This window comes from Camellia sinensis, chromosome 12 (assembly GCF_055761805.1).
Source record: "Camellia sinensis isolate YWXY chromosome 12, ASM5576180v1, whole genome shotgun sequence".
NCBI lineage: Eukaryota > Viridiplantae > Streptophyta > Magnoliopsida > Ericales > Theaceae > Camellia > Camellia sinensis.
Window position 1 is genome coordinate 79,167,743 of NC_138972.1, and position 72,089 is coordinate 79,239,831.

At 36.5% G+C, this 72,089-nt stretch overlaps 2 protein-coding genes across 6 annotated transcripts; both read left to right on the forward strand.

The window, feature by feature from the left end:
* The first annotated feature begins 25,338 nt into the window (after window positions 1–25,338).
* On the forward strand, window positions 25,339–35,078 carry LOC114296475 (beta-glucosidase 42). Of its 5 annotated transcripts, XM_082899027.1 has the most exons (7): window positions 25,355–25,473; window positions 27,977–28,038; window positions 28,169–28,239; window positions 29,719–29,788; window positions 29,864–29,946; window positions 33,351–33,457; window positions 34,598–35,078. In XM_082899027.1, the coding sequence occupies exons 4-7, from the start codon at window positions 29,740–29,742 to the stop codon at window positions 34,755–34,757; spliced, it is 399 nt and encodes a 132-aa protein (XP_082755153.1). In that variant the 5' UTR covers window positions 25,355–25,473; window positions 27,977–28,038; window positions 28,169–28,239; window positions 29,719–29,739; the 3' UTR covers window positions 34,758–35,078. The 5 variants fall into 5 exon arrangements, with proteins under 5 accessions (XP_028096570.2, XP_082755154.1, XP_082755153.1 ...); XM_082899028.1 differs by lacking the exon at window positions 27,977–28,038 and having other exon boundaries at window positions 25,347–25,473; XM_082899029.1 differs by lacking the exon at window positions 28,169–28,239.
* LOC114296474 (uncharacterized) lies at window positions 25,390–27,354 on the forward strand. The gene has a single exon (XM_028240768.2). The coding sequence runs from the start codon at window positions 25,390–25,392 to the stop codon at window positions 27,154–27,156; it is 1,767 nt and encodes a 588-aa protein (XP_028096569.2). The 3' UTR covers window positions 27,157–27,354.
* Window positions 35,079–72,089: the final 37,011 nt, after the last annotated feature.

The window sequence follows — 72,089 nt, forward strand, 5'->3', positions numbered from 1 at the left end:
ATGATTAAATTAGATTAAAATCAGCCAATTAAAGAGTTAAGCTTAATTACTAAATTGCCATCATAGTGGGTCACTTACTTAATACTTTGAGGACTCATTCTTATGCATTACAAAACATTTGCTCAGCTCATTCCTTGCCTTTGCCAACCAGAGAGAGAGTGATAAGGGAGAGAGTTAGATTTCATCTCACTTTGCTTGGTCTTGCTTGGAAATTAAGAGGATTGAAGTATAAATTTGCATAATTGAGCTTCCTTGCCTATAATTCAAGACTTAGGTAAGAGAATTTAACCTTCTAGTAATGTATTTGAACTTGTTCATGCTTAGTTCTTGAGCCTCTAGTGATTTGAGCCTTGATTGGTCCATGTATGTTGAATTGGAGCCTAGTTCATGCATGCATGCCTTCATTTTGAAGTTTTGAAATTGTCTTTCATAAAAATTATACATGCATGCTCATATTTTTACAAGAGACCATGAACTCATCATGTTTTTGAAAGATTTGGCTCACTAGAGCATGAAATTGAAGCTTTGAAATGATTTGAATTCATGCATGTTTGCATGTTCATCCTGTTCTTGAAAAATGGTTTGAAATTGGGTTTGAATTAAACACCCTTGGGCTTTGATTTCTCAAATTGAGCTTTGAAACATGTTATTCTATGTGTTTACAAATGTTTTCCAGAAAATGGGCCCAAGAGGATTGGTTTTAATGCATTTGAACTTGGTTTGAGCTTGGAGGTGCAATCTGCGTTTTTCAGATTTTGCACTTCCGCTCGAGCGGGGACTAGTAGCGCTCGAGCGTGGAATCCGCGCATCCAGTATTTTCTCTGCACTGTTTTACAGTCCGCTCGAGCGGAGGATTGGGCGCTCGAGCGGAGGCATGTGTCTCACGATCGAGCGGGCGTCGAGCGTCTGTCGAGCGGAGATTTCACCCATCCAGTACTTTTACAGTACGCTCGAGCGGGAAAGTTGACGCTCGAGCGTGTACCTTTGTTATATGTCCGCTCGAGCGGGGAAACCCGAGCTCGAGTGGGACTCTGTTTTTCTGAAAATCCTGAAACTGTTTTCTGATCACATCTTTGCATCCTCATCTCGTCCTAGGCATTCTTAGGCCTAGTTTAAGACATATTATTGAGGATATAGATGTAGAACACACCGAGGCATTAATCTTTCCCAGCTGTGTAGCTTAGTGTGTTCAATCTGTTAACTGTGTAGGGTTGGCAACTGGGGAGGCACGCTCTAGCATACTGTAGCCCAGAACTCTGTGAGTAACGATTGTGTAAAGATATGTTCAAAAATGATTATTTTCTGAACAACTGAACTGTACTGTTTCTGGATTGAATACTGTTAATTGAATGAATGTATGTCCTATATTCTGAACTGTATTGTGGCATCCTTAGCACCTACTGTTTACTGTTTACTGTTACTGTTACAGAGATCTCTGTCGGTTCCCTTGTTGGAACCACTAGTGTTTACTGACTGATGGCCATCATTACTGTTCAGTCTTTTAAGACCTACTGTTATGCTAATGGGTGTACCACATATGACTGTACTGACTGAACGACTGAAATACTGATTAAATGAATTGTTTTCATACTGTAAGGACATTCATTCTTAACCCCTTTACGCATTATGTTATTCACTGGGCTTTAGCTCACTGCTCATATATATATGTAGGTGTTCAGGCACCAGACCGCGACTAGGAGCGTCAGGGTTACTCCAGTTTTGTCAAGCCAGCCTATGTGCCTCACTGCGAGGTTCCGAGCTTATCTTGTTAAGGCTTAAGGGTGTTTTACAATTCCCCCTTCTGTACTGTCTTACTATTCTGTATAGACTGAATGTTTACTACACTGTTATGTAAAGGGTTGAGTCCCTAGTCTGAATGATTGTACATTTTGTGCATACTGTTCTGTACTGATTATGTATATATGTATGAAAGTCTTTTTGCATACAGACTGTCACAGCTCATTGGACATTGTTTATTTACTGTTTTGGCTTCCGCCAGGCCCTGTACTCTGTTTTACTGTTCTACTGTTCTGCAGGCCTTCGGTAATCTCGGATTACTGGCCGGTTACGGTGCTAAACCCATAGGGCCGGGTTTGGGTCGTGACAGAGTGGTATCAGAGCGATACTTAACCACGAGTTATACCACACACATGTGTCCAAATGAGCTATAGGGTGTCCTAGAAAAGTAATTAGGGCATCGCATGAGCATGATAAGTGTGTGATATGACTGACTGAATATATGCTAATGTGTTAAACTGTTAAACAAATGACTGCTTATGTTAAAACTGTTATAACTACTTATAGTGAAATGGATAACGTAAACACTGCAAATGAAACTGAATCCTCATCCTCTGAGGCCAGAATGGCCAGACTGGAACAAATGATGGAACTGATAACTGCAAGACTGGACCAACAACTGAATCAACAACCCCCACCTCCTCCTCCGGTCGTACCGGAACAGAATGTGAATGTAAATGATGGGGACATAATTGCTCTCACCCAGAAGTTCAGCAAAATGAAACTGCCATCCTTTCAGGGAGGCCTTGAACCGTTAAAAGCTGAAGCTTGGGTGCTTGAAATAGAAAAACTATTTGAAGTGTTTTCGTGCTCAGAAGCGAATAAAGTATTGTTAGCTACCTTCACCCTACAAGAAGAAGCTAGAAGGTGGTGGATGTTGATCCGCGATACAAATACTGTTATGACTTGGGCTCAGTTCAAGGAGTCCTTCTTTGAAAAGTACTTCCCACAGTGTGTCAGGGATAGGAAAGTGACTGAATTTGAACAGCTGAGACAGGGCACAATGTCCGTTGCTGAATATGAAACGAAGTTCACCGAGCTTGCTAGATATGCACCGCATATGGTGGATACTGATTATAAGAAGGCCAGAAAATTTGAAGGCGGCCTGAATGTTGCAATTCTTGACAGAATAAATGTACTGAAGTTACCGAACTACGTGAATGTCCTTGACAGAGCCTTGATGGCTGAATCAAATATTGAAGCACTGAAAACTGAAACGCCAGCGCCTGAATGGCGGGGTAAAAGGCAGGGTTTCAAGTTCAAGAAAGGCAAGCATAGTCCATTGAACAAGAAACAGAATACGGGGTCAACGACTACGTCTAGTCAAGGAAACCGTACAATACTGCCCTGTTCTGAATGTGGTAAAAATCACAAGGGAGTTTGTTACAAATTATCCGGAGCCTGTTACAAATGTGGCAAAGTGGGCCACATGGTTAAAGACTGTCCCTCTGCTCCACAAGCTAGTAGTAAAGCTACACCAAGCGTAGCGGCATCAACTGTTACACCAAAATCGAACCCCAAAGCTACCGGAAAAGAGCCTATGAGGCAGGGCCGAGTGTTCGCCCTAGTACCGGGAGACGTCCAGAATACCGAGACCGTTGTGTCAGGTATTCTCTCTATTTGTACTCAGAATGCTTATGTACTGATTGATTCGGGTCTACGCATTCTTATGTGTCGCATGCATTTTCGCGTAAATTGAATAGGCCCTTAGAACCTATGAACTATCTGTTAGCTGTATCATCACCCGTTGGGGGATCTATGACCTGTGCATACATGTACCCTGCTTGTGAAATCATTGTTGGAGATGCACATCTGTTTATCGATTTACTGCCATTGAACATTAATCATTTTGATGTAATATTAGGGATGGACTGGTTAACGAAATATCATGCCACCATAGACTGTGTAACGAAACAAGTAGTTTTCCGTCCACCTAGTTTACCTGAATTTGTGTTTAATAGGGTTGGAGTAGTACCTCCCCCGTATCTGATTTCATCTGTGAAAGCTGTAAAATTGATTAGAAAGGGCTGTAAGGGATATCTGTGTTCTGTATTGACTGTGTCTACTGATGATAATGCTGATGTGAACTGTATTCCTATAGTCAGAGAATTCCCAGACGTTTTTCCAGATAATTTGCCAGGGGATTTGATTGACAGGGAGATTGAGTTTACTATTGATGTGATTCTCGGAACACAGCCAGTTTCTAAAGCTCCGTACCGAATGGCTCCAACTGAACTGAAAGAACTGAAAGTGCAACTGCAAGAACTGTTGGACAAGAAGTTCATTAGACCTAGTACCTCACCGTGGGGCGCACCTGTTTTGTTTGTAAAGAAGAAAGACGGCTCACTGAGATTGTGCATTGACTATCGTGAACTGAACAAGGTAACTGTGAAGAATAAATACCCATTACCACGTATTGATGACCTGTTTGATCAGTTACAGGGTGCTAAAGTATTTTCGAAGATTGATCTCAGATCCGGATACCACCAGTTGAAAGTTAAATCAGATGACATTGATAAAACTGCTTTTAGAACGAGGTATGGACGTTACGAATTTTTAGTTATGCCTTTTGGAGTTACCAATGCACCTGCTGCATTCATGGACCTCATGAACAGAATTTTTAAACCGTACCTTGACAATTTTATTGTTGTATTTATTGATGACATATTGATTTACTCCAAGAGTATAGAAGAGCATGAACATCATCTGAGACTTGCCCTACAAACCTTAAGAGAACAGAAATTGTATGCTAAACTGTCTAAATGTGAATTTTGGCTTGATCATGTTATGTTTTTGGGGCATGTTGTTAGCAAAGATGGAATTTCTGTTGATCCGCAGAAAATTGAAGCTGTAGTGAACTGGCCTAGACCAACAAACGTGACTGAAGTCCGAAGCTTTTTGGGTTTGGCTGGATATTGCAGAAGATTTGTCAGAGATTTCTCCAAAATTGCTTTACCATTGACTCAACTGACTCAGAAGGGGATATCATTTGACTGGACTGACCCAAGAGAATCTGCTTTCCAGGAGTTGAAAACTCGATTAGTGACTGCACCTGTTCTGACCTTACCTTCAGGTACGGATGGTTATACTGTGTTTAGTGATGCTTCTCATAAGGGTTTGGAATGTGTTTTAATACAGAATAGGAGAGTAATTGCCTATGCTTCCCGACAACTGAGATCGCATGAAAAGAACTACCTGACCCATGATCTGGAACTCGCTGCAGTGGTATTTGCCTTGAAAATTTGGCGTCACTATCTGTATGGGGTGACATGTGAAGTATATACCGACCACAAGAGTTTAAAATATTTCTTCACACAGAAAGAACTGAACATGAGACAACGGAGATGGCTAGAACTGATAAAAGACTATGGCCTTTAGATATTGTACCACCCGGGAAAAGCCAATACCGTTGCCGATGCATTGAGCCGGAAATCGATTGGAAACTTAGCCTGTTTACTCACTGGACAGAAAGAGCTGCTTTGTGACCTTGAAAAATCTGAAATTGAAATTGTTTTGCGAGAACAAGGTGGAACCTTAGCTGCTATTTCTGCTCGACCGGCACTGATCGAAGAAATTAAAGAGAAACAGCAACTGGATGACTTCTTGAAGAAGATCATCGAAGAAAGAGAATCTAAACCGAGACTGGGATTCAAATTTGAGAATAATGTACTGAAATTTCAAGAAAGACTGTGTGTACCGAATAATACTGAACTGAGAAGAAAAGTTCTGCAAGAGGGCCACAATTCAAAACTGTCTATCCATCCAGGGAACACGAAGATGTACCAAGACCTGAAATTGAATTTCTGGTGGCCGGGAATGAAGAAAGAAATCGCAGAATTTGTATCGAAATGTCTTCATTGCCAACAAGTTAAAGCCGAACATCAACGACCCGCAGGTTTATTGCAGAACTTACCGATACCGGAGTGGAAATAGGAACATATCACTATGGATTTTATTGTGGGATTGCCTCGCTCCAGTAAAGGTATGGACTCGATTTGGGTTATTGTTGATAGACTAACTAAATCTACTCACTTCTTACCTGTTAAGACAATTTATAATGCGGACAAATTGGATGTACTCTATATTGATGAAATTTTTAGACTGCATGGAGTGCCCGTGTCCATTGTTTCTGACAGGGATTCGAAGTTTACATCGAGATTTTGGCAAAGCCTACAGACTGCACTGGGTACTGAACTGAGACTGAGTAGTGCCTATCATCCTCAGACAGATGGCCAGTCAGAAAGGACCATCCAGACTCTAGAGTATTTACTGAGAATGTGTGTCCTTGATTTTCAGGGAATCTGGGAAAGCCATTTGCCATTGGCTGAATTTGCTTACAACAACAGCTATCATTCAAGTATTGGTATGGCGCCTTTCGAGGCATTGTATGGCAGAAAATGTAGATCTCCGATTTGCTGGACAGAAGTTGGAGACGGGCCTTTGCTTGGGCCCGAGATTGTATATGAAACGACTGAAAAAGTGAAACTGATACAACAGAGACTGAAAACTGCACAGAGCAGACAGAAGAGTTATGCTGATGTCAGAAGACGAGACAGAGAGTATGAAGTGGGTGATCACGTATTTGTGAAAGTGACACCGATGAAAGGCCAGACTCGTTTTGGAGTCAAAGGCAAGTTAGCACCGAGGTACGTCGGACCATATGAGATCACTGAGAAAATCAATCCGGTGGCGTATCAGGTTGCGCTTCCTCCTGAAATGGAGCATATGCATAACGTCTTCCACATTTCTATGTTGAGAGACTACCTCCGGGATCCTTTCCACGTAATAGAGCCTACTCGTATAGTGCTGAGTGATGACTACAACTACGAGGAACGGCCTATACAAATTGTGAACAGAAGGATCAAGAAACTGAGAAACAAAGAAATCCCACTGGTAAAAGTGGACTGGCAGAACCATGGTGGTGTGTATGCCACTTGGGAAAGGGAAGAGGACATGGCTAAAAGATATCCTGAACTATTTCCACTGAATCCTATTTTCTTCCAGAATGAAGGTAACTCGAGTTTAGAGGACTAAACTCTTTATAAGGAGGGAAGACTGTAATAACCCTCGTCACTGTTTACCGAAAAACCACTGATTACCGTTAAACTGAACTGATTATGACTAATAACTGAACTGACTATGACTAATAAGTGAACTGAATAAAGTACTGAACTGACTGACTGAAAACTGGAACTGAATCGACTGAGTATGTGTGTTAATCTGTATTCTATCTGTTTGATTGTTTACTTGATCTGTTCACATTTTATGTTTAAACTGCTAATTGAAGGCCTTATCGGCGGCCGAACCGGAAACCGATTAGTGTTTTATGATCATTGTAATTTATGTGATTTTATGGTATAGTTATCCGAAATTGATCTGGTATGATTAAATTAGATTAAAATCAGCCAATTAAAGAGTTAAGCTTAATTACTAAATTGCCATCATAGTGGGTCACTTACTTAATACTTTGAGGACTCATTCTTATGCATTACAAAACATTTGCTCAGCTCATTCCTTGCATTTGCCAACCAGAGAGAGAGTGATAAGGGAGAGAGTTAGATTTCATCTCACTTTGCTTGGTCTTGCTTGGAAATTAAGAGGATTGAAGTATAAATTTGCATAATTGAGCTTCCTTGCCTATAATTCAAGACTTAGGTAAGAGAATTTAACCTTCTAGTAATGTATTTGAACTTGTTCATGCTTAGTTCTTGAGCCTCTAGTGATTTGAGCCTTGATTGGTCCATGTATGTTGAATTGGAGCCTAGTTCATGCATGCATGCCTTCATTTTGAAGTTTTGAAATTGTCTTTCATAAAAATTATACATGCATGCTCATATTTTTACAAGAGACCATGAACTCATCATGTTTTTGAAAGATTTGGCTCACTAGAGCATGAAATTGAAGCTTTGAAATGATTTGAATTCATGCATGTTTGCATGTTCATCCTGTTCTTGAAAAATGGTTTGAAATTGGGTTTGAATTAAACACCCTTGGGCTTTGATTTCTCAAATTGAGCTTTGAAACATGTTATTCTATGTGTTTACAAATGTTTTCCAGAAAATGGGCCCAAGAGGATTGGTTTTAATGCATTTGAACTTGGTTTGAGCTTGGAGGTGCAATCTGGGTTTTCCAGATTTTGCACTTCCGCTCGAGCGGGGACTAGTGGCGCTCGAGCGTGGAATCCGAGCATCCAGTATTTTCTCTGCACTGTTTTACAGTCCGCTCGAGCGGAGGATTGGGCGCTCGAGCGGAGGCATGTGTCTCACGATCGAGCGGGCGTCGAGCGTCTGTCAAGCGGAGATTTCACCCATCCAGTACTTTTACAGTACGCTCGAGCGGGAAAGTTGACGCTCGAGCGTGTACCTTTGTTGCATGTCCGCTCGAGCGGGGAAACCCGAGCTCGAGTGGGACTCTGTTTTTCTGAAAATCCTGAAACTGTTTTCTGATCACATCTTTGCATCCTCATCTCGTCCTAGGCATTCTTAGGCCTAGTTTAAGACATCTTATTGAGGATATAGATGTAGAACATACCGAGGCATTAATCTTTCCAAGCTGTGTAGCTTAGTGTGTTCAATCTGTTAACTGTGTAGGGTTGGCGACTGGGAAGGCACGCTCTAGCATACTGTAGCCCAGAACTCTGTGAGTAACGATTGTGTAAAGATATGTTCAAAAATGATTATTTTCTGAACAACTGAACTGTACTGTTTCTGGATTGAATACTGTTAATTGAATGAATGTATGTCCTATATTTTGAACTGTATTGTGGCATCCTTAGCACCTACTGTTTACTGTTTACTGTTACTGTTACAGAGATCTCTGTCGGTTCCCTTGTTGGAACCACTACTGTTTACTGACTGATGGCCATCATTACTGTTCAGTCTTTTAAGACCTACTGTTATGCTAATGGGTGTACCACATATGACTGTACTGACTGAACGACTGAAATACTGATTAAATGAATTGTTTTCATACTGTAAGGACATTCATTCTTAACCCCTTTACGCATTATGTTATTCACTGGGCTTTAGCTCACTGCTCATATATATATGTAGATGTTCAGGCACCAGACCGCGGCTAGGAGCGTCAAGGTTACTCCAGTTTTGTCAAGCCAGCCTATGTGCCTCACTGCGAGGTTCCAAGCCTATCTTGTTAAGGCTTAGGGGTGTTTTACAATTCCCCCTTCTGTACTGTCTTACTATTCTGTATAGACTGAATGTTTACTGCACTGTTATGTAAAGGGTTGAGTCCCTAGTCTAAATGATTGTACATTTTGTGCATATTGTTCTGTACTGATTATGTATATATGTATGAAAGTCTTTTTGCATACAGACTATCACAGCTCATTGGACATTGTTTATTTACTGTTTCGGCTTCCGCCAGGCCCTGTACTCTGTTTTACTGTTCTACTGTTCTGCAGGCCTTCAGTAATCTCGGATTACTGGCCGGTTACGGTGCTAAACCCATAGGGCCGGGTTTGGGTCGTGACAACGTTCCTCTCGTTTAGTGAACTTAATCATCACCTTAGACTTAATAGACTAAAAAATAGGAAGGTCTAAAAATTGCTAAAATGAACAAATCCACACAAAGAAAATGAGTTATATTGGTTGGATTCGGCCAGACGTTATGCCGAGTCTATTGTGTCAAGGGTTGTCTTACATCAATTCATGATGTTTTGATGAGCCTTGAAGCGGTCCTACCTCCCTCTTTGAGCTTACTCCATGATAGAAGGGAGGGGTAGTTATTGATTCATTGCATTCATTAATTTTTGTCCAAAATCATGCCCTAACTCATCAAGCAATCAATTTGCTCGTTAATGGTTTTAGAAATGACTTCGTTCTTCTCTTGAGGCTTACCATGAGAAAGATGAGTAGAAGAGACAAACAGAGATCAGAATAACCCTGTCTGCACTGTTTTCACATCAGAGCACAAAACAGGATTTTACATAAAATTAAGGCACGACCGGCCTTATTTAGGCTCGGTCGGGCCTCATTGTGGCACGGCCAGCCATCAATGTTTGGTCAACATTATGTTTTGTAGAAAACAGAGGGCAGCGGCTGAAGGTGAAACAGAGCAGGCCTAGGCAAACAGAGCTGTTTTTGGACACTATGCATGCAACCCTTATGCATCCTTGCTTACATCAATGTTATAGATTAATGCTCCAAGTATTGTTGTAATTATTATTATTATCATTGTTATAATTAGTCTTGTTAATTATTAGTGTTGTAATTATTATTATTGTTTATTTGTAATTGTCATGCTAATTAACTTAGATAGCTAGTTTATTTCTCATTATTATCCTTGTTGTAATAGAGTAGCTAGTTAGTTAATTTTTTAATTTATTCATTCGGTGTTGTAATAATTAGTTTAATTCAAACTTTCGAACTTTAATTCACACCCTCTTGCATGAAGGCCAACACGTAATAAATTGTATGTCTTCCAACCTCACGTCTTTCTCCTTTTTATATACTTGCTTACAATGGTTAGTATAGAACATCATTTTTTAAACTTAGCATTCTTATGCTTTGCATCCATTGTCTTGCATGCATCCAAGGTTCTGCTCATCATACTAACCCAATATCAATATTCAAATTCATTATTTGAATACGTACTTTATAGCATGTCTTGAATGGAATCATTTGCCATACTCATAGCCGAGCTTATAAATTACATAATGTGTGCATTGCATTTAGTCATATTGCATTAATTAGGAGCATACATATTTTTCTAATTATTTTGCTTTGTTTTGGCTTGGAGTACTAGGTGAGTAATTTTAAGTTTTAGCATCTCGAATTGAATGTTCGTGTTGCCATGCCAAGTATACTTCCATGAGGCTAATTGCTTAAATGATATAACTGTTTGAATGACTGTGGATGAAGGCTAGTTGCTTGAATTGAGATAGTTTGATTAATGTCCATTTTTAAAGCCCACTTTTTCAAGTAGCATGTTCACAAACTCTTTTCAAAATACAAACATGAAATCAAATGTTCCAATTCTTGCAAATTAGTCTATACTTGTGTGCGTCACATAGTAAAAATAGCTAATAAAACTGGAACAAGAGCATATAATGTAAATAAAAATTACATCATGATTAGTAGAGGCCAATCTTTAATCAGAAGAGTAGAGTGCTCAATTCATGACCTTCCCCTTTCGTACCTACGTTCCCAAGCTGAGACACTTTGGTAATGACGGATAAATGGCCTTTGGCGCGAGCCTCAGGTTTCCTAAATTTTTCAAAAATATTTAGGTGGGGACTCTAAAATCTGGCAAAGTAGTCCATTTTTGACATTTGATTCAAACATCGATTTTTCCAAAAGAATTGCTTGATTTGGACTCTTTTGTGTTTTCACTGTTTCACATTGCACTTTGTGAAATCAGATTCAGAATCATGGGAGTCCGAACTGTAGGGCTAGTCGTCTTCCAAAAGGAACACGAAAAGCGAGCTACACCACCTGTTAGGTTCTTTCTCCGACGATGACCCTTCCAGGAAGCGAATTAGCAGCAATTCTATTTGATCCCCAACTTTGAGTCCACCAATCCTCATCCCTCCTCCGCCATATTTTCAAGTGAATTATACACACATATATATGTATATGTAACTATGAAGATTGATGAATTTAAGTGCTATTTTATATTATGATGATGATGGTTATTGTGAAAATTGCATAATTGGGTTCTTTATGCTTTATTAATTAGTTGATTGTTGTATCAATGGTTGCGTGTTTGGTTGCTGAGAAAATGTGTGAAACAGAAAGAAACTTAAAATTTGAATATTATTAGATTGAAGGTCTGTGATGAAAATGATAAAGAAAATGAAGTGGGTCTGAGAGATGTTAGAAATCACAGAAAAATGAAATTTCTCTGATTTTGGAGAGAATTTCTCTGGGATTGAGAGAATTTCTTTGAAAAAGTTTGTCTGGGAATTTCTCTGGTGTTGAGAGAATTTCTCTGGGTTGGGAGAGAATTTCTCTAGAAAGTCTAGAGAAATTTTGAGAAGAATTTCTCTAGACTTTGTGTCAATGGTTGCATGTTTGGTTGTTGAGAAAATGTGTGAAATACAAAGAAACTTAAAATTTGAATATAATTAGGTTGAAGGTCCGTGATGAAGATAATGAAGTGGGTCTGAGAGATGAGTAAAGAGCTGTCATTGGAAATCACAGAAAATGAAATTTCTCTAATTTTGGAGAGAATTTCTCTGGAAAGGTTTCTCTGGGAATTTCTTTCTCTGGGAATTTCTTTGGTTTTGACAGAATTTTTCTGGGTTTGGGAGAATTTCTTTAGAAAGTCTAGAGAAATTCTAGGAGTCTAAGAATTTCTCTGTGAAGTCCAGAGAAATTCTCTGGATTGAATTTTTTCTGAATCAATTGGAAGGACCTTAGACATTATTTAAATATTGGATGTCCTTTACGCTATAAAATCTTAATATTAGGGACCCTAAAAAAGAAATCCCCTTTGCATTGTAACATTTGTTAAATGAACCAAAATCATTGAATTTTGTAAACGAATTAGTTGTTGTTTAGCAACATGGTTAGAAATGAGTTAGGATTAAAAAGCAATATGGTTGGAAATGAGTTGGGATTAAAAAAAACACAATAAGATAAAATATATTAAATAAATTAATAAGGCAAAATATCACATTCAAATTATAATCATTTCACTTTTTCTTTAATAAAAAAAAATCAAAAAACTAAAAAGTTTTTCCCAAACGAAACTAATTTAACCAAACCTCATTTGGGAGCAGACTATTTTAGACTTTGTTTGGCATGTCATGTTTAGGTTAAAATAGTCACAAAAAGACAAAATAGGTTTCTTAGCCTAATAAAACAAAACATCACATCAAAATCATAATCATTTTATTTTTTCTCTCACAAAAGTCAAAAAAGTCAAAAAGTCTATCCCAAACAAAACTTTTTAGCCATAGGCTAAAATAGCTAAAAAGTCAAAAAGCCAACCCACATCCCAAACGAAGACTTAATAACTTTTTGATTTTTTTGGTTAAAAAAAGAGGCAAAAAAAATTAATATGTTTGGAATAACTTTTTAGTTTTTTACAAAAAAATGTGCAAAAAGTGTAAAGAAAATGAAATCTTTAACTTTTTTATATAAGTTGTTGGCTTTTTAATTTTCTTTTAGTGACTTTTTGACTTTTAAATCAAAAAATAAAGTTAAAAAAATTATTCCCAAACGAATCCTTAAATTTAAATAATTATTATATGGGCTAAATTCTTTACTCTACAAATTAACCAGTGACGTTTTTTTTTTAAAAAAAAAATTTAATTTCATTCACTTTTTCTTCTTTTACAAATTCCAACACAAATCATTTTTTTTTATCAAGCACAACCCTATTTCACATTTTTCTTTCTTCTTCTACAAATTCCAACACAAATCCCAAATTGAATGCAACCTAAGTTCCTATTTTACATTTATGCCCCCATTTGTTTGGGTTTTCACATTTACAAAAACTACAACAACAAAATATAAGTTCCTATTTCACATTTATGCTCCATTTGCTTGGGTTTTGTAACATAAATTTCAGAACATAAACCTTCATGTTTCGGATCATCTACCATGTATATCATCAAGAAATCAAGACAAAATGACATACCTGAATCCATCGATGAACGGTTAAACGGAAGCGTCTGATTGTCAATAAAACCTTGATATTGACTATGTTATTGCCTTCTAATCCTTTCCCCTTTGATGCCTTATGTTTCTCCTTGAGAGGATTTAGAAAAACAAAACAGTATTCTTATCTTTCCACCTTAGGAAGGAATAGGGACCATAACCTTTTAAAGGTTGTAATTGGTTTTCATAACTGAAAGGTAATGAAAACCAATAAATTAACCATTATTGGTTTAAAACTGAAAGGTAATGAAAACCAATAAATTAACCATTATTGGTTTTAAAACTGAAAGGTAATGAAAACCAACTTTAACCAATATGTTTTAATTTCTATTTCTGCCCCTCATAGAAATAGAAATTATACAACTAGTATCTACACATTAGGTCCATAACACATATACCCTTAAGCCTATTAACTAAATTGAATCACTTAAATTGTAGGCTTCTTATAAATGATAACACCACATTTAATTATGTGGTCTCATTGAGACATTATCTAACAATCTCCCACTGGACCACATATGTATCTTGAAAAATGTGCTTAACTTTAGTAAGCTCAGAAATTTGTTATCATAACTTGAGGGTATCCAAACAATCTTGTCCATTAACTATATTAATATAGGATCAAAGCGGTCTTCGTTACATCAATCGTAACTCGACCCACCAATGGTCACGTATACAAATATAGCTAAATGACATAGATCAATCATGGATGCGTAGCATGGAAATTACATGTGATGTGATCCATACATGCCTATGTCCAACTGGTCCTACTTAACTTTATTGAGATTAATACTTCACAATACGTAACAGAGCGTAATAAACTGAATACTTCATTTCTGCAGAAATTAATCTAATTACATAGATAAAACTCAAGGCTGACATAAAGCAGTAATATAAATACAAACTCCCACTAAACCAGAATGTTCTCAAATAGAACAACACCCATATGAGCAGTGTGCTCATGAAAGACCTTGGGTGGTAGTTTCTTCGTAAGTGGATCCGCTATCATGGAGTTTGTCCCAATGTGCTCTATGGAAATCTGTCCACTCTGCACTCTTTCTTTTACAACTAGGAACTTGATATCAATATGCTTTGATTTTGTCGAGCTCCTGTTGTTATTGGAATATAAAACTGCAGACTTATTGTCACAATATATCTTAAGTGGTCTTTCAGTGCCTTCCAAAATACGCAACCCAGTGACAAAATTCCGCAGCCATATCCCTTGGTTTGATGCCTCATAACATGCTACAAACTCTGCAGCCATGGTGGATGAAGCTATGAGCGTCTGCTTTGCAGACCTCCAAGAAATTGCTCCGCCAGCTAACAGATAAATATAGCCTGATGTGGATTTCCTACTGTCTTGGCATCCAGCAAAATCGGAGTCGGAATATCCAATGACCTCTAACTTATCCGATCTCCTATATGTGAGCATATATTCCTTTGTTCTCTGTAAATATCGCATAACACGCTTGACTGCTTTCCAATGATCCATGCTAGGATTACTTAAATATCTGCCTAACATGCCAACTATAAACGCAATATCCGGACGCGTACATACTTGAGCATACATTAGACTCCCTACAGCTGAGGCATAAGGAATCTTCTGCATTTCTTGAATTTCAAGACTGTTCTTCGGGCATTGGCTGAGACTAAACTTGTCCCCTTTAGCAACCGGGGTGTCACCTGATTTACAATTTTGCATGCCAAATCTAATGAGTATTTTTTCGATATAGCTCCTTTGTGATAATCCCAGAATACCCCGAGAACGATCTCGGAGTATTTCGATTCCTAATACAAAGGAAGCATCACCAAGATCTTTCATTTCAAAATTTTTAGATAGAAATCTCTTGGTGTCATGCAATAAGTTTATATCGTTTGTGGCAAGCAATATGTCGTCAACATATAAAACCAAAAATATGTGTTTACTCCCACTGAACTTGTGATACACACATTCATCAACAACGTTAGTTTCAAAACCATACGAAGTGAGAACTTGATGAAATTTGAAGTACCACTGACGAGAAGCTTGTTTGAGTCCATAAATGGATTTAGTCAATTTGAAAACCATATTCTTTGGGTCTCCTGACACAAAGTTTTCTGGCTGCACCATATAAATTGTTTCTTTAATGTCACCATTAAGAAAAGCTGTTTTGACATCCATCTGATGCAACTCAAGATCAAAATATGCAACAAGCGCCATAATTGTCCTAAAAGAATCTTTCGAAGAAACTGGAGAGAAAGTTTCTTTAAAGTCAATTCCTTCTTTTTGAGTAAAGCCTTTGGCTACAAGACGTGCCTTATACCTCTCCACATTACCATTTGAATCCCTTTTGGTTTTAAATATCCATTTACAACCTACGGGCTTCGCACCAACTGGTAATGAGACAAGTTCCCAAACTTTATTGTCTTGTATAGACTTATATTCTTCATTCATGACTTCTATCCACTTATGAGAGTTGGAACTTTCCATGGCTTGACGAAAGTTGATTGGATCATCTTTCGACATTCCATTTTCTACCTCATGTTCCTGGAGATATACAATATAATCATCTGAAAATGCAAATCTCCTTTCTCTGGTGGATCGCCTTAATGGCACAGATTCTTGAGGTTGAGGTTGTAGAGTTTGTTCCTCAGGAACAATTACCTCATCTTGAATGGGGGTTTGAACTATATTATCTTGAACAACATTGTCTGGTTGAGGATTCGAAATTACTTCTCGAGCAATGACAGGTATAGGAACCTGTGATTGGTCAAAAGTAGTAGTAGGAAATGGGATTACTCCTGCTTCCTCCTCAAAGACAATGTCTCTAACTGGATTTCTCCCCCCAAACTCAACATCCTCAAAAAATGTTGCAATTCCCGTCTCAAATATTGACCTATTTGTGGGATCATAAAACTTGTAACCCCAGGATCGTTCGGCATAGCCAATAAAGTAGCTGCTAATGGTTTTAGAGTCCAATTTTCGTTCATGAGGTTTATAAGGCCTCGCCTCAGCAGGACACCCCCACACATGCAAATGTTTTAGACTAGGCTTTCGCCCAACCCAAAGCTCATAAGGTGTTTTTGCAGCTGCTTTAGTTAGCACCCGATTTAAGATATAAGTTGCTGTCTTTAGAGCCTCACCCCAGAGGGACTCTGGTAAAGTAGAATGACTGATCATACTTCTTACCATATCCTTAAGAGTCCGGTTTCATCTCTCAGATACACCATTCATGCTAGGTGATCCTGGCATGGTGTATTGTGGGACGATTCCACATTCCTCTAGGTATTTTGCAAACGGTCCTGGACGTTGTTCACCTGATCCATCATATCTGCCATAGTATTCACCACCACGGTCAGACCTGACACTTTTAATCCGTTTGTTGAGTTGTAACTCAACTTCGGCCTTAAATTTTTTGAATACGTCCAAAGACTGTGATTTCTCATGGATAAGAAATAGATACCCATATCTGGAATAATCGTCTATGAATGTGATAAAATATTGTTGACCATTCCAAGACGCCATAGGGAATGGGCCACAAATGTCCGTATGAATTAGTTCTAAGACATCTGTAGTCCTATGGGCACCATATTTCTTTATTTTGGTCTGTTTTCCCTTGATACACTCAACACAGACATCAAAATCTGAAAAATCAAGAGAGTCCAAAATTCCATCAGACACAAGGCGCTCAACTCTAGATTTAGAGATGTGACCTAGGCGTTTGTGCCATAATGAGGCTGAATTTTCCTTAGTTAATTTACGCTTTGTACCTCGTGATTCCACGTGCAAGGTTGCATTATAAGATGCAATAGTTTCGAGCAAATATAGATTATCAAACACATTAAGTAAACCGGTACCAATAACATTGGAATTAACAGACATACTAAACTTCATATTTCCAAAAGAACAATAATATCCCAATTTGTCCAATACAGAAACAGAAATTAAATTCCGTCTAAAGGACGGTACAACAAAAGTGTCTAATAAATCCAAATAATAACCAGTTTTCAGTAATAATCTAAAGTGCGCTATTGCCTGCACTTTTATTGACTTGCCATCACCCACAAAGATGTATCTTTCATCATCAGTTGGCTTTCGGTAGTTCAGGCAACCCTGCATAGAAACACATATGTGAGTAGTAGCACCAGAATCTACCCACCAAGTGTTTCTTAGTATTGAAGCTAAATTTATTTCAGAACAAACCAAAACATGAAATGGACCTTTCTTTATACGCCAGGCGACGTATTTGGCACAATCCTTCTTTTTGTGTCCGGGCTTGCCACAAAAGAAACAACCATCCTGCGTTTTCTGTTTCTTTGGTTTCGGACCCTGAGGAATAGCAACTTCCTTTCCCTTATGCGTTCTTTTGCCCGTATGCTTGGAGGTGCTTGCTAGATGAGCACTTTCAGTCATTTCTTGCTTCAATCTCTCTTCCTCTTGCACACAAAATGAAATGAGCTCATTGAGAGTCCATTTCTCCTTCTGGCAGTTATAACTGACCTTAAATTGGTTAAATTGTGCAGGAAGAGAGATGAGAACTAAATGCATGAGCAAATCATCAGATAGGTCGAGCTTTAGTGCCTTAAGTTTTGAAGCAAGATGAGACATTTCCATGATGTACTCGCGAACATTACCCTTGCCTTTATACTTTATTGAAATCAAGCTTGCTAAAAGCGTGCTTGTTTCAGCCTTATCGTTTTTAGCAAAACGTTTTTGAATTTCTAAAAGAAATTCACTGGCAACGGTAACATCCTCTGTTATTGCACCCCGAAAAACTTCTGGAATCCCACGCTTCATGATCATAAGACTTAGCCTGTTAGAACGATCCCACTTTTCAAAGTACACAGTTTCCTCAGGAGTACTTTGTGTAGTGAGAGCATTCGGTTTTGGCATCCTTAATACCAAGTCTATGTCCATGCAGCCGAGAACAATCAATATGTTCTCTTTCCAGTCCTTAAAGTTTGTTCCATTTAACATTGGAACATTGTTCATGTTGGCAGAGATTGAAGTAGTCGACATTAAAGCTGAATCGAAAAGAAAATAAAAGGAATAAACAATTATACTCACATTAAGTTACCAAACAGATAATCTCTAAATAAATTAATTTAATGACAACATCTCAAGATACCTAGCACAACATTAATACCAAGCCTTTGGGTAGTGATATTAACTGTAAGTGGTATTCTTGTTGTAATGATCAAACATTGACAATAAGTTATGTCAAATAACAAATCTATCTTTTGATGGATTTATTATTCACATTAGGTTTCCTTGACAATTGGCACATGTTTATCACCACAAAATGTGTGTGTAATCTGCCAAGTCTTAATCATGTCTTTGGACCGATAAATACCCGCATGAGATACACAGACATGAATTTCAAAACATTCCATATAAAACAATCTAGACAAGAGAGATCACTTTTGTGACATCTTGTTTGAATTGACTTATATTTAGAACATTAGAAAATTAAATTTCCGTAGACGTTGTATGAAATTACATTAAATTTAAAGATTTCTAAATTTGTTACCCCGTATATGTTATATAATCTGCAGCAATCCCAATTATATACATATATATATAAATACATGATGTTCACCATTTGAAAAATGAACCGCCCATCCGAATTATGTTCCATTTCCAGAAAACAAAACAGAATTTGCAGCAGAGGGAAAAACAGAAATACAAAAAACAGAATCTGATTCCAAGAAACTAAATAGGATGAATAAAAGCATATCTATTCTGATAATACACATGATATAACCGCTCTGATACCACTTGTAACATAAATTTCAGAACATAAACCTTCATGTTTCGGATCATCTACCATGTATATCATCAAGAAATCAAGACAAAATGACATACCTGAATCCATCGATGAACGGTTAAACGGAAGCGTCTGATTGTCAATAAAACCTTGATATTGACTATGTTATTGCCTTCTAATCCTTTCCCCTTTGATGCCTTATGTTTCTCCTTGAGAGGATTTAGAAAAACAAAACAGTGTTCTTATCTTTCCACCTTAGGAAGGAATAGGGACCATAACCTTTTAAAGGTTGTAATTGGTTTTCATAACTGAAAGGTAATGAAAACCAATAAATTAACCATTATTGGTTTAAAACTGAAAGGTAATGAAAACCAATAAATTAACCATTATTGGTTTTAAAACTGAAAGGTAATGAAAACCAACTTTAACCAATATGTTTTAATTTCTATTTCTGCCCCTCATAGAAATGGAAATTATACAACTAGTATCTACACATTAGGTCCATAACACATATACCCTTAAGCCTATTAACTAAATTGAATCACTTAAATTGTAGGCTTCTTATAAATGATAACACCACATTTAATTATGTGGTCCCATTGAGACATTATCTAACAGGTTTTTCACATTTCATATCGTTTGATACAAAAAAAATGACCCAACAAAGGGGCTAGGTTTCACTCTGGTAATTTTTGACAACTTTGTAGAGATTTTCGATGAGATGAAAAACACTTCTAAAGATATGGGGTTTTTTTTGTCAAGAAAGGGGTTTGAAAGCTTCTCCCCTAATTTCTAGAATAGATTTTTTTTTTTTTTTTAACATCCACAATGGTCCACTATTTTTTTAATCTTTCTCCCTTATTATTGTGGGTGTTCTTCTTCTTCAATTTTGACTTTTGACAATGACCAATCAACAAGAATGCAATAGCAGAGTTGGGCAATGACAGCTAGGGGTGGGCGTCGTGTTAGAGCATCTCCAACCATACTCTCTAAAATGCCTCCTCAAAGTACACAGAAAACTACCTTCTTTATTTTGCCTAACTAGTTTAGCTAGTGTACACTCCAACCATACTCTTTATTTTAGCTAACCAATCAAACTAACTTAACTAATTTTTAAAAGAAAACTATTATAAACATTAATAAATAAATAAATAATCTTTTTATGACATGCTGCATATATTGACGTTAAAATATATAATTAAATCATTTATAAAAAAAAATATTTTCGAACAATCATATTATCTCAACGGTCATATTTTTAAACGGTAATATTCTCTCAACGGTCATATTTTAAAACGGTATTATTCTCTAACAGTAATATTTTCTAACGAACATATTCCTAACGATCATATATTTTTGTTTTTAAAAAGGATTTGCTCTTTCATTTTTACCAATTTGAACTATATTTCTCATCTTCATTCATTTTTTAATTATGATACAATTAGTGAAAGTCTTCCACCTGTGCCTCATGAGCGTACACCAGAACTTTTTGAATTCATTCAAAATCATCATCACATCAAAGATAGAGGAACTCACTCCAAACTCAAATAGGACTTGGTCGAACACTTGTGGACACTACATGGAGACTCCTTGTGAGAAATACTTGTTGGTTCTTGTTGATTTATGTACTAGTTTATATGCTTTAGTGAGTGTGTTTTCAAAAATATTTGTACTACTTTATGTGCTTTCAATAATATATCACTAGTGATTTATTTTTAATCTATGATCTTTAGTGATACCTAGAATAAATTTTTTCTATCAATAAAACAATAAAACAAGCCATACTAAAACAATAAAACAATATATCATTACAGCTTGTATCATATTTACTCTAAATAAAACAATACAAAATGTGCTACCAACAAGCCATATAAAAGTGATGTAATGAATTTAGGTTGTTTTACAAACCATTAGCAACAACAAGCAGCAACCCCAACTGATACAAGATATGCCAGCAAACCCAAAAATAAAATGCAGTCAAACTTAAATTAAATAAAAACATAGTTTCAAAGCTAAATATAAATAATTAATTCCTTTTATCAAGGATTTGCATCTGGCGTTGGTAAATATATTGTGCTTGCAATGGAGGCATCATACTTGTATCCATTGACATGATTCTCTCTTCCTCTCTCCCTTCTTCCAATGCAAGCCTTCGTTCCTCTCTCCTTTCCTCATTTTCAATCCTCCGTTCCTCTTGAAGATAAGATTTCTCAAATATCTTTATTTTCTTCTCATTTGTTATGTCGTTCTTTACCTTTATCTCTTTTAAGAGCTTCACAAAAGGCCACTCTGTAACATTATTTCCAACATCTTTGACTTTGTTTTTCTTTGCGGCCTTCCTTCCTGCTAGTGTTTCCACAACATCATAGTTATCATTGTCCCCTAAATTTATTGAATCTGGTGTACAAGGGGTAGACATTGCAGGAGATGCATTTTTTGTGCTTTTTTGCTTCTTCGTTGTTGTATCTTCCATCCATTTTGGTTGGGATCTCAATTCATTCCAAAAATGCTCAAAGGGAAAGTTCGATTGATACAAGTCTTTGTACAATTTTTTCGCATCCCGAATCTGAAAAATAGATTAAAGAATAGTCACTATCACATAATGAATAATATATATTCACTATAGGTACAAAATTAAATTCTAGTAATACCTTATCTTTTTCAGTCGAACCACTTCGATTCAACCATTCAACTTGAGCAAAACATCCACAAAATTTATTTGTGGCAAGTTGAATAGTCGACCACCGATTCATTAGAGAAGTTTGAGTTCTTTCAGAATAAAAGGTTTTGTACTTGTTGAAGTTCTCTCACACTCTTAACCGATATGCCTTTGACTTTTGCTCATTTCCTCTAATTGGATCTAAGCTAATATTAAGCCATGAAGATATGAGCATCATGTCTTCCTCTACGGTAAAGTTCCCTTTGCATTGTGATATCTTTGTGGTTTGAGTAATAATTTCAGGAGAGAATGATAAAGATTGACTCTCTTGTTGAGGAGATTCAGTGGTAACATCATGGTCAAGGTCAAACTCGTTGTTCATTAGGTTGCTAAAATATGCATTTCTTTGATATTTCATCTAAAGCACAATCATTCATACCACAAAATGTGTATTATATCAACAATAGAATTCATAGAGTGAACACAAGAGCTGAAATTGTGAAACATCAAGCAGAACCCATTAAAAGATAATGGTAAAATAAAATAAAACCAAGTACTCAAAGGTTATATAAATCTCATACACAGTTTGAACTTATTATACAAGGCCCACATACGTTGGGTTGCATGAAGAACTTTTTCAAACAGTCAATCTTTTCCAAAACTGTATTACTATCCTCTTCTAAGGAAATATCACCTTTGTTCTTAAGGTTATAACAAAATGAATCACTAAAATCTCTGCTAATTATTCGGTTCCCATCAGTAACCAACAATGGCCTCACTGTTGGTGTAAATGGTGATGGAACTAAACTAAACTCAAACTCATCCTTTTGAGCCTGCAATCTATACAGCTGAGCAGTGAGGTAACTTTTTAAAGGGTTCAATGGTTTAACAGAAAACTCGCGAGACCTTTTACTTCTATGAGGCTTGCTCTTTGCTAATCTATAAGTCTCAAATCCCAGTAAAGCATCACCAAAATTATCAAAACCCTCATTCTTTTCACCAATTCCAATCGCATTGTCCTAAAAAATTTCTTTTCCTTGGAATCCTGGTGGAAAATTCTTTGTCATAAGCACATTGTAATTCTCATAATTCTCTACATTTGCCAAAACTTTAGCATCACTGTCACTTGTAGATGCATTTCTAGTTGCCAAACTACCACTACGTCGGTCCAATTCATGAAACCTCCAATCTAAAACTGATTCATCATGTTCTCCCCCTAAAGAAACATCTTCTCCCAATCCTTTTCGCACCGATCCGCAGAACGGGCTATTTTAGTCATGCATTTGCTGAAGCAAATATTGGGATTTGGATTGCCTGTGAATTGAATTCCCATCTGATAACTCATTTTTCCCTGACAAGTTTTACAAAATACTAAATACCCAGCTCCAACTACTGCTGCAACAACCCATAAATCCATTCATTCTCTCTCTCTCTCTCTCTCTCTCTCTCTCTCTCTCTCTCAAAAATTCCAAAACAAAACTTGAATTTTCCTTCAGTTACAATTGATCAAAATCTTGAAATGAAAACAATTATAAATTCATAGCAAATGACGAGAGCTTGAACTCAAAACCCAGAGGCAACAATCAAGTTATTAATAAATAAATAAATAAATAAAAGAAAGAAAGAAAGAAAAACAACAAAAAGAATAACAAGCCAAATATGAAAGATTGAAACTAATAATATGTAGATGAAAAAAGCATATTAAAGAACAAGAAACAAACTTTCATGTGCTCTGTACAATCGTCAAAGTAAGAGGAAGAGAATCAAAAATCGAACAGAACCCAATTGAGGAAAACTCGAGCACTGCAAAACACATGAATGGAAAGAAATAATCTGCTCTGAAAACTGTTCAACATTCAAAGCCGTAGTCGAAATTGATTGGAAAGGTATAAGAGAAGGCATTGTAAAAACCGGTTAGTTTGAAAATGACTCGTTTGGTACAACGTTTGAGAGTGGCAACGACATTTTAGAGCCACCCACCACCACCAAATATTTGGGTTGGGGACCCAATATACGGCAATAATAGGAACCCCATTGAGTCCAATAAATTGATGACAAACATACCACGAAACAAAGAAAGAAATCAAAGTGAAGCAAAGGTATTGATTTAGGGTTCAAAGAGTTCTAACCTTGAAATCCAATGTCCAGACCTCTTGAATCTTCCTAAATCGCAAGAAGTAAACTAAGCTTAGCGAGATCAAACAGAAGGAGAAAGGTTTCGTAGTGCAGGAGGTGGGTTGAGAGAGATCGTTAACGGGAAAGAACAAGGAACGGAGAAAGAGAGAGAAAGAGAAAAAGAGTCACTTGAGTTGGCGGAAACACACTTTGCCTAGCAATGGAGGCTAGCTACCTGTGGAGAGCCAAAACGAGAATGGGCAAAATGTCTCGCCATTTGCCTCATGCGTTGGAGCCCTAGAAATGCAGCTTCAATGGGCAAAATGCCTAATTCTCTCCATTTGCCTCATGCATTGGATATGCTCTTATGTCGGGTCGTGTTCGTGTTGTGTCATCTTGAGTTTGTGTCAGAATGACTTAAACACTAACTTAACTTGTTTATTATTTCGTATTATCGTGTCATGCCATTTTCGATCCGTATCCAGTTCATGTCATATTAACGTGTCATGTCAAAAAATTTCACTACTAACTAAAAATATCAAATGTATGAAAAAAATTCAAAAATTTCTTCAGAATTAAATTTAATGAAACTAATCTCCATTAAATGAAAATATATATAAAAATATTTGATATTAACTTAATTTTATTTTTTTAATTTATAAAAATTATATTTTATTATTATATTTTTTACTAGTTTAACTCAAATAATGAACAAAAAATTCATTAAGCTCAATTAAAAGAAAAAAAAAATCTATATTAAATTTAAGATTGTATTTTATGTACTTTTTAATAAATTTGATATAATTACGTAAGAGATTAAAAATGCTATAATACTCTTTAGTGGAAATAATATTAAATATGTAACTAATTTTTATTATACGGGTTATTCGTGTCTATTTCTTATTATACAGATTGGATACTAACCCGGCCTGTTTAATCTTCATATTATCGGGTCGTGTACGTGTTCGTGTCAGGAAATGATCAATCCTAACCTAATAATTTCATATACAGTTCGAATCGTGTTATTGTACCATGTCACAAATTCTCCTTCTTATTGACATCAAAGATAACAGTGACAATGAGACTGACAACTGAATAGAAGTTTAAATTGAATTGTCTATTTATCATACCACAACTAAATAGAAATTAAGTTACATAAACAATTGAATCAACTAAAAATATAATAACCTAACTACAATTGATACATAAATAATCAGAATTCCAAACCCTAAATTTTCAAGTTCAAACTTTTTTTTGGTGTGAGTGGGGTATAAAACGCTGCGTTTTGCAGCTTCTTTCAATCCTGGCCTTCCGTCACCACGTGTCATCCTCTCAGCAATTCCAGTCCACGATCACTTCACCAAATTCACCCCAGAGGATCCTTGTCCCAAAACCATATCTAAAACCATCTTAGGGTTTTCACATAGAGATACAGATAGAGAGAGAGAAGATGTGGAGATCAATAGTTGCAAGAAGAGGAGGATCAAGGCTGCTGCATTTAATCCTAAACTCTCATCCTTCTCCTACTCCTCAGGTACTTAACTATGAAGCCCAAACCTTCATACAATCTTCATTTCATTCACATTTCACTCAGAAAATCCCATCTTCCCTAAACCCTAGGTTTTTCTCTCACGATTCATCAGACCCTAGTAATGATGTTGTTGTTGAATCGCACGTTGATTCGCCTGTTTCCGAAACCAATGATGGCTTTGATGCTACTGCTTTCACTCATGAAAAAGACATTGTTTTTGAGGAAAATCCTGTTTATGTTGCATCAGTATCTGACAATGGACCTACTTCATCGTTCGATTTTGATAAATTAGTTGAGAAAGATGAAATACGTGAGGTCGATTTTGAGCAGTTAGAGAGTGTGTTGTCTCTGCTTCAGAGCTCTAGTACTAGTACTAGTAGTGCTGATGGGTCTTTAGAATCGAGCCTTGAAGGCATGGATTTGACTTTACATCAAGAGTTTGTGATAAGGGTACTCGAAACCCCCCTTGTTCCAGGTGACAATTTAATTGCCTTTTTCAAATGGGCTTCAAACAAGCCAGAATTCTCGGTAACTACGGGGAGTGTGTGGGTTCTTGTTCAGGCAATTTCTAGTGCTCTTAGGAAGAAAGACGCGTATGCTTTGTGGGATTTGATTAAGGAGATTGGGGTGAAGGAGAATGGTGTTTTGAATGAGGAGATTCTCAATGAGCTGATATCTCTTTTTTCAAAGTTGGGTAAAGGCAAGGCTGGATTTGAAGTGTTTAACATGTTTGGGGAATTCGGGTGTGTCGCGGATGCTGAAACGTTTTATTTCACTATTGAAGCCCTTTGTAGGCGCTCGTTATTTGATTGGGCTTGCTCTGTTTGTGAGAAGATGCTAAATGTTGGAAAATTGCCTGAAAGTGAGAAAGTTGGAAAGATTATATCTTTTTTGTGCAAAGGTGCTAAGGCTAAAGATGCTCATTTGGTTTACTTGTTGGCAAAGGATAAGGATAGATACCCACCTCGATATTCTGTTAATTTTTTGATCAGTTCATTGTGTGGAGGGGACGAGACTGTTTCCTTAGCTTTAGAGATGTTAGAAGACTTCTCTGGAGAAGAGAGAAAATATGCAATTAAGCCATTTTCATCTGTTATTAATGGGTTGTGTAGAATCAAAGATGTTGATGGAGCAAAAAAGTTACTGTTTAAGATGATTGATGCAGGTCCACCTCCTGGAAATGCAGTCTTCAATTCCATTATCAAGGGTCTCTCCAAGGCTGGAGATATGGATGAGGCAAGGAAAATGATGAGATTGATGGGGACTAGGGGTCTGAAACCTGATGTATACACTTACAGTGTCATTATGAGTGGTTACGTGAAGGGGGGAGAGATGGAGGAGGCTTGTAAAGTTTTGGCTGAAGCCAAAAAGAAGCACTCCAATTTGAGTCCCATGATTTATCATACACTCATTCGTGGATACTGCAAACTTGAAGAATTTGACAAGGCACTGAAGTTGTTGGATGAGATGAAGGAGCATGGAGTTCAGCCTAATGCTGATGAGTACCATAAGCTGATCCAATCTCTTTGCCTGAAGGCTTTAGATTGGGGAAAAGCAGAGAAGCTGCTAAAGGAGATGAAAGAAAACGGGTTGCATCTTAATGGGATCACAAAGGGTCTTATAAAAGCAGTTAAGGAGATGGAAGAGGAGGAAGTCAGGAGTGCTGAAGTAACTGTTGGGGCATAACTTAGCATCAGCTTACTGAAGTGAATGCAATATGAGATGTCAAGGCTCCATCTCTGGAGACTTCTTCTTCTTTTTGCTTGTAGCTGTTTTCATGAGATATATAAAAGAGGAATGCATTGTAGGCTCTCTTTTTGAAATCCTGCATTGTAAACTTCTCACATCCATTGGAATGAAGGAAAAAGTTTTGTTCTTTGGACCTATCTATTCTAATTTCATATCATGCTATGGTATTCAAAGCCATATGGGTTAAATAAATCTTTTGATGCTGAATAAATCTTACTCGTTTATGCAAATGTTTGCTGACCTTTATCACATGGTTCTGAAAATTTATTGAATCTTGATTATGTTTTTATTTATTTATTTATAGCCATGTGAAAATAGACATGGTGATGGAGCCAATTCAAAACTTGAAACATAATTTGGAGGGCTAAATTTGGCTCTCTGTATTTCCCTCACTCACAATCCTATATATTCCTGGTATTTTTTTTTTTTAAATGGAATTACTTTCCAGAAATTTATGTACGATTGGCAAATGATTTTCTCAAACATCATGCCTGTAAAAGGGGCAAATCATCCACTTACCAATCCATTGGTCTTTACTATAGAATTTGTTTACTACATGAAAAACTATGACTTGCATTGTATCGTTGAATTTCAACAATATAATTTTGAGAGAGGTTATACTTATCAAGAACAAAAAAAAAAGGTTTTGATAAAAGTTGCTTAATACATAACTTTTCAGTTAGCTAACCTATAAAGCCTATAGATTAAGCAAACCTCAAGATCTTTGAACTTCATCTCTTTCTTCTTGTTAATTTAGGTTGGAATGAGGGTGGTAGAGGTTCTAGTATTATTTGGGATTCTTTTTTTGGCATACTGAAGGTATGCTTTCCTATAGACCCATACACCATCTATTCCATTACAATGACCTCTGAGTGTTGTATGCATGAATGTGGTATTGGTTAGCTTGTTTGTTAAAATTTATGGTCTTTTAACTTTCTTGCTGTAATAGGAAAAATTTGTAATGGAAGTAATGGAGACATTGCAGTGGATCAATATCATCATTACAGTTCAGACTTTTGAGTTGAGTGAATACTATTATATCGGCTTTTTTGGACTATGTAACTATGAAGAAATGTAGTTTCCCTTTGTTATTTCATATTTTGTTTTGTCCCTCGGTTATATTTAGCCGTTAGGGCTACTTTTTATTTATTTATTTTGTGTTAGTCAAACTTTGTATTGGTCACCGAAGTTACCGTGGCAAAGCATAATAGAGAGAAAACAGTAAAAATGTATTATTGCATTGATACAATAGATTCAATTTTATTTTTCCCTCAAATTTTCTCGTGGATGAATTGCTTTTCTTAATTTTTTTTAATGCTTCATGATTTTGAAACTAGAAATTTAATTATCTGGACCTAGTTTCTACATGGTTGTTTCCTGTGAAGGTTTTGTTTTAATTTAGAAAGGATAATTTATGCATGTAACTGGGTGTGTTGATTAATTCTTCAAGATGTGACCTTTTTCTTTAATCCTTAGCATTTCTAATTTTAATCTTTTCTATAAATAAATGCAATATTGACCTTTTAGCTAAGTTGGGATTTGGTGCTTATCGTTTTTCCATATCATGGTCTCGTATATTTCCAGGTAATGTCTCCTTTTTAATCATCTTTGGTGTATTTCAATGTTACTTCTAAGCTTTTGAAATATTTAGATTTGCATTGAGCAATAAGGAGGTAGATCCCTTAACAAGAGGTGAGATATTTTTCTTTTCATTTTTCTTTCGGATCAAATGTGAGGTGTGCTCTCTTTGGCTACTTTTCATAGGCACTTATTATTTTTATTTTGATTGTTGAGGTCTTGTTGTATCTTTTTTTATTGTGTTTCTTTTATTCTTTCAAATACATTGCTTTGCCAAATGAAAGTTTGCCAACCTTTTCTTGTATATAATGGTTCTGGTCCGGGTAGAGCTTGTTAGTTGGGTCATTGTACTCTTTTGGGTGGCACCAAGGGGTGTCATTTTAGAGCTAGTTAATTGTTTGTGATTTGATTATGAATTGGCTTAGTAATTGAGATTTGGATTGTATTGATTGGATCATCCATCAAGCATTTGATATTTGGCCTAACATCTTAGGCCTGATTCAACTAATTGACTATTGAAATATCCAGATATCAATTTTCATTTAGGAGAAGTTTAAGTTTTTCAACACCATTTTGTCCTTTAGTCTTGCGCAAAGTTACAATGCTCTATGAATTGATGCCCTATCTATTTGCTCCCCTTCCTTTTGTGCTTCCTTACAAACAAAGCTAGTGTTTATGACACCATGTGTTTTCCGCTCCCTGTGCTTTTGGCAAAGTTAGTATAATGTATGTTTTAATTGTAGTCCATTTGTCCCCTCCATTTCTATTCATCTTTATTAATGAAACATACGAAGTAATAATATGCCCTTTTTGTTTTTTTTATGAAGAAATGATGTTGTAATTACTATGCGTATTTCTATGTTTCCTTTCCTTCATGATGACCAATTTAATCAGTTGTTTTGGTTTTCTCCATGCTTGCAGATGGTTTGGGTACAAAATTGAATGAGGAAGGGATTGCTTACTACAACATCATTAATGCTCTGCTTGAAAGGTGTATGAAGTCATTTGTTGTTCATTTCCATCTACTTTCAACAATAATAAATAACTTGCAGCTATGTTCTTGCAGGCATCCAGCCTTTTGTAACTCCGTACCACTGGGATCTTCCATTGAATCTTCATGAGTCAATGGGAGGGTGTTTGAATGAGCAGGTTGTATAACTGCTGTCCTTGTTTGTCATCAAGTAATTGTATTGTTTCCAAGCATCTATATATTAACTAAATATTTATGCCTCTATTGACGTCAATTGAATACATTAATATGGCTCTTTAATATCTTTAGGCATATAGGTTAATTGCAGCGAATATTTTCTTACTTTAAATTTTTGAAAGATGTGTCAGACATACGTGAAGCGAAGTCCCACATTGCCTAGGTATTAAAGTAATGTGAGGTATATAAGTGTGAGGGTGCTCTCACCTCAATAGCTAGCTTTTGGGGTTAGGTTCTACGCAAGACTGTATAACTACATAAGCATGACATATGCCTTACACATCGTCATCCAGGCCTCCACGTGTCAGCCTGATAAGGACACGTGTTCTGTCACATCGAACTTACTTTGAGGGACCAATGACACTTCAAAAGTGCTTTGGTCTAGGACGAAACCAATTGAGGCTTGCCTTCTTGGTACCCTATGGGGGCCAAGTGTTTATGTTCCATGGGTTTTAGGAGTCTATGTCACCTCAAGGCTTCACTCCGAACATCTTTTCAACCTCAGCCAGGAGGCAGGGCTTAGCCATTCTGAATAGCTTGGCTTGCCTAATGCTGCCATATATTGTAGAGTCCAAAAATAATTCCAAACTTTACTGCTTTTTTTCTCTTGACAGCATTGATAATAGCAAGCACATCCATCTTCCATGACTTAATGCATAATGATGAATCTCCATTCACCCTAGAGGACAATCACGATAGTGGGCAATAGATGTTAAAAAATATTGCAGATATTTAGAATTTCAAGTGAGAATGCCCTTTAACAGAAAATAACTTTTAAATGGTGCCCTTGATGGATTTTCTTAATGACTAATAGTTCCACAAAATTGTTCCTTTGTATGCTTCAACTAAGTTACTATATAGGAATTTCCCACTTTAATCTTGAATGTGTTCTCACATAATAGAGAGCTGTGGAAACTCTTTTGACTGATGCTTAATTTCAATTCAAGAAACTACAGATTAATTATTATTATTATTTTTTGTATTATATAGTTTTTCAAAGAAGTTATCATTTTTCACAAAATGAAGATGTGGTTACTATTGCCTGTTGCATAATTTCACTATGAGAAACGCATTTTGCAATAATGTGTATATGTGTGTGTGTTTTAAAAGCTTTCCTCTCTCAAGAAATGAAAATGGTGTAGTAGCTATTGCTTGATTAGACAAGGTGAGCAAGACAATAAGAAAGAGAAAGAAAAGTTGAGAGACCTTGGGATTCAGCACCTCAGCACAAAGCATGGCAAAAAACATTTGAATTCAGCACCTCAGCTGAAAACATAGCAAAATCCAAATGATAATTTTAAATTTCTTCCAAAATCTACGTTCTATCTTGGCTCCATTTGCATGGAATGTTAGATTTGCTAGAAATCTCACCAATAGGGAGGTTGGTGAGTTAGCTTCCTTGTTTTCTCGAATTGATCGTTTGTCTTTGGATTCTTCCTTGAGTGATAAATTGTTTGGCTTTCGCATTCTTCTGGAGTTTTTTTTTTTGGCAAATCCTTTTTTGGACAAATCATTGAGAAGCCAAATATTCTGTTTTTTCCTCCTCACAAAAGAATCTAGAAGTCTTTTGCGCCTCTCAAAGTGAATTTTTTTATATGGTCTTTGGTTCATGGAAGTATTTTGACCAATGATGTCCTTCAAAAGGGGAGGCCTAACCGTTATCTTTCTCCTCAATGGTGCATTATGTGTAAGGGTGAGGGGGATACTCATAATCATCTTTTCTTGCATTGCCTAGTAGCAAGGAGCTTGTGGCAACAGTTCTTTTCGTGGGGTGATCTTGCTTGGCTGGCACCCGAATCATGTAGTTCAATGCTCTCTGTTGATTTTCAATTTCTGAGTTTAAATAAGAAAGTGAAGGTGTTGGGGCTTTGTGCAGTTTTTGCTCTATTTTGGGTCATATGGTTGGAAGGAATGCAAGGATCTTTGAGGATAAAAGTATTGATGTCTCTTCAATGTGGGGAAAGATCAGATTCCTGGCGTCTTTTTGGGCTTCAGTGGCTCCCCCATTTAGGGGAATTCCGCTTTTTTTGATTTCTAGTGATTGGAAGTCTGTGTGCAATTTTTAGTCTTTTCGGTTTTTGCTTTTGAGGACTTCTTGTCCTCTGTATTTCTTTTTGTCTCTTTTCTTCATTTTAATAAAATTTCTGTCGTTGCTGATCACAAAAAAAAAATGGCAGGCCCTCTAGTGAAATTTTTTTAGCATAAGTTCATGGTAAAACCTTCTGATTGCATAAATATTGGTCAAGGAATAAAGGGTTTGGTTACACTATTTAGGTAACCCTTAGAAGTGCAAGATCTTTTAATTTTGATTCATTGATCGGCTGATGAAAATCCTTCTGCAGCCATTTCCTGCATACTCGTGTTATAAGCGATGGACACGTGTTTAGATTTATGTTTTTTTTTTTTTTTTGATAAATGAAAAAAAAATTCTAAACACGTTTAGAATTTAATTGTTAGGACAAATACAAAAGTTTCAGTATTTTACTTATTTCTTAAAGAAGACGAAAATAATAAGATTAAAGTAGTACCCTACTTGTTCAGAATTGTCGAATTGATGTATCCTTAATGTGTCATTTGTTCTATGTCCATACCCATACTTCATAGAAAGTTAGGATCAATAAGAAAATATAATAAATTGGATTTTAACAATTAAACAAGCAAGTGAACTTACATAAAACATTTTTGCGTATGCCACTTGTGCAAAAGGGAAAATCACAGGGCAAGTTGTGGACTGTTTTTTATTTGAACATAAACATTTAGATGTAATATTGAAATGGTACTGTGACAGTATCTATTGAAAATTTAAAAATAAACTGGCTGCTGGCTCTAAAACTAATACCCAATTTCTAAAGAAGCACATCATTAGAAAATTACAGTGGTTTCTCCCCATTGTTTGAGCTTATGTGTAATTCAGTACTACAAATTATAAAATTTTTTTTTTTACAAACATATCCTAGACGTACCCATATTCCAATTTTTTAGATTTTGGGTATCACCATATCCGTAGATGTGCTTATAACATTTGAAACCTTCTTTGTGCACGTGTATAGAAGGAAAACTAGGGAATTTTAGAAATGAGGAAAGCAAAATGAGATAAGGCTGATCTAGAGTGCTGCATTCCTCGTCTGTGCAAGTTTTTTAAATAAGAAAACTAGCTCATTTAGAAATGAGAAAAAGTTGTACCAGGAGTGCTGCATTCGTTTTAGTAGTAGTATATGTTTGGAAGTATAATTAAGAGGTAACTGATCTGAGGATATGCTGTAAATGGTCGAAAATAACTTCATTATTAGTCAATTAACTTACTCTATAATTACTTATATAATATTTGGCTGTATTACATATGCAGGTATGGATGATGAAGATAATGACTGACCCTCTCCATGAGATGCTAGATGACAAATTGAGCGTTTGTTACTATAAAAGCTACCTTGCAGCTGTTTCTCAGGCAATTAAGTGCGTAACTTTTACTAAATGTCACTCATTTTGTTTTAAACATACGCGTATTTCATAGCTGCTACTTCCTGGTGATGCCTGCTTAGCTCTAGTGCTCCACATGCATTAATATTCAGTTCTTTGATTTCAATCTCCTCTAGAGGTTTTGAGACCTTGACAATTCCTGCCATTATTGACCAGATAATTTCAAATCTCATTATGCCTAGTCACTATACAGAGGGTACTGCCATTTTTTTCAAGAAATATAACAGGTGGATTAATAAAATACTCTACAGTGAAACAATTATCGAGTCCATCCATGTCTTGATGGGCGGCGCTTTCATTGATGACTGGTTAGAGATTGCAATCAGATGACCTGAACTCTCATCTTTAAAAAAATAAAATAAAATAAAATAAAAAAATTTGGGTAGAGGAGCCAATCTCTCGTCATGCTTGTATTTGAATCACGCATATGCATGCACAGGTCTGAAGATGACATCATTTGGAAAGACTTGTGCTCATCATTAGCATACTGCTAATCTTTTTTATTTTTTCCCTTTTGGGTTATGGGTGTGTTTGTCAACAAAAGCTGATTAAGAAAAAAGAGGTTTCTATGATGCTGATATGGTTCATATTATTGTTTTCAACAAGGGCAAATTACATATACACCCCTCGAGGTTTGGCTAAATTACAAATGCCCCCCTGAGGTTTCAGAAATTACGAATTCCCCCCTGAATGCTATATTTGCATAAGAAATTAGGGGGTAATTTGTTATGAAATATAAACCTCAGGGGGCAAATTGTTATGAAAATACAAACCTCAGGGGGCGGGATGTAATTTCTGAAACCTCAGGGGGGTATCTGTAATTTAGCCAAACCTCGAGGGGTGTATATGTAATTTGCCCTTTGAATGAACAATTAAATTTGTATGGATCAATTGTTGTACCAATGTGGAGGTTCTGCCTTGCCGTGCTCATGAATGTGATCAAGGTGGGGCATATGATGCTGCTGCTATCATTGGTTCTAGTATCTATTGCAATGGTTTTCTGTTTGCATGTGCACATCTGGGCGAGTGTTTGAGTGAACATGCCTCTATGCTCGCACAGTAGTCTTTCTATACATCTATAAATGATGACATTGTTATTATGGCACACACGAACAGGGATGGAACAGATGTGAGGGTTTATTTTGCATGGTCATTACTGGACAACTTTGAGTGGAGTTCTGGCTATACCAAACATTTCAGCTTGATTTATGTGGACAATAAGAATGGGCTTTTTTGGCACCTGAAATCTTCTGCTTATTGGTTCATGCATTCTTGAAAGGTTGAGGAGACGACAAAAATGGCAAAGAAGAGTAGTATAACCACTAAACCCTCGGCATCGCAGGTCTTTCATTCAGCATCCTTTCATACCTTACCTTGCATTCTATGCTGCCAGAGGTTATTTTGCCCGCTTTGTCAACATGTTACTTTTTTTCTGTTATCATTTACTATATATGTAGTTCAAATCTGGAGTAATATCTGTGTACTTTCCATTATAGACTATACATTGCAGATGCTTGGATTATTATTCTGAAGTTTATTAAACCATCTTCCAAGAAACGAAAGCCAAGTCTTAAGAAACTGGGTGTTTATCTGAAAACTCTTCTATACTTGGTTTTTGTTTTATCATCTTTGCTCCATTTAAAATTGGGTTTGGTGGTGATGGTGGTGAGTGGGGTGTGCAATTGTGTGCATCAAGAGACCAAGGTTTTAGGATACAAATATAATTAAAAGAATTAAAAGATGGCCTGTACCGAGATGATTAATTTTGTGAAAATATAATTATTATCTTATATAAGTCACTTTTGTTTTTTTGTTTTTTACACTACTTTCTCTCTCTCTTGTTAAAAAAATAATTAATAAAAGTAATAAAATAGATAGATTCGTCAAATTGGCACTTGAGAAGTAATAAAATAGATAGATTCGTCAAAGTGGCACTTGAGAAGCCTCCACTTTTGGCTATATTTGGTTGGGGTTGGACCAAATATCAAATTCTATTCAATATACATAATTAGTGCAATATTTAAACCTCAAGTTATTTTCATTTTGCATTTTAAAATAGAGGTCCACCCACATGGACGCCATATTGGAATTCCATTCTTCTTCTTTTTTTTCTTTTTTCTTTTTTCTTTTTTATTAAATAGTAAACAAAAAGGCAAAACTCATATATATTTAGGTAGGATTCTTTTCTCTTTACAGAACAGCTTTGAATGAGACTGCCTGCCCACATTCTAACAACCAAAACCATATCCATGTTCTCCACTTCTTTAAATATATATATATATATATATATATATATATATATATATTTTAAAGAAAGATTAAAAATAATAGTAATAATTAAAGGGAAGAAGTTGACAATGTCATTTGATATTTGCTTTTTTCTATCATTTTTCTTATTATTATAGAAAAGTGAGGTTAGATAGAAAACAAAACAATGTTTTAGAGGATCCGCATCAGTCTCAATAAATTTTAGGGCTGAGTAAGGAATCCGTGAAATCCGTAATCCGATCCAGTCCAGTCCAATCCGATAGGTTTTGATTGATTTTTTGAATCCGCGGTTTAGTTCCGGATTGAAGAATTAAAAATCCGTAGTCCACGGATTGGTTTCGGATTGAACCCCGCGATTCCAGATTGGAATCGATCCGGACCGTATATAAATAGTCTATATTTTTATTATGCATCATCCCCCATGATATCTTCTTTTATGCTATATGAAATCTAAACCCAAACCTAAAACCGTATAATATCTTCTTTTATTACTTTTGTTTGTTAGTTTTTAATTTTAATTTGTAATGGTCTAAATACTTATGGTGAAACCAATTTTCTTCTGATTGTTTAAATTCTAGAATAGTATGTTGCTATTATAAAAAAACATGTTGCTATTGTGAAACTAATACAGTGCTATGTTTATGTTTTTATGAAATTAAAGTGTTATATATATATATATATTTGTTATTTAATTATGTGAATCCGTGGTTGTAAACCGATCCAATCCGTATTTAAATGGATTGGTTCGAATTGATTCCATGATTTAAACGGATTGGATTGGTTCCAATTTTTCAAGAACCGTAGATAACGGATTGGTCTTGGTTTTACCTCAATCCGGTCCAATCCGGACCATGCTCACCCCTAGTAAATTTTGAGCCAAATCATAACTCAAAATTCACTTTTGTATTTTGGCTAGCTTTTTTTTAATGTACACACTCTATCAAACTCTCTATTCTAAAATTCTATTTCATTAAAATATTATGAACAAGCAAGCATAAATAAGGCTCAAGACAACAGCAAATTAACACCAGAGCAATAGCAGAGTAGCAGCAACACAGGACGGCCGAACCCACTGAGGGGCAGTCAACTGGCCAGACGACCGATCAGGCCAAATTTGAGCACTTTCCTTCTTTTGTCACAGTGCACTCACGGGACATCTGAGAAGATATCTGGGTGGACAACCGGCCATGGCTTTTTGGTCCAAAAAATATAATAAAAAATAAATTAACGTATGAATAGTGTCTCGCTTAAATAATATAAATGAAGATAAATGAATTAAAAATTGTAAAGTCAGTGCACAGTAGCTCATCACGCTTAGCGAGTTACTGTTGCTCAAGGACATTTTCCCGTGACTTAGGCGAGTTTGATGGAGTTCAATTCAGAGTTTTAGGCTAGACAAAATGGCAAAATGGAGCAAGTAGCAAGGCTACTGCTGATGCTCTTAATTGATGGTTATTGAGGATCAATATCGTCAACTAACACTCCAAAAATATTTATCAAAATGGTTGGAATGGAATGAAGTAGAATATATCTTCTTCTTCTTCTTCTTTTAAGTTTATGAGGTTATGTTGGGGGTAAGTCATATTAAGACAACCCATTTTTTAATTTGACATTTTTTTTCTATCTGGTCTCTCTTTTTTTATTTTCATATGTTTTATTTATTTTATAATTCACAAGTAGTTAAAGCTTATTAGTAAAGGTAGTTGTTATCTTCACATTTAACCTTTTTTGGACCCTGCAATGAGTTTTGAAATAGCCCTCATTATTGAATTCATATATGTTTTGTTAAATTTTATTTTATTATTATTATTATTATTTTTTTTTTTTTTTTGTAAATAATGGTCAAAATCTGTAGGTTAAAAAAATCCGAATCAATTTAAAGCTTATATACACTTTGTTGAACTACTACCACAAAGAACATAAAAATAAAATATAGAAAAATGCTATGAATCCAAGTTCCCCAAATTTACTTGAATTAGAGTTGTATAGTTGAGATTTAATTTGTGTAGTGTGAGATTCGTATATAAAAACGTATTTGTATCTTGTTTTTTGATTTTAAATTTTGAATTTGTAGAGTAAAAAGGGATTCGTGGAAAATGAACATGATGTGGGAAAGTAAAATGAAGTAAAAAATATTTCTTTTTTATTTTTTGCTTGGGTTAGAAAATTGAGAAATGAGATGAATACATATTGTTAAAAAGAATAATATTTTTTGTTTTTTTATTCATAAAATGAGTATGCATAAGTAATTTGATTTTCTTTTCGTTTTCATTTTTATTGATAAATTTAACATCCAAACTATAGAAAGGAAGAGAGTTATAGTAGATATAACTGAGGTTAAGAAAAAAATTATTAAGTGCCCTTACAATAATGTTCAACTCCAATTAAGGTTTATTTTAAAAGAAATGGCTTCCCTCTAGATTGGAGGGTACTATTGGGCCCGTTTTGATAATCCAAATCGTTAAATGTGTAGACCTCGTCGAGTAATACATGCCTATAAAAAATCACATTGATTGGATATTGATAGTTATATGATCAAATTAATTTTGTATGAAAAAAATGAACGGTGAAAATAAATGGATTACAAAAAATTGATTTGATCACATAGCTATCAATATCCGATCAACGTGATGTTTTAAAATGTATAGTACTCGACGAGTTTTATATATTGAACGGTTCAGATTATCAAAACAGAACTCGTGATAGCCTCCACGAACCCAACAGCACCCTCCAGTCCATGATCAGACCGGAGGGAAGCCATTCCCATTTTAAGAGTTAAGAAGTTAAGTCATTGGTTAAAAAAATAAGGATAAATTATCCATAGGTCTTATAGTTTGACTTAATTCCTATCAAATTCTATTGAAAATAAATCTTAATAAAATTGCCGTTAAAAATAATTTTTTTTGTGATGATTTTTTGTATATATCGCTAAAAATTAACAATTAGTAACTTTTTTTGTCACTTTTTTTTTATAAATTATCACTAAAACTTACAATTAATGACTTTCTGTGACGAGTTTTTCAAACTATTGCTAAAAGTTGAAAATTAATAACTTTTTTTTGTGACGATATTTTTAAATCTGTTGCCAAAATTTATAATTAGTGATATTTTTTATAACAAAATTTTTAAACCGTTATTGAAAATTAACAATTAGTGATGATTTTTTAATAGTGTTTAATAAAAAAAATATTATTAATTCTGATAAGACTTATTGGACAATAAGTCCACCTATTAAGACTTATACACAAGTCTTCCTAAAAATAAACCTATAAAAAAAACTAATTTATTTAGCATGGTCTTAACTTTTTGATTTTTCAAATGAGTTTAAAATTGTTAAAGTTCTTGAGGCGGTAAATGAATTTGGCAAACGAGTTAAGAATTTTGTAAAAAAATATTTTTTTTAGGCAATAATTGGTTGTTTTGCTATAACCAAGTGAAGCCTAATTGACACATTTTACATTGCTTTCCTAAACAATAATCCTTCATAACTCGAAATTTGCTTGGCCTGAGTGGCTTGACCATCCAAAATGATGTTGTTTTGGACATTTTTTTTTCTCTTATATTTTGAAACATAGGGAGAAAAAGAGAGAAAATAGAAGAAGAAAAAGAGAAAGAGAAAGAGAGAGAAGAGGGAACGGAGAGGAGACCATTACCAGTGCCATCACCGCACCATCATTGCCATCACCGATGCCATCATCAACAGATCTGTGTATACATAGATATACAAATGAAGAAAAAGAGAAAGAGAGAGAAGAGAGAGGAAGAGGGAACGAAAAGGAGACCATCACCAGTGTCATCACTGCGTCATCACTGCCATCACCGACGCCATCATCAACAGATCTGTGTATACACAGATATACAAATTTGTGTATGTCTCTTTCTCTATGTATGTGTGTATGTATATAGATCTCTCTCTCCCTCTCTCTTTGTGTTGATGATGATGTGTATAGATCTCTCTCTCTCTGTTCTGTTTGTTGTTGTTGTTTTTGTTGATGATATGTTGTTGATGATGATGATGATATGCTCTCTCTCTTACACAGCTCCCTCTTCTCTCATCATTCTCCTCCTCCTCCTCCTCCTCCTCCTCCTCCTCCTCTTCGTCCTGCAGAGAGAAAAGGAAAAAAAAAAAAAACTGCCCAAAATGACGTCGTTTTGGGCAGTCGAGCTACTCGAGCCAAAATAAACTCGAGTTACAAAACAGAACTGTTTCCAAAAACACCAATACAAAAGCATTAAGTATTTTATTTAGATCAATAGTTATCAATCTAAAATACCGTCTTAACTTTTTATAATTTTATTTTAGATGGGTACCACGTAAACTTGATCCAAGAAATAAGTTTTCAAGGTTAAATTTAAGGGTTATGATGAGTAGATATGTTCTATTCGATTCACTAAAATAAGATATAATGAAATGTAATGGTCATTTTTTAGGTTCTTCTATGGAATAGTTATTCCTTTACAATGATAAATGATGATTCCATTTGTTGTTCAAATTTTGAAATTAAATAAATAGATTTATGAAGAAATCAAATTATATATATACTAAGAACACATGCTAATAATTACAACTAAATTTCAACAGAAATACACAAAACAATAAAAGGGTAAAGAGACGAAACCGAAGCCTGCACGGAAGCAGTTTCCTTAAAACAAATTTCGCCGCCTCATTGGTCGAGTGCTTGAGGAATCCCAGCGTCTGTCTCCCAGGATACGACAGTCAAAACCAGATACGGCAGAAGCACTCTCTGTCTAGCTTAGCGAACAAAACAGTGGCAGCACTCTCTCACTGTAGGAACTTTCAGGCAAACTGACTTGTGAAATGGAAGTAAAATTTCTGTGTTTGAGACTTGACAGGAGGGTCTCAATTTATACATGTATAGGGGAGAGAGGAAAAGCCTCCAGCCTTTATGGCTGTTCATAATGCACCATTAACCTCTGCAATAAAGGCAGGAGGTACAAACCCCATTAATGCACTATTAAACTCTGTAATAAATGCAGGAGTTACAAACTTCATTACCTTTTTTCCATGAAGCTAACTTCATGAGGTAATTTTTCATTCAAATCTCAATGATTTTTTGCCATTCTATCTGTGGTGTAAAGATCTCAATGCAAAGTATCTAGACCCACTTGAACCCAACACAATAGATGGTTGGGATCCACTTTAATATTTAATTAAAGTCACCAAAAAACCATTTTTTCCAACAATCCCCCACATGAATAAAAATTGACCGAATGACTCAACAAATGAACACCGTTCAACAATAATGACTCTGAGAGAGAGTACAACGGACTAACCCCGACATCAGAGAAGGTAGCTTTTGGCTTTGAACCTCTCCCAGTGAAAACCTATCGAGTTTACTGGCTGATCAGTGAATAAGACATCTTGAACTGCTCTGCCGTTTATGTAAATTGAGACAATAGATCTCACACGGGAATTACTCCTACCACCATTCTGTTCTCACTGGTGTGCCCTGTGTAGCCCTGGACACTAGCCTGGTTCAGCGAGTGGTTTCAAAGAATCTTGGCCTCCCAATTCTTCTAGAAGTGGCCCTACTTCACACTCACATAGGTGACTCTACTAAAGTATCCTGCAATACTTAGTTCAACAGCTTAACACACTAGAGTCATTAAAAGCTCAGCTTAACCTCTACAGTTGCAGGTATCACTGATAGAAGGAATGGCTGGAGGTTTAACCTCCTCAGTGACATACCACCGTTACACGCAATTAGGTTGTCCCATTGAACCTAGATCTTGGGATCTCCAGTCAACTAGGTTAGGTTTCCATTCCGGTAACTTCCAAAGGCCTCAACCCCATTCCTTTTGACGACGTTTCGACTAACACTCGATTTAACCCTTTGGTTAGCGGATCCGCAATGTTGTCCTTAGACTTTACATAGTCTATAGAGACAACTCCATTCGAGAGTAGTTGTCGTATGGAATTATGTCTATGACGGATATGTCTAGACTTTCCATTATACATATTACTCTGTCCCCTACCAATTGCAGATTGACTATCACAATGAATACAAATAGCAGGCACAGGTTTGGACCAACTTAGAATATCTTCAAGGAAATGGCAAAACCATTCAGCTTCTTCCATTGCTTTATCCAAAGCAATAAACTCTGATTCCATCGTTGATCTAGATATTCACGTTTGTTTGGAAGATTTCCAAGACACCGCTGCTCCACCAAGAGTGAACACATATCCACTAGTGGACTTTGAGTCCTTTATATCTGATATCCAATTTGCGTCACTATAGCCTTCAAGCACCGCTGGATATCGAGTATAATGCAGCCCATAATCCCGAGTGTAGCGTAAATACCTTAACACCCACACAATACCCTTCCAATGAGAAGCATCGGGATTACTTGTGTATCTACTAAGCCTGCTAACCGAGTAAGCTATATTCGGCCTAGTACAACTCATCAGATACATTAAACTTCCAATTACCCGAGACTATTCTAACTGTGAGACACTTTCATTATTATTCTTGGTAAAATGTAGACTTAAGTCTACAGGTGTCGATGACACACTCGTATCTGATCCACTAAACTTCTCAAGTATCTTATCAACATAATGAGACTGAGATAGTATAATTCCGTCAGAGATTCTGGTAATGTTAATTCCCAGAATAACATCTACAATGCCCATATCCTTCATGTCAAACTTAGAGTTTAACAACTTCTTGGTAGTTTTGATCATTTCATCGTTACTACCTATAATGAGCATATCATCAACATATAGACACAAAATGACATAACCTCTGTCAGTGTCTTTGACATAAACACACTTGTCACATTCGTTGATTCTAAACCCATTTGACAATATTGCGTTGTCAAACTTCTCATGCCATTGTTTAGGCGCTTGCTTCAAACCATACAAAGATTTGACAAGTTTACAAACTTTCCTGCTTTGCCCTGGTGCTAAAAATCCTTCAGGTTGCTCCATGTAGATTTCTTCATTCAAATCTCCATTTAAGAAAGCTGTCTTTACATCCATCTGGTGAATTTCTAGATTGCGCAAAGCAGCAATCGCAATCACCATCCAAATGGATGTTATCCTAGTAACAGGTGAGTACGTATCAAAGTAATCCAGGCCTTCTCGTTGCCTGTACCCTTTGATAACGAGCCTCGCCTTATACTTGTCAATTGACCCATCGGCCTTCATCTTTCTTTTAAAAATCCATTTGCAGCCTAAAGGCTTACAACCTGGAGGTAAATCTACCAACTCCCAGGTGTGGTTCTGTAAGATGGAGTCAATCTCACTTTTGATTGCTTCTTTCCATAATGGACTCTCAGGAGAAGTCACAGCTTCGTGGAAAGTTTGAGGTTCGTTCTCAACCATATAAGTTAAGAAGTCTGGACCAAAAGATTTGGATATCCTAGCCCTTTTACTCCTTCTGAGCTCATCTAAAACCTCAATTTGATCATCACCTGAATCATCAATATGATCATCCTCACTAGCAAGCTCATCAAATTTCTCCAAAGACCTTGGAACCCTTTCATGGGTTCGGCAAGGAAAAATATCTTCAAAGAAACATGCATTCCTTGACTCCATAATGGTATTCCTATGTATGTCTGGAATTTCAGACTTATGTACAAGAAACCGATATGCACTACTATTTTGTGCATAACCAATGAATATACAATCCACGGATTTCGGGCATATCCTAACCTGTTTGGGTGTAGGAATCACCACTTTTGCAAGGCACCCCCACATTTGTAAGAATTTATACGAAGGCTTAACGCCTTTCCATAACTCTTTTGCTGAGCTCTTGGAACAAAACACACTATAGAGTGAGTCTGCCAAGCTGTTGAACACATAGTTCCGGCAAAGATAGTCTGTCTGCTTCCATGTGTCAAGCGCCATGACTTTCTGCCTATCAGGCTCATTCTCTGCCACGGCTGGAGGATCCTCGCTCAGAACCTTTGCAAGGTTTAGCGTGGTCAAGTAGAACAGCATCTTTTGCTGCCATCTCTTGAAGTTCACCCCAGCAAATTTCTCTGGGCGCTCATGATGACTGAGCGGTCCTCCTGGAACAGCCGGAGTAACGCCATGGTTGACCACAGAGGTCACAACAGTAGGGGTTGGCAACCCAGTTGTCCCGGGGTTCAGATCCCTACCAACATTAGCAGTAGCAGCAGCATCAGTGATAGTTGCCATTTCTGAACAGATAAAACCTCCTTTTTAGCTAAGGCTAAACACTTTGGTTTCTATTCCAGAAAACCAAACCAAAATCCAAACTTACATGCAATTTAAACTTGCAAACAATTTAAAATTGCTACAACCAAATACATGCATATAAAATGCGTCTAACAAGCAAATAAAACTTGCTACTACAAATTGGTAAACAAACCAACTAAATCTCAAGTAAAAAATTTCTTCAAACATAAAGAAAAATAACCAATCCAATTGAGGATTATAAGTAGTCCAAACAATTCCTTTCTACGCTTAGGTATGCCTACAAAGAGAGTTAGTAGAAAATGACAACATAATATAAAGCAATTGTACATACAATCAAATATTATTTAACCTTCTAGCAAATCATAGAATAGCAAAATAACTAAGGAATTAAGATACTATACAAGTTACAAAACCTTATAACTTCTACATTAAATTAAAAAATTAATTGCCATAAATTATATAAGAATTTAATTCACAATAACCATGTAAATAAATATAGGCAAGTTACACAAATTTTATAACTCCAAAGAACTACGTTTAATTCAAACTTTAATTCATCCAATTAAATCACACACTATTCATGGAAATAACTTATGTGTATAACTCTAGAAAACTAGAAGCAATTTCACATGCAAATTAGATAGTAAAGCTAGAAGCATGCAAAATCAAAATATACATATGCAACATTAGACAAATAGGATGAAACCAAATAAGTAGCATGCAGTTTATGTAAATAATTTGAATTGTTTATATGTAATAAACTAATAACCAAGCACTTCAAGTATATAACCGTTCAACCATTAACATGCAAAATTCTAAAAATTAAATCATGTAATCTAGTTTAGAAAATAATAAGCATGTAACAAATTAAAACCTAGAATAGAATAGAATTAGCATGTCAAAATTGCAACATCAATAAATTATATTTTATAACCTTAAAATTCATGCAAATCATAGAAGGGGAATGATGAACCATACTCATAAAATAAGATCAGAGTAATACAATTAAGTATACAAATTATGATAGAGCATTCTAATTAAACTAAACAATTAGAGAATCACATTGCATAATTTACAATCATTGAAATAGGGCGCAATTCCGCAACAGTTCCTAGTAACATTATACAAATGTCTATATAAATCTATTCGATCAATTTCATAGGAAAAACATATATGAAAAATCTGTTTTAAGCTTGTTGTTCAAATTTTGAAATTAAATAAATAGATTTATGAAGAAATCAAATTATATATATACTAAGAACACATGCTAATAATTACAACTAAATTTCAACAGAAATACACAAAACAATAAAAGGGTAAAGAGACGAAACCGAAGTCTGCACGGAAGCAGTTTCCTTAAAACAAATTTCGTCGCCTCATTGGTCGAGTGCTCGAGGAATCCCGGCATCTGTCTCCCAGGATACGACGGTCAAAACCAGCTACGGCAGAAACACTCTCTGTCTAGCTTAGCGAACAAAACAGTGGCAGCACTCTCTCACTGTAGAAACTTTCAGGCAAACTGACTTGTGAAATGGAAGTAAAAATTTCTGTGTTTGAGACTTGACAGGAGGGTCTCAATTTATACATGTATAGGGGAGAGAGGAAGAGCCTCCAGCCTTTATGGCTGTTCATAATGCACCATTAACCTCTGCAATAAAGGCAGGAGTTACAAACCCCATTAATGCACTATTAAACTCTGTAATAAATGCAGGAGTTACAAACTTCATTACCTTTTTTCCATGAAGCTAACTTCATGAGGTAATTTTTCATTCAAATCTCAATGGTTTTTGGTCATTCTATCTGTGGTGTAAAGATCTCAATGCAAAGTATCTAGACCCACTTGGACCCAACACAATAGATGGTTGGGATCCACTTTAATATTTAATTAAAGTCACCAAAAAACCATTTTTTCCAACACCATTTATATTGTATTTTTTATTATTTTTTTAATCAATTAAATATGAGAATGAATATTTCGATGGAATGATCATCATATTCTATTTTATTCTAATGAACTAAACATTGCCTTACATTAAAAAAAAGGTATGGGAAAGTTAAATTGAACCAACTAGGTATTTGTATTTAATTAGGAGGTCAATGTTTAAATACTGCTACATACTAATGTAAAAAAAAAGGGGATAAATTTCACCTTACCTCTTCTGTGTTATTACCTAATGTGTTGTTTGTTTTTCCGTCATTTAAAAATAAGAGCATGTTTTTATATGATTTGTGAATTAAAATGTACCGTCAAACATTCTATCTAAATTAGTAAATGCGAAACATGTGCTTGCCTATGAAGGCAAGACATGAAATCTTATATTTTATAATAATATTACAAACACAAACTTAACTATATAAAAATAATCTAGATTTGTCATCTTGTGATTTAATTTTCATGAATAAGTGTGTTTGGCACAATAATATTTGGTTGATTAGAAGAGATTGTCCTCTTTAGGATAAGGCTTGAAATGGTGGGCCAAATTATAGTGAGAGTCCTTAATTGTGAAATGATTTGAAATTTTAGGTAGGGATTGAGACAATAATATGGTCAATTTCATTCAGTTTCTTAACTTTTAAGCATTAAAACCTCTCTCCCCTAAGCATCCTTGAAAAACCATTCTCTTAACTATATGCAGTCCATCAAACTTTTCAATCTACTATTTGGTTTCGTTTAATAATATCGCATTTTAGTTTAAAAGTCAAAATATCATTGAAAAAGTTAAAAATTTAACAAATTATACAAAAAAAAAAATTAAAAATTCTCTTTTTTCTCTATTTTTTGCATATATTTTTATAAAAAATTAAAAAATCATTTCAAACAAACTAATTTTTTTCAACTCATATTTTAACTAAAAAATTAAAAAATTACTAGAATAACTTATTTCCAAACAAGGCCTAATCTCCAAATACATCGCTAAGGCTTCGTTTGGGAAGCCATGGTTTGAGCTTTTTTGGCTATTTTAGCCACAAAAAACAAAATAGGCTATTTTAGCCATAACAAACAAAATATCACATCCAACCCATAATCATTACATTCTTCTCTCACAAAAAAACTTAAAAAAGCCAAAAAGTCCTTCCCAAACCAAGCTTTTAAGCCCAGGCTAAAATAGTCAAAAAAGCCAAAAAACCAAAAAGCGAACCCACTTCCCAAACGGAGGCTAAGTAGCTAGTGTGGAGACTCTGCAAATGATTTTAAATTATAACATATTCAATAATGTTTTAATTATCATATTTATTTATTATATTTTATCTCATGGCTTTATCACTAAGGTTCCATTTATTTTGAGTTATTTTTTTGTTGTTTGGTTGAACAAAAAGTAAGTAAACCATTTTTTTATAAAAATATTTTTGTATCTTTTTTTTAAAAATGACTTGCTTTTAAAAATTTCGTAAGTCAATTTTTAGAAAGTTGACTCTCACTCACTACCTTTTAACATATTTAGCATTTTCAAATAAGTACTAAAAAGTCATAAATGTCATTTTATTGAATCAAAATTTCTCTTTTAGGCAATAAAATATTTTTGTTTCAAGTATCAACCAAACGCCAAAAAACAAAGACAAAAATATTTTTTTTTGTGTAAAATATTTTACGTCGAAACAAACGGAACCTAACAAATGTGAGTGATGAAAAATATTAAATCAATAGATTTGGATTGCCTCCAATTTATAGTATTGTTGAGGCTCGTAAAAAACAAAAACAGAAAATTTATTTGATGTATAAAAATATTTTGAAAACAAATAAAAATAAAAATAAAAATAGAGAAATATATTTTATGAGTTGTCGAATTTAGTAGCCGGAGATGAAGGGAGGATAGATGTGGTGACTGGTAGTGGCGGGTAGCCAAAGATATTCACTGCAGGTAGTGATCGGATGTCATCGAAGGATATGAGCTGGCTAGAAAGACGCTAAAAGGTGGCCAAAGATCACGACGGTGATAGCCCACCCATCAAAGAGTCCCTAGAGGTTGGCAGGAGCTCACCACCCATCGACAGTGAGAGGAAGGTGGTGGCCGGTGGCCGTGGGTGGTGGCCAAAGGTGGTAGGTGAGAGAAAAAAGTAAAAACAACTTTTTGTGTTTTCAAAAATTTTCAAAACTTTGAAATCAATTTTATTTCTTTGAAAATTAAAACAATCTACCAAATAAGTTTTCGTTTTTAATTTTTTGAAAAAATGAAAACAAAAACAAGAAATAAGAAATAAAAACATTAACAAACGACCCCTAATTTCTAGCTTCTTAAAAAATATATATACATACATATATATATATATAAGAAAATACATAAAAATTAAAATTTGTTATGGGAATAGTTATTTATAATTAAAATTCTTATTTTCTTCTAAAATTTTCATTCTAATCTTATTCATACAAGAAAATATATTTTATTTTCTTTTACTTCACTTCTTATCATTTTCAGTTTTATCATTTATTTCTTTCTAATCCTCTAAGTCCACTGTCTCTTTGATTGATTTTAACCAGCTGCCCGCATGCACTAAAAACAGGTAGAAAGAGTCCAAAGATCTTGGAAGATCCACCTAACATATTGTATACACAAATTTCTGATCTTCAAAAATAAAGATAAAAAAATAAATAACAAATATAAATTTATTAATTTAAAGTAAAATGAGTACAATCTTTGATAAAAATTGTAATCAAAGAAAATTCTCTGATTCTTCTCTTCAATAAGTTGATTCGAGAACTTGATAGCTTGTTCCCAAATCGAACAGCGAAATCTCTTCCGAGTAACATGAAGAAAATGACAAATTTGTACGATTTTAACTTGAGAGTTTCATAGTTTTTTCCCAAATCAGGTTTGTAGAATCCTCTCTAATTTAATAGAAGACAACTATAGATTTGCAAGGTTTGTTGACAAATTTTGATTTGAATCTCCAAACTTTATACTTTATGGAGATTGATAGACTTTGGTGAAGAGACCTCGGGGCTTTAGAGCTGTAATCCAATGGAGCTTTCTCTTACTTGATGTAGATTTTTCTCTCAACAACTTGATTTTGTGCATGGAGAATTGCATGTAAAATTCTAGTGGAGATCACCCCTATTTATATGAATGGATGAAGGAGAGTCTCAATGGACTTTAATTTCTCCTATTTATTTAAAAATAAATATTAAAATATCACTTTAATAGTGTGCCATAATTTTATTAGCTTGACTACCTGACTAATTTGATTAGTCAAAAACTTATTTACCATATCACTATGGCTTAATTTGATTAGCCAAAGACTTATTGTATCAATTTAATACGTGGCAATATTTAATTTGTCAATAATTGTGTTATATTTTTACACTTTTATAGTACGTGACAATTTATAATTTGTTATATTTTGTACATCTTTATAGCACGTGACAATTTATAATTGGTTATATTTTGTACACCTTTATAACATGTGACAATTTGTAATTGGTTGAAAATGTCTATGCTCACATGTACAACTATAAACTTGAAGGATTTGGTATTATAGAAGATCAATAATATACACATTGTGTGAGTAATTTTCTGACCACACTACCCGTTCAGTAATCAGCTAGAGAGCACTGGCAGAATAGATAGCTTCAGTTAACCTGTAACAGAAAGAAAAGGCTCCGGTGGTGGCTCTTCCACCCGGGGGCACTCCGACGATCAAGTCTGCGTATCTCTCAAAGATAAATCAAGTGCTAAACTCACAAGCTTGAGTATCAAAAGCATAAATTGCGTACCTTAGACCCACGGGGGTGCCTCTCTTTTATAGTTTACTTAATCCTAGTCCCACTAGAAGCCTCACTTCTATGGACTCCAATTCAGTACTTACTTTGGACTCCTCAAGAGATAAAGATAAACTCTCTAAAAACTTTATCCTTATCTTGGCTAAATCTCCTCTTTATTCAAAGACTCTTGTCCCTTATCTTTTATCCTCTTATCTCGGATTCCGATATCTTCGGAGATAACCTCGGCCTTGCCGAGATCACCTCGGCGTCATGACCAAGACACGTGGCACCTCGGCTAACACGTCGACGTCACCCTACCACGTGTTGGTATTCAGAAAATATATCCCTACAACTGTCCCTTAGATTCTATTACCTCGGCATTCTGAGGTGATGGAACCTATTCCGTTTTTCTAGTACGTCGGTTTTCAATATCTCAACCAAGATCATTATTTTGGCCGATATCCTTTTATTGAAGAACAAGAATTTCAAGAACCCTTCCACGCGTATGAGCTGTCATACACCATAATTCAACCGTTTTTAATCACGCGTTTCTTTCTTATTGGTTCGTACCTATGATGCGCCCATAAGCCATCTCTTTCTCACGTGCGCCGTCTGACGTATACATTCTTCTAGGCGTATTAATTATTTTTTTCCGCTATTTTCATTTTTGACAAAACCTTTCCCCCTTTCTTCATTTTTCTACTTTTGCATCTGATTTCTCTTGTTTTTTCTCTCTCTAAACTCTTTCTTTCGAATTCGCCATTGCTCAAGTTCCAAGCTCTGCAGTTGTCTTCGTTCGTCTTTCTGGTGAAGCTTTCACTACTCTGTTACTCCTGCAACCATCGTCGGACTTGGCAATCTTCATACCGGCTTCACTCTCTTCTGGTAAGCTACTGTTCCTTTCGTTTTCAATTCCGTTGATATTCTTCATTACTTGTTGCCTTTACTGCATCTGTTGAAACTTTTAATTTGTGATTCATACACCTGAATGTGTCATTCCCATGATTTTGCCTTTGCCCATATCTTGAACACACGCATTGTTTCACTGCTTCCATATATCTTTGTCACTAATCTTGGCCCTGTATTTCTTGTATTCTTTATGCTCTTGATAAACCATCTCTGTTCTTGATTATGAAATTCCATTCTTGCTTTCTGTTTTTTGTGCCTTTTCCAGATCTGTGCCTTTGATCTTCATCTCCATAGTTTTAGGTTTGGGATTTGTTTGTAGAACCCACGATTTAGGGCAAAACTGAAACATTCCTTACAAATTTCTGTACCAGCCCAAACCTAGGTTTTTGCCGAGGTCCCATCAATAAGAAACATCTTCTTTCTGAATTTCAACCCTTCTAATTCAGGCCGATATCATGGGTATGTGGAGACATAGGGTAGATACCCCGACCAAACTTGAGTACTTTAGGCAAGAGTTCTCCATCCCTGCCGATGTCCATCTGAGGCTGGCTGGGGATGATGACTCCATCATGCCCACAGAAAACTCCATGCCCTTTCCCATTGTAGCTTTTACTGAGTGCGGACTCCGGTTCCCACTCAACATCCTTTTTCACGAGATTCTTCACTATTATAAGTTGAACCCCATGCAACTAGCAATCAACTCCTATCGAGTGATCTTTGGTTTCATAGCCTTAGCTAAACAGGAAAACGCTAGGATCACCCTAGCCGATATCCAGTATTGCTATACCATGTGTGCCCTTAATTTGAAAGAAAAAGGCTACATTTATTACCTTAAGCCGAGGTCTACAGAATTCAAAATCGTAGCCGACCTCCCAGACTCCAACAAGGGGGCTGGAGATGACTATCTCATTACCTCGGGAAATTGGGAGTTTGCTCCAGACGAGGACATCCATCTCTACCCTCTTCCCTGATCAGTTTTAGAGGGCAAGGGTAAGAGCCCAGTATTCAGCTTTGCTTGTTTTCTTTCAAAATCTTAAATACTTTGTCTATTTCTAACGTCTATTCTTCTTGCAGCTGTTCATCAGCCACCGAAAAATTTTCGCCAATCCTTTGTCCCCAGCAAGGACTTGAAGAAACTTCTGGACTTGCTAGTCCATAAAAGGAAAGCGCCTATGCTTCTTAATTTTATTCCATCATACAAGTCAACTTTGCCCGACGTTCCCAAAAGGAAAAAGAAAAGCCTTTCTCCGCCCTCTACTACAACTCTGTTGACTGCATCCACATCACGAACAGATCAAAGATCAACATCTGATCCAGCTGATCAGCCATCAACTTCGGCTCCATACATGGTCCCAATATCAGAACGAAAACGTCGGCGACGACTTGTCCTTTCTGTCGAGATGGGTCACCCTAAGCCTGTTGCAAAAGATCTTCTAGCCAATATTCCATTATCTGTTGATGAGTAGCCAACACAAACCCTTCCTCCACCGAAGCCAAAAAGAATAAAAAGGCTCAACCAAAGGCCAAGGTAGCTTAGGTTGAGTCTGAAGACACTCTGCCTATTTCAAAGTTGGCTAAGAGTGATAAATCTCATCCTTCTGCTGGGAAGAGGCGCTCTGAGTCTCAACCACTAGAATCCCAACAACCAAAAAAGCCGAGGTCTTCTTCTGCAACAACTTTGGGATGAAAAAAGCCCGATGCCCCCTGGGCCCCCACAATTACTTTGGAAGACAAGCCTGTTATGGCAAGCGATAGTACCAATGATATAAACATCGGCGTCGCACTCAGTACCGCTCTGCTTTTCCCAGGCGATCTGGAGCGAAATGCCTAGTATAGTGAGTATGAGAACTATGCTCTAATGCATCAGCACTCCGTTCAGGTAAATATTTTCTATTTGGTATTTTTCTTCTTTCCTTTCCTTTATTTTATACTTTGAGTATTCTCTAACACCTCTATTTTCTTTCAGGCCATCCAGCATGCCCACTCTTTCTCAATGCAGTCTTTTGAGAATCGGGAAAGGCTTGTTGAGATGAAGAAGGAGTTCTCTTCCCTCCAAAAGACCAACAAAGGTCTTCAATTGAAGATGAAAAAACTGGAGAACCAAGCCGAGGCTGCAATAAAAGCCCAGACCAATGCCGAAGAGAAGGCTGAGGCTGCTGAAGCCATCAGGAAAGTGGCTGAGTCTCAGAAAAGAGAAATAGAGGAAAAAATGGCCCAGGCCGAAAAGGAGCTTCAGGAGGCTCTGGCCACCAAGGACGCCGAAATCAAAGAGGCTGACGAAAAGGCGTATACTCAAGGTATGGCCGATGTCACTGAGGCCTATGAACTTCAAGTGAAGCAGGCATGCAACAAGGGTTTCACCCTTGGTTGGATGTCTCTTCTGAAAAAACTCAATATCCCTGATGATTCACCTATGAGGAATGCCGATGATATTCCTCATCCATTCCCTCCACCTCCTCCACCAACTCAGTCCGATGAAGACTCAGAATCTGGAGATGAGGAAGATGATGATGCCTTAGTGAGAAAAGCAAAGGAGGTTACTGCGTCCAAGTCCCTTCCTTCAACTGAGCAAGTCCTGGACTTGGCTCAAGATGAAGAGGGCAATGTGGTTGTCAAGGAAACTACCCATGAGAAGGCATCCTCCGACGTTCCTGTAGCCGACAAAAGTATTGATGAATCCCTTGCCCAGATTGATGCAGAACTTGCAATGGAAAAGGCGACCGAGGTGGCTCTTCCAGAACCTTCCGAGGTCCAAACCCAAGTTGTTGTTGATGCTGATGAACCTTAATTTTCAAGTTTTTCCTGTCTTGTCATTTATACTTTTTTCTTCTTTTTTTAGATAATGTAAGCTCTTGTATGGCCGATGTGCCCCTTTCTTTGTGAATGTTAATGCAACTTTTCTTTTCTAAGTGCTTGTACTCTTGTCTTCTCTTCATTGCTTCTGCATGATTATATACTTAGAATATTTTGCATGTCTTATGTACTCTTCCTTCTTTGTGCAATCTTCTCCGGGTGACACATCTCGGTTATGCCACCTGACGATTTACTTCGGCAAGTACTTGTCCTGTAAATTGTTTATAAATTTCAACAAGGATAAACATATACTAGTTTAATCTTAACTTTGTAAACTTTTCTTAAGTTATAACAAGTGCCAAATAGTGATCTACTTGTAAATTGCTACAAATTTCCACAAGTGTTAAATAATATATGTCGGCTTAACTTCAACTTGTAAATTGCTACAAATTTCAACAAGTATTAAGCATTACTCTGGTTTAACTTCAACTTGTAAATTACTACAAATTTCAATAAGTGAAGATAAACAATTATCTCGGCTTAACTTCAACTTGTAAATTGCTACAAATTTCAACAAGTGAAGATAAACAATTATCTCGGCTTAACTTCAACTTGTAAATTGCTACAAATTTCAACAAGTGAAGATAAACAATTATCTCGGCTTAACTTCAACTTGTAAATTGCTACAAATTTCAACAAGCGTTAAGCATTACTCTGGTTTAACTTCAACTTATAAATTGCTACAAATTTCAATAAGTGAAGATAAATAATTATCTCGGCTTAACTTCAACTTGTAAATTGCTACAAATTTCAACAAGTGAAGATAAACAATTATCTCGGCTTAAGTTCAACTTGTAAATTGCTACAAATTTCAACAAGCGTTAAGCATTATTTTGGTTTAACTTCAACTTGTAAATTGCTACAAATTTTAACAACTGAAGATAAACAATTATCTCGGCTTAACTTCAACTTGTAAATTGCTACAAATTTCAACAAGTAAAGATAAACAATTATCTCGACTTAAGTCCAACTTGTAAATTGCTACAAATTTCAACAAGCATTAAGCATTTTTTTCTTCTCTCTGCCCCCAATGTGAACCTGAGTTCCACTTGGGTTCTCATTATTCAGAAACAACATTATGCATCTTTTATCAATTCACAAGTCTTTGGAGAACTCTGCTAAAATTTTATTGATGACGTCGGTAAAAAATAACAAGGAACATCTAATGATAGAAAAATTTCAAATTACAAGTGTTCTAGGGTCTTGGCAATGCTTTGCCCTCATTGTCTTCAAGCCGGTATGCTCCACTGCCCAATACCGAAGTGATTCTGTAGAGTCCTTCCCAGTTTGGGCCAAGCTTGCCCTCTCTGGGGTCCTTCTTGTTGCCAACAACTTTTCTAAGGACTAGGTCACCGACCTGAAAATCCCTTGGATTGACCTTCTTATTGTAAGCTCTAGCAAGCTACTGCTGGTACGCTGCGAGCTGAATTGCAGCTTTCTCCCTTCTTTCTTCCAAGAGATCCAGATCTCGGGCTAGAAGTATATCATTAGTCCCATTCTCTACTCCCTGGGTTCTAATCCCAGGGATGCCGATCTCCAGTGGGATGACTGCTTCTGTGCCGTAGGCCATGGCAAAGGGGGTTTCCCCTGTTGATCTTCTCGGCGTAGTCCGATATGCCCAGAGTACATTGGGCAACTCGTCTACCCACTTTTCTTTTGCTTCCTGCAGTCTCTTCTTTATCCCATCCAAAATTACTTTGTTGGATGCTTCTGCTTGCCCATTGCTTTGGGGAAAACTTGGTGTTGAAAAGTAATTCTTTATTTTGAATTTCGCACAGAAGTTCTTCATGAGTTTGCTGTCAAACTGCGTTCCATTGTCGGCAACTATTGCTCTTAGAATGCCAAATCTGGTGATGATGTTTCTCCATATGAAGTTCTTGACATCTACATCTTGGATTTTGGCAAGAGGTTCTACTTCTATCCACTTCGTGAAGTAATCTGTTGCACGTACTTCCTTTACCCAGTTGCTTCGGGCAACTGCCCAATGAGATCCATGCCCCATTGGGCAAATGGCCATGGACTGGATACAGGGTTCAGGTCAGCAGCTGGCTGGTGTATCAAAGGTGCGAACCTTTGGCATTGTTCACACTTCTTCACGTAGGCTTCTGTATCTTTTTGCATGTAGAGCCACCAATACCCCTGGGTAATGGCCCTGCGAGCTAATGATCTGCCCCCAGCGTGGCTTCCACAAACCCCTTCATGAATTTCATATAGAAAATCTTCAACCTGCAAAGGGTGTACGCACCTTAAAAGGGGTCCAGTGAAGGACCTTCTATAGAGATGTCCGTCCGCTGTCAGATTGAATCTTGCCGACTTCAATCTGACCTTGTGTGCCTCCTTATGGTCTTCTGGCAGCTTTCCCTTTTTTAGGAATGCAACAATCGCATCCATCCAACTTGGTCCCAAGTCCACACACATTGCTTCTTGTTCTGTGATCGGTGGTTCTATGCTCGGGTTTGACAAATAGTCAACCATTATTATCCTTGTTTTTCCAGTTTGTATTGAACTTGCCAAGTTGGCCAATGCGTCGGCGTGGCTGTTATCATCTCGGCTAACTTGCAGAAGTCAGCAGTTGCGAAACAAGGCTGCTAGCCTGATGACTTCCTTTGCGTATGCCGACATCCTCTCATCTCAGGTTGCAAACTCTCCTGTTGTTTGATTTACTATAAGTTGTGAATCACAAAAAATTATTACCTCATCTGCCTCTGCTACCACTACCAGTTTTAGTCCTGCAATCAATGCTTCGTATTCTGCCTCATTGTTCGAAGCCTTGAACCCTAATTGAATAGACTGTTATAATATTTCCCCATCAGGAGATATTAATACTACTCCTGCCCCCGCTCCTTGCCGGTTTGAGCTCCCATCGACAAACAGGCAAAAGGAGTCGCCGATGTAAATGCTGTTGTAGACGCGCCCTTGGGCCTCACTACAGTTCAGACTCAATTTGTGTCACGGTCCTGTATCTAATCTTGCGGAGTGCAATGCAAGACCGATGAATCATCAAAGAGTCCAAATCCGGCAAATCGTTTTTGAAAACAGATTTTTTTGAAAGAAGTGCCAAACATGGATTTCTTTGCCAGATACAGAGTCGCCATCTAAATATTTTATTTTTGGAAAATTTAGGAAACCCTGACTCGTTGCCTGAGGCCACGTGTCCGTCATCACCAAAGTTGCCTTGGCTCGGGAACTTGGGTACGATTGGGGAAGGTCACTTCGTGAGCACCCTTGCTCGCCCGATCAAAGATCGGCCTCTACTAACCATGATATCTAGTTTTGAAAACATTATGCGTTCTTAAACCGGTTATTAGCCTAGATTTACTATGTGATGCGCACAGCATACAAGTATAGATCGGATTGCCTGAATTGGAATAAAACATTTCATGTTTATTTTTGAAAACGGTTTGCTACTCGCAAGTAGGCTTAAAATGCAGATTTTGCCACCCTCAGGTGGGCTTAGAAAAGCAAGATGATTTGCCACTCTCAAGTAGACTTAAAACTCACAATTGATGAATTGTTCCAATCCAAATAACCCAACCTTCACCCACAGGCATTCAGGCAGGTATAGCACATAAACAATTAGCCTCATGGCAAACATGTTATCATGGCAGTTACTCACACACATGTGGGGATGCTAAAGCATAAACACTTACCGAGTACTCCAAGCCAAAACAGAAACTAGTTAGAAATCAATGCATGATCCTAACTATACAGAAGTGCCTAATGCAACACATGCAAAAATGCAACTACAATAGGCTCGACTATTCTAAAATGACATGTGAAATGCTACAGCTAACAAGTATCCAACTCGGAATTGAAATACAAAAGCAGTTAGTATGATGCGCCGAGTTCAGTGCATGCAAGATAGATGAATGGATGCAAACATGCGAGCATAAGTATGCTAATTGAAACATGCCCTAATCATAACCATCATAAGCTGGTAAATAAAAGGGAGAAAGACGTGGGGTTGGAAGACATACATCACACGCACGCACACTTATTACAATTGTGCCCTCGCTCGGAGGGTCCGAATAAATAATATACAGTCCGAATGAATAACGAATTACAATTAATTATTACACAACCACTAACTAATTAACAAATTAGCTAAGTAAGCAAATAAATTAAATGAATGTGACTGCCTCGGCTCTGTTTTGGATGATAATGGATGCATGCATGCTCGATGCGCTTTGTCGGTAAATTCCATCACGATGCCTCGTCTCGCCTTTGTTTGCAGTTGACTTCAGAAACTTACACAAAGCTCCAGAAGGCTGAAACTCCACCTTGGGAAGGCCACCGACCAGGTATTGGCTTGGAAAACCCTTGCCGACCACCCCTTACGGTGGAAACCAAAAAAGGTGGTCGGCCTACCAGGAAACCTGGTCGGCCGACTACTTTCTGCTCCTGGACTCTGGTCAACAAAGGCAAGAAGGAGAGAAAGCAAGGTATTTTCAACATATGTGTGCGCGACCACTCCGTCTTTGCACAAGCTCTAGGGAGTGTGGCCTTCGGTCCTCGGGCCATCAACCACACATCTCAATGCATGATGGCCGAGGAGTCGAATTGCACGTTTTAATGTGACATGAATGCACAAATACACACTTAAGGCCTAAACTCCATCATGGGAAATCCGGAATGTTGGCGACCAAGAATCGAGGAACGTTTCGTCACTTGGAGTACGAAATGTCCCTCGTTTTCCGTGCTTGGACTAAACCCTACTCCAAGCACAATGCAACGAGCAATGCATGGCACGTGCAAATGTGACTAGCATGCAATCCTAAGTGTAATGCAACCAAGTGATGCAAGCATGCAAGGGATAAAATGCAAACATGCACCTAGCATATACAATTCTAACACTACATGGCATGCGCAATGCTTGTGAACTAAGGCATACTCAATGCGACTATCAACCTAGTATACACAATGCGAGGAATGACATATCATGGCATGCACAATGCTCCTAACAACCTAGCATACGCAATGCAAAGGCTAAACATGCAACAACATGAACTACATGGCATGCTTGATGCAAGATGGACTTATACCAATGTGAGTGGACCTCAGCCACACTCACATCAGTGGCCATGTGATGAAAATGAGAGAATCGAAATGCATGCACACATACACGAATGCCAAGGACCGAACCTAAGGCATGAAATACCACTCTACCAAAGCATGGCAAGGGATTACAACTCTGAAATATGGTGAATAATATGCTCAAAACATGAACACACCTCCGTATATGCATGCAATGAAACTCAAAACTCAAAGCTAGGCAAATGCATTGAACTACAAGTATGCAAAACAGACATCATTCGACCACAAGGCCCAAAAACAGAGCTAGGGTAGTCCAAAATAAGCACAATGTTAGTTCAAAGCATGGCCAAAAAGTGCCAACATGAAGGGCTAAAACAACACGCAACCTAGGCTAGTAAGCATGGTTTACATGGCATGTACATGAAGCATAAGAGAGGTCCTCAAACCAACCAAAAATAGGAACATGATATGTCAAATAAGCCCCAAATAACCACTGAAATGCATCCAACGCATGCAAAAATGATGAGCTCCTTTGAAGGGCCATACAAGGGATTACTCAACACATACAACAAGGACACTTAACATGGCAAAACCAACTCTGGAAATCAATTATGACAAGCCTAAAACTCACCAAATTGGCCCTGAAATGGGTTAACGAAACATACAATGAAAGGCTCCTTCAAAAGGCCTTGAATGGAGTTGTTCTACACATGCATTATGGACACAAAATATGGTCAAAGAGGCCCTGGACAGAGCTAGGGCAGACCTTGAAACTCACCGAATTGGGCCCAAAAAGTGACTTCACAACATGCAAGTGAGGGGCCCTTTGAAAGGCCAAAAGGGCCAACAAACAAAACAAGGAGAGAGGGGGTCACCCCCCTCTGATTTTATCTCTAAAAAATACATCCAATTTCAGTGGCTAAGAGGCCAAACCAAGGCCAATGCAAATACTCACATGCATAGCTCAAAACATGAAGAAATAAAGCATGAAAGGGGGGAGATGACCCCAAACAGAGAAGTGACCTTAAGTAAACATGTTTATAAGATCAAAATGATACTTTTTCTAGTTTATGACAAATCTCGAAAATGCTCACAAGTAGGACTAAGATATGATGCAAAATAGGCCTACAAAGAGGGATAAAGCATACAAGGATGTAGGAGGCCTCAAAAAGAAAAGTATCCTCAATTAATATTCAAGAGGAGCTCAAAATATGACACTTTTTAGTTTATGACAAAGTCCAAAAATACTTTCAAGTAAGGCTAATCAATGGAGCAAAAAAATACAAGTTTAAGGGAAATAGGTGCTTACCCTTGAAGAGCAGCAAAGCTGGAGCTTCTGGACCAAGTTAGTGAACCTTCAACCCTTGCAAATCAGTCCCAAAGTGCTGGAATGGATGGAGGAGGAGTGGTACTAAGGGTTGTAGTGCAAATGGTCCAAGAAAACTAGGGTTTGGAGGCTCAAGTGTAGAGATATAGAGAGAGAGAGAGAGAAAGAGTTGTAAGCCTTCAAAGTTGTTCAACCCCTTTTTCTGGAAGCTCAGCCCCTCCTTTATAAAGGAGAGGGCTCTAAAGCTTCTTAAGGAAGCTAAAAACCAAGCTCAAATATCCTCCATATACGTGTATGGAGGATCACTTCTGAGGCTTCCAGCTGGCACAACTGGCTTACACTCAAAGAGACCAAAAAGCAGGAAGCAGGCCGACCAGTTAAGGTGGTCTGCCGGCCACTCCCCCTAGTCGGCCGACCAGGGGTCAAAAGGTTCAAGGAGAAATGCTGGCCGGCCACCCCAGAAAAGTGGCCTTCCAAATGAGTGCAACACAGCTGTATGGTGGAAAACCAGAAAATGTGGCCCAAGAGAGAGGAAAAACATCTTTTTAGCAAGGTTCAAAAGGGTCAAGAAGAATTACTGGTCAGCCTACCCATATTGGTGGCCTCCCAGATGAGCACAACACAATGGTGGTATGAAAAGCCAGAAATTATGGCTCAAAAGTGAGAAAAACCAGCTTTCTGTCAGAAAAATCGGCTTTAAGAGAGAGAAAAAGAGAAAACTGGTTTCCAAGGGGAAAAGGTGGCCTCCCACCATACTACCACCTCCCTAGCAATGAAAATAGGGTCCCTGCCAAAAATGAACCCTAACCGATGCAAAATGAGGGTTCGGGGGCCAAAACGCGTGGTCCAGGGCCCCAAAAACAGGCTGTTAAGCACCGGAGGTGGGGTACGACCACGAAGGTGGTCTCCTGGGCCACAGTGTCCCTCTAAAGGGAGAAAATAAGGGGTGTGCCAAAAATCGGAGCAAACGGAAGTAGTTAAGTGGTCCCGAACCGAGGCACACGGCTGACGGCTCCGAAAACCGAAAACTGGGCTCCAAACGGGAAAAATGGCCTACGACCACGAAGCGTAGCCTACGGCCACTGAGAGATGGTCTACGAGACCTTTCCCTCCCTTCGGAAAGAGAAAACAGAGAAAACAGGACCCAGTTCGTAAACCGAGGCAAAGGACAAAAAAGCCCCGAAGTCCGAAGGCAAGGCTCACAGTTGAGACTCCGCAACCTCAGAACGAGCACAATATGCAACATGACCGAGCGCTCAATTGGTGACGTCTGAGTCTTAAGGTCGGTCAAAAATGGGGTGTCTACAACTGCAGGGTCTGAGTTTTTCCTTTCCTTGTTCTTTTGCCTTTGGCTGAGCTTCTCCTTGTTTGCTTGGACATCGTTCATCTTGGCTCAACGGAGCCCGATGTTCGATGGATTCTAGCGTGAATTCGGCCACGAAGTCGGCCAAAACTTGTCCCTTAATTGCTGTTCTCGGCCTAAACTCTAGGTCATACTGGCCTAAGGCCCATCTTGCTATTCTTCCAGTTAAGTCTCCTTGTTATAACAAGGACTTCAGTGGGTGCTCTGTTAGTACTATAATCTTGTGCGCTTGAAAGTAATGGTTCAGCTTCTTTGAAGCCATTATTAAGGACAACATTAATTTCTCTAATCGTAGGTACCTTGTTTCTGCATCGGCCAAGGTTTTGCTTACATAATAAACAGCCTTTTGCTCCACTTTTTCCTCTCAGAGTAGTACTGCACTTACTGCGTGTTCTGAAACTGCTAAATACAAAAACAGTTCTTCCCCAGGTTCAGGTGTTGAGAGGACTGGAGCCATGGTCAGATATTTCTTTAGGTTAAAACAAAGCGGCCTCATATTCCTCAGTCCACAGGAAGTCAGTGGCCTTCTTCACCAGGTTGAAAAAGGGTTTACATTTGTCTGAGCTTCTGCTGATGAACCTGTTTAGGGCTGCGGCCCTTCCAGTTAGCATCTGTACCTATTTTGCCGATGTCGGGGTCTTCAACTCTAGGATAGCCTTGATTTGATCTGGGCTAGCCTCAATGCCCTTTCTTGTTACCAGGTACCCCAGAAACTTACCTAATCTAACTCCAAATGCGCACTTCGATGCGTTGAGTCGAGGCCGGTATGTTTTGAGTATATCAAAGACCTCTTTTAGGTTGGCAAGATGACCCTTAGGTTCCTTGGTCTTCACGACCATGTCATCGATGTAGACTTCTACTATTCGGCCAATCAGGTGTTTGAACATTTTGGTTACCAGGCTTTGGTAAGTTGCTCTTGCGTTTTTTAACCTGAAAAGCATTACCCTGTAACAGTACAGGCCTTTTGGGGTGATGAATGCGATTTTTTCTTCGTCTGAGGGGTACATGGCGATCTGGTGGTATCCCCTGTAGGCGTCTAGAAAACTCATTCTTCCATGCCCTGAAGTGGCATCTACTAGCTGGTCAATTTTGGACAGGGGAAAGCTGTCTTTGGAACAGGCTTTGTTGAGGCTGGTAAAGTCTACACAGACCCTCCATTTACCGTTCTTCTTCTTTACCACCACTGTATTGGATAGCCATGTTGGGTAGTGTACTTCTCTAATGGCCCTGGCCTCCAGAAGTTTGTCTACTTCTTCTTTTACTGCTTCGATGTGTATCAACATCGGTCTTCTGGCTCGCTGAATTACAGGTTTGGCCGACCTGTCAACATTCAGTTTGTGGCAAGTGACCTCGGGGTCAATGCCAGGCATTTCGTAAGGTGTCCAAGCGAACACCTCAATATTTGCTCTTAAAAAAGTCTCCAACTCTTTTTCCTCTCCTTCGGCTAAGCCCAAGCCGAGAAGAAAGAAGCGTTCTTCATCCCCATCCTGGACGAGGATTTTCTTTAGCACCACTTCGCTCTTCTCGGCTAGTTCTTTGCCGACGTCTTCTAGGACTTCCAAGTCCTCATCTTCAATTTCTGCCTTCTCTGGCTCTCGCACGCTGCAGGTTGATTTCATTGCTGCCATGGAGCAACTCTTCGCCTGTAGCTGATCGCCTCTAACTTCCTCTATCCCATGCTCTGTTGGGAATCGCAGTAGTTGATGCAATGTTGAGGGAACTGCCCCCATTGCATGCAACCATGGCCTTCCCAAGATGATGTTGTATGGCGAAGGCGTGTCAATCACCATGAATTCTGTCATGACCTTCTTAGTGCCGGCTTGTACTTTCAAGCTTGTTGCGCCCAGTGGCCACGTCGGCGTTCCATTGAAGCCGACCATCGGGCCATTGGATTGCTCCAAGTCATCAGGATGAAGGCCCAGCTCCTTGTAACATCTAACATACATGATGTCGCAAGAGCTGCCTTAATCAATCAGGATGCGTTTCACTTGGCACTCCCCAACCTGGAGGGATACTACCAAGGCATCATTATGTGGATGCTGGACCATCTCTAGGTTGGCTTCAGTAAAGGCTATCATCGGTCCCTAGTATTCTTCAGGCCGAGGTCTTTTATGTCCGACCTAGTTTACGTGTTGTAGGTGTTTTACCTTCTGGGTCTCCCCTCGTATGTCGTTTTCGTTCACTTTTGAGTGAATTACATTAACCACCCGTGGTCCTCCTGCCTGTGGTTGCTATGCTGGGGAAGGCGGAGCTGCTGGTGCTTGAGGCAATCTTGCCTGTTCTTCCCTTGTCCTGGCCTCATCGACAAGGTCCCTCAGATGGCCTTGCCTCACCAAGTCTTCTAGGTGTGCTTTTAGGGCTCTGCAACCCTGAGTTAGGTGCCCTTCTTCATTGTGGTAAGCACAACGCCTACTGATGTTTCTTCCCATAAATTCCCCTGGTGTTCTTGTCGGTCCTCTGAAATAGGGTTGGTTTCGTATTTGATCCAGGACTTTGTGGATCGGGACTCGGAATACAGTCGTTACTGCCTGTTTAGCCCTCAATTCCGTTTCTTGTTTGATCGGTCCATTGTTAACTCGGCTTCGCTTCGGCGAGCCGTTTCCTTTCTCCTGCTTTGTCTCACTTCTCGATTCTCGCCATGAGTTCTTCCATGCTTTTTGGCAATGTCTTTGCCAAAGACTTCCGTAGTGGGCAGTCATCTTTTAGGCCGTTCTTGAAAGACACGACTGCCACCTCTTGGTTTCATTCGGGTATTCAATTGAGCACCTCATAGTACCTTTTTGCGTAGGCCCTGAGGCCTTCATCCTTGGTGATTTTTAAAGCCATCAGTGCGTCAACCTTCAAGGGCTGTAGTTTATTTGTCACAAACTTGGCCACAAACATCTCGGCCAGGCCTTCCCAAGTCTTTACGCTTCCCTTCGGTAGTTTATGGAACCAATCTGATGCAATTTCCCCGAAGGATGCGAGGAATACTTTGCAGAGCAACGGCTCGTTCCCACTATATAATGCCATTGAATTCAGGTATAGTCCAACGTAAAAGTTGGGATCTGACTTACCATCATATATTCGGAACCTCGGCATACTGAATCTCTTTGGTGCTTCAAATTTGTCCAGTTCCACCGAGAATGGTGTCTTTGGCTTAACCGGGAAAGTTACCTCGGCTTCAGCATTCTGTTGCTTCCTCTTGAGGTAATCTCTCAAGTCTTCTTTACTCCTTCCTGGAGCTCGGCTATCTTTGGACTTCAATCTTTTCGACACACTACTTTCGGCCTCGTGGTGAGCCCGTTTTGATCTTTCTCCATGGGTTGTGTCAGAGCAGAGCGCCTGCTTTTGAACATGCCGATGTTCTTTGGGCTCTCGGTCCCTCGTGTGGTATGTCCTTCGGGACTCCTCTCGTCTCGGCTCCTCTTGCCCGACTTCCTTGGAAGGTCGGTGAGAGTGCCTTCCGCTTCTGGTGTGCTGAGGGGCTTCAGAGATTGTTTTCCTTCCTCCCTTCTGGGTATTAGTTGCTGGAATTAGCGTGTCGTGCAGCGGGTATGGTGGCTGCATGACATTGTTTTGCATCATGAAGTTGACGACCGACTGCAGGTCTGCCAACTTGTTTGCCAATTCTTTTACTTCCTCATCCCTCCGAAGGCACCTATCCCTCCATACCTGGAGGTTATCTTCGTTATAGTACTTGCTTTGGTCTGTCTTCTTCGAAGTGTCGCCCTCCTGGACGACGTCTTTCTCTCCGTGGCCCTGGTCATGAGTTTCTGCGTTGTGGTTGTCTCCTTCAACGTCAAGGTCAATTGGTCTGCCACTCCCAGCAGGAGTGTCGTCCCCAATCTTTTCCTTCTGTCCGTTACTGGCCATTTATTCTTCTAAGTTTCCACAGACGGCGCCAAATTGTGTGAGTAATTTTCTGACCACACTGCCCGTTTAGTAATCAGCTAGAGAGCACTGACAGAATAGATGGCTTCAGTTAACCTGTAACAAAAAGAAAAGGCTCCGGCGGTGGCTCTTCCACCCGGGGACACTCCGACGATCAAGTCAGTATATCTCTCAAAGATAAATCAAGTGCTAAACTCACAAGCTTGAGTATCAAAAGCATAAATTGCGTACCTTAGACCCACGGGGTGCCTCTCTTTTATAGTTTACTTAATCTTAGTCCCACTAAAAGCCTCACTTCTATGGACTTCAATTCAGTACTTACTTTGGACTCCTCAAGAGATAAAGATAAACTCTCTAAGAGGTTTATCCTTATCTTGGCTAAATCTCCTCTTTATTCAAGGACTCTTGTCCTTTATCTTTTATCCTCTTATCTCGGATTTCGATATCTTCGGAGATAACCTCGGCCTTGCCGAGATCACCTCGACGTCATGACCAGGACACGTGGCACCTCGGCTGACACGTGGCACCTCGGCTGACACGTCGGCGTCACCCTGCCACGTGTTGATATTCAGAAAATATATCCACACACACGTAATTATATGATAGAAAACACTAAGAATGTATAAGCTAGCATATTAGAATCTCTTTTAAAGAAAAATAATTAGAATATCTATAAATGCCTCTAGTAGGTCCTATTGTACTGAAGTGTATATTGTTTTGTTATTTAATTTTAAATTTATTGTAGATATATTCTAAAAATTAATCATGAGTGATTGTCAATGATTTTAAAGTCATAAATTTGTTTATTGATGTCCAGAATAAATCATATTTCTTTTACAGTTAACTCAAATCCAAATTTCCTTTTATAGTATCCGAAGTGATTGCCAAGGATTTGATCTCATAAATTAGTTCATGTATCTTTAATATTTGCTTGAATCCAAATTAATCTCTCTCTTTTTTTTATCTTTATTTATTTATTTATTTATTTATTTATTCATACTTTTTCAAATTATACCCATTTTCAAATAAGGAACTAAATTTGAAGCTGAAGTAAAAACAAAACAGTCATATCCTTGATCAAATTAATTTGCAATCCAAGTTTTCACCATGACAAAGATGCAAAATTTAAATTCAAATTCTAAGATTTACCAATAAATGTGTGATAAATCATAAATCACAGTGAATGCGTTATATTGTATTTAATTGGAGAATTTAAGAAGGAATTTGGAAAGAGAAATGAAAAAAATAGGCGGAATATAAATAAAATATATCTATATTTCACTTAGTTTCACACACTTTTTTTTTTTTTCCTTTTCAATTATTTTCTTAAAGCCTTCAACCAAATACAGCGTAACTTCGACTAAGTTTACCATGTGATCGGCCTCATGGTGTCACTCACGAGTTCGTCTCATGTATTGTGAATTCTCAAAATTGTTAGGAAATTATATATCCATATATGTACATTTATTATTATTTTTTAAAATGGAAAGGATAAGTAATTATTGACTGTGTGACAAACATCTTTAAACGTGATCATAAAAGCCCTCATCTCTGGGGCATACAGGCATATCAAAGCATCTATTACTTTGGGCAAACCATATGCTAAACTAATTAGAATTTGGCAGTAGAAGTTACATGAAATCTATATATTATATAAGAGAAGTGGGATTTCTAACTCACAAATTTTGTAGGAGTTTCAATATCTCAAACTAAAATTTTTAATTTTTTGATAAATAATTAAAAAAATCTTCTATTGGCTAACTCTCATTCAAGCCCAAAAAAAATAAATAAAAATTAATATCCTTGATTTATGACTTTCCAATAGAAAATATATCAAATATATTAAATAAAAAAAATAGAAAGTATACTAATCCATCTCAAAATTTAAATTTGAGGGGACACTAAATATGAAAAACAATCCATTAATTTAAATTTAAAATTATAATAATCTATCTCATAATTTATAAGTTTTAAATAATGATCTATCACATGATTTATCTATATTATAGTTGCAAAATATTGTTATCTTCGCAAAGTTGGAAATTGTAATTCTTTTTTATCATATTTTAATTTTGTTTAATTTTTATTAATATGTGTCACAATATGATTGGTCTATAAATTAATTTTATATTCTTAAATAAAATTTTAAATTTGAATTCTTCCTTAAATTTTTGTTACTATAATTAGAATGATATTAATATTCATTCCTTAAATTCTACATCATTGATTTAGAGGAAAATTAGTCTAAGGTCCCTCTTTCATTTTTTGTGATAGAAGAGATCCACAATATTATCTTGTGATGTCTAAGGTCCCTTAACTCTACACCCATATATCATAGAGAAAATTCACTCTCTCTTCCTCTTTCTCTTTCTACCCAACAATTTCTTCTTCCCTCTCTCTGATTTATTGACCTGACCTCTGTTTATCCATCTGTGTGTGTGTGTGTGTGTGTGATTTGATCAACCATGAACCGTTTCAGCACCAATTTGGAGGGTTGTTCAACACTGATTCGGTTCCAAATCCTACTTGCAAAGCCATCTTATCATGATTTCAGTATTGAGAAATCGACAACGATGACCTTTTCCGATGTATTGAACATCATGGATGGACTTGTGAGCTCGTGTTGCGGAAATGAGGAAGTAATGGTGTTCACGCTGAACAACAAAGAACATATCGATTCATCGATACTCAGACTAGGACAAATCAATGTTCACATTCATTTTCCCCTCTGTGATTTCAACTTCTTCAAGAGCTTAGCGAATAACTATCTAGGGCTCAAGGATCACAAGTTATTTCCACAAGTTGAAGAGGTGTTTCAGGGGTGGAACGACGCTGAGCGCGGTGGAGATCAGCGAAATCATGATAGCCAACAGGAACTCGTCAAGCAGGGCGTTGATGTCGGTGATCGGAGGAACATCTTCATCTTTTTCCTTAATCGATGTTCACAACCTTTGATTTTGTGTTTGTTTTGTGTGATTGGTTCTCTGAAATCACTGTGTGTGTGTGGAGTTGAGAGTATGTAATTAAGGATTGACTTCGATTTGTTGCGATTAAGATATGGAAATTGAATTGTGTTTTGTTTGATATTGTTTCACATATACATTTCAAGAGGTTTGTGTAAAGTCCAGGGAAGGCCAGAAAATTTTCAAAATTTCTCTAGAGAAGTAATTTCGTGGGAAGTCCAGGGAAGGCCGGAGAAGGCCAGAGAAATTTTGAAATTTCTCTGGAGAGTGGGATGTCTAGGGAAGGCTAGAGAAGGGAAATTTCTTTGGAGAAAAGGGAAGGCCAGGGAAATTTTAGAGAAATTCCAAAAGTTCTCTAGAGAGTGGGATGTCTAAGGAAGGCTAGAGAAGGGAAATTTCTCTGGAGAGAAGGGAAGGTCGCAGAAATTTCAAATTTCTCTGGAGAGTGGGAAGTCTAGGGAAGGTCAGAGAAACTAGAGAAATTCTTCCCAAAATTTATCTAGTGAGATTTTCTTTGTGAAGTTGAATTTTCTCTAAATCAATAATATCATGGGTAATCATTCTTATTGTTTTTTTACTATCTAAGCAAATAAATTGAGAGTGTCTCATTCTTTTGTTGGGATATTTTTTTGTAAACCTGGTTCTTAGCAAGATGCATATGATACTAAGACTCTTCTCTAAATCTCTGTGAAAAGTGTCTGAATTTTTGTTTTTTTCCATTACATAGATATCATAGTATTTATATTCATATTCTCTATTCAATGATTTCAAGACTTTGATTTCTGTCGTTTTTCCCTTAAAGTGAAAGGTACTGCTTAAAGAGGGTTGTGAATTTCTCTAGGTTAGAAGGAAATTTTCTCTGAGTTTTTGTGAATTTCTCTGAACTGGGAGAATTTCTCTGAGTTGAAGTGAGTCCAAAGAAATTCTGGTAAGATTTTTTCTGTGAAATCGAATTTTTTCTGGATCAATTTGAGGGACCTTAGACATTATTAAAATATTGAATGTCCTTTATACTATAAAGTCTTAATATCAGGGACCCTAAAAAAAAAATCCCTTTATTTAGTTACCAAATAAAATTTTAAATTTAAATTCTTCTTTAAATTATGTTGTTATAATTAGAATGAGATCAATATTCACATGTGTCATACCGATGTATGATAATGTTATTGGTTTAAATATAATATTTTATTAAATACAAGTGTTCAAATTATTATTTGCTTTTAAAAGTTTATATTTTTATTTTTGTCTTTTTTGGTTTTAAATTTTATAAAAAAATTCATATCCTAATAAATTTTTTTAATACAAATAAATACATTTCTTAACAACAGATAAAAACATTAAGAAAATGAATGACTTTTTTAACACTTGATAAAGATGGTGGATTCTGTTTTTATTTTTATTTTTAAAATTTTTATGTCAATTGTCGATTAAACAAAATAAAGGTTACACATGATAATTTATTATTTATATAGACTTTTTAGCACTTGCCAAATGCCATGGATCCTATTAATTTTGCTTTTAATCTCAATTGTCAATTGAACGAATTAAAATAAAAAATGAAAATATCTTTTGGATTAAATTGCTAAATTATTTTTCTATTCAAAATGATGGTAATGAAATTTCTTTTTTTATTTAGAAAAAATGAGGATTTTAGGTGATAATTTATTATTCACCTAAAATTTTCAGATCAAATAAAAATAACTTTCAGAATTTTCTTCTTACCTTTTTTTTATTCAGATGCTTTTATTTTGTAAGAAATTTATTTTTATTCTATTTAAATATTTTATTGTAATTTTTAAATTAAAATTAATTAATTTCTAAAAAATCATATTTAAATTATTTTATGTCATTATAAATTGTAATTTTTTTAATATCAACTTATTCGATGATAACTTTCTAAAAAGTGTATTTTTAAACATTTTTTTTTTTTAAAAAAAAAGTTCTATTGAAAAAACTTAAACATATTGCTTTTGCTTTTATTCATTAATATTAAAATTTTAATTAATTTTATTTATTACTTTAAAAAATAAAGTTGCAATAATTTTATATATTTATATATACAACTTTGTTTCGATTGCTTAAGTTATTAAGTGTTTCTACCTAAATCCACTCAAGTTTAATTCGAATTTTTAAATTTCTACATAGTTCTCATCGAATTAAAAACTATGTTACTCAATCTTTATAAAATTCCAAGCTTGACTTGAGTTGTTTGAGTTGAGCTATCCCAAGTTTGCAACTCTAGTAAAGGGGTTGAAAGTTATATAATTGAAATTGTGACAAATTAAAAGTTGATACATAAATTGTGAAACTTAAACGGTATGTTTCAATATTTTTTATTTTCATAATTTGCATACGAAAATCTAACTATCTATATTATTTTATATAAAAATATGTTATTAATTTTTTCACATCCTGTGCACAGTACGGGTTTACCATGAATAATCTTTAAAAAGAAAAATGGGAGTTAGACAGTTAGAAGATAATGAAAAAGTAATAAAAATAAAAAAGAACGTCAAAGATCTTTCGAAATTAAATCTACTTAAACAAGATGACAAATTAATTTTTTAAAACGTATATTTCTTAAAATAATTGGGCAATGATATTAAAAGAAAATAAATTAATTTTTAAAAATGTATGCTTCTTAAAATAATTGGAAAATAGTATTAAAAGAGAGCACAAATCCTAAATATAATTAGTGCAATTGAAATTGATGGAAAAGACTTCCAAAGCCTCCTACTGAACAACATTCTTCAAAATAAAGAACCAGTGTATTTATTGTAATTGAAGAAGGATTATTATGCAACATTTTTTTTTATTATCACTATTATTATTTATTTAATTTTTAGAAACCCCAAGCTAGGACATGCAAACATTATGGAAGTTTTTAAAATGTTTGAAGAAGAAAAAAAATTGAAGTGCCATACATCTCTAAAAGTATTGAGAATATGTACAAAATAATAAGTAAGGCTTCATTTGAAAAATGAGTTGATTTTTTAGCTTTTTAATTTTTTGATTATTTTAGCTTAAGGTTAAAAAATTTGATTTTGAAAGGGCTTTTATGATTTTTTTTGTGAGAAAAAAATATAATGATTATATGTTAGATATGATGTTTGGTCTTATTAAATTAAAAAATTTATTTTATTTTTTATAACTATTTTAACAAAAAAAAAAAAAAAACCCCAAAATCCACTCCCCAAACATAGGCTAAATAAATAATTGAGGGCAAATGTCCGTTATTAATCCTTACAAAATGAGGGCACACGTCTCTATGAAACTTCCTTTTGAGCCAAAAATAAGAAAAAAACAAAAACTAAAAAGATTACCCTTGCTAGACATAAATAAAATGTGGGTTAACGATCTTTTTAGTTCTCAATAATTTCCGGCAATGGTTGGTGGTTCGAAAATACATGATTCAAATGATTCGAAACACTCAAAATAACATCGTTTTGGGTGTAAAACAACATCTTTTTGCCATATTCGAGCCATTCGAGCCACAAAATTCGAGCCACCAAACATTATTCAATAATTTATGTCATTTTGATTCTTAATATTTCAGCTGTGTTAATTTATTTTCTAACTATGTCTACATATGTTGTTAAAATTAGCAATAAATTTGTAAATTTAATTAAAAAAATTACACTTTTGGTTTCCAAAATATAAGATCTATGTTATTTTAGCCCCAAACATTTAAATTATGCCATTTTAGTCCCCAACTAATTTTGTCTCTCTGTATCAACCATGAGTAAATTTGAAAATCATAAATATATATCAGTAAATGTAAAAATTAATCAACTTCTTTAGAGAAAAATATTCCCACCATCCAACATTTATATACTTTAATAATGTAATACAAGAAAATATACCTTTTCGGGATTAAAAGGTCGCATGCGTTGGGAATTAAAAGTGTAATTTTTTAATTGAATTTTTATATTTATCCAGTATTTGATGGTATCTACAAATGAAGTTGGGTTGAGGGATCAAGTTAAAATATTTTTTATACATTAAAAATTAAATTGACAAAATTTAAACATGTGATTAAAATCACACAAATTTCACTTTGAAGACTAAATAGATAATTAACCCGTAAAATACATATAGATGTTAATTTGGACATTCGAGCCATAAATCCAATTTA

Excerpts from the sequence above, each read along its gene's own strand:
- LOC114296474 (XM_028240768.2), top strand. The coding sequence starts at position 25,390 with ATGTGGAGATCAATAGTTGCAAGAAGAGGAGGATCAAGGCTGCTGCAT.
- LOC114296475 (XM_028240769.2), top strand. The coding sequence starts at position 29,740 with ATGAGGAAGGGATTGCTTACTACAACATCATTAATGCTCTGCTTGAAA. Across the intron at positions 29,789-29,863 it reads ATTAATGCTCTGCTTGAAAG|GCATCCAGCCTTTTGTAACT; the intron begins GTGTATGAAGTC and ends ATGTTCTTGCAG. Across the intron at positions 33,458-34,597 it reads GCTGTTTCTCAGGCAATTAA|GGATGGAACAGATGTGAGGG; the intron begins GTGCGTAACTTT and ends ACACACGAACAG.